The sequence below is a fragment of the Impatiens glandulifera genome, chromosome 5 (assembly GCF_907164915.1).
Source record: "Impatiens glandulifera chromosome 5, dImpGla2.1, whole genome shotgun sequence".
Classification (NCBI taxonomy): domain Eukaryota; kingdom Viridiplantae; phylum Streptophyta; class Magnoliopsida; order Ericales; family Balsaminaceae; genus Impatiens; species Impatiens glandulifera.
The window spans coordinates 36,902,899-36,974,987 of NC_061866.1; the positions used below are offsets into that span (position 1 = coordinate 36,902,899).

General features: G+C 31.2%; 5 protein-coding genes and 6 non-coding genes across 11 annotated transcripts; 8 read left to right on the forward strand and 3 right to left on the reverse strand.

The window, feature by feature from the left end:
- Positions 1 to 4,802: 4,802 nt before the first annotated feature.
- On the reverse strand, positions 4,803 to 4,874 carry TRNAC-GCA. The gene has a single exon. It is a non-coding gene; the product is annotated as a tRNA-Cys (tRNA).
- Positions 4,875 to 29,737: 24,863 nt separating this feature from the next.
- Positions 29,738 to 29,810, forward strand: TRNAR-UCU. Its single transcript has one exon. It is a non-coding gene; the product is annotated as a tRNA-Arg (tRNA).
- A 1,511-nt stretch (positions 29,811 to 31,321) lies between these two features.
- LOC124940137 (30S ribosomal protein S9, mitochondrial) lies at positions 31,322 to 35,557 on the forward strand. The gene is made up of 5 exons (XM_047480620.1): positions 31,322 to 31,507; positions 32,556 to 33,261; positions 33,836 to 34,276; positions 34,891 to 34,971; positions 35,184 to 35,557. Exons 2-5 carry the CDS (start codon positions 32,622 to 32,624, stop codon positions 35,273 to 35,275), a joined length of 1,254 nt encoding a protein of 417 aa, XP_047336576.1. The 5' UTR covers positions 31,322 to 31,507; positions 32,556 to 32,621; the 3' UTR covers positions 35,276 to 35,557.
- A 970-nt stretch (positions 35,558 to 36,527) lies between these two features.
- On the forward strand, positions 36,528 to 38,284 carry LOC124940213 (universal stress protein PHOS32). Its single transcript, XM_047480700.1, has 4 exons — positions 36,528 to 36,750; positions 36,828 to 36,937; positions 37,022 to 37,140; positions 37,995 to 38,284. Exons 1-4 carry the CDS (start codon positions 36,567 to 36,569, stop codon positions 38,068 to 38,070), a joined length of 489 nt encoding a protein of 162 aa, XP_047336656.1. The 5' UTR covers positions 36,528 to 36,566; the 3' UTR covers positions 38,071 to 38,284.
- Positions 38,285 to 40,258: 1,974 nt separating this feature from the next.
- LOC124938860 (aarF domain-containing protein kinase 1) lies at positions 40,259 to 46,230 on the forward strand. The gene is made up of 7 exons (XM_047479385.1): positions 40,259 to 40,570; positions 40,653 to 40,736; positions 41,561 to 41,701; positions 41,797 to 41,867; positions 42,822 to 43,801; positions 45,851 to 45,913; positions 46,008 to 46,230. Exons 1-7 carry the CDS (start codon positions 40,376 to 40,378, stop codon positions 46,130 to 46,132), a joined length of 1,659 nt encoding a protein of 552 aa, XP_047335341.1. The 5' UTR covers positions 40,259 to 40,375; the 3' UTR covers positions 46,133 to 46,230.
- Positions 46,231 to 46,766: 536 nt separating this feature from the next.
- Positions 46,767 to 52,143, reverse strand: LOC124938775 (UTP--glucose-1-phosphate uridylyltransferase). Its single transcript, XM_047479280.1, has 20 exons — positions 51,947 to 52,143; positions 51,817 to 51,864; positions 51,343 to 51,434; positions 51,170 to 51,260; positions 50,364 to 50,424; positions 50,205 to 50,282; positions 50,008 to 50,058; positions 49,812 to 49,885; positions 49,414 to 49,486; positions 49,274 to 49,331; positions 49,135 to 49,181; positions 48,985 to 49,050; positions 48,225 to 48,257; positions 47,971 to 48,023; positions 47,816 to 47,891; positions 47,673 to 47,729; positions 47,514 to 47,597; positions 47,210 to 47,413; positions 47,052 to 47,123; positions 46,767 to 46,985 (listed from the first exon to the last, which is right to left on the reverse strand). Exons 1-20 carry the CDS (start codon positions 52,027 to 52,029, stop codon positions 46,959 to 46,961), a joined length of 1,428 nt encoding a protein of 475 aa, XP_047335236.1. The 5' UTR covers positions 52,030 to 52,143; the 3' UTR covers positions 46,767 to 46,958.
- Positions 52,144 to 53,423: 1,280 nt separating this feature from the next.
- On the forward strand, positions 53,424 to 53,495 carry TRNAC-GCA. The gene has a single exon. It is a non-coding gene; the product is annotated as a tRNA-Cys (tRNA).
- Positions 53,496 to 55,187: 1,692 nt separating this feature from the next.
- On the forward strand, positions 55,188 to 55,259 carry TRNAC-GCA. Its single transcript has one exon. It is a non-coding gene; the product is annotated as a tRNA-Cys (tRNA).
- Positions 55,260 to 57,000: 1,741 nt separating this feature from the next.
- Positions 57,001 to 59,340, reverse strand: LOC124940368 (protein REVEILLE 2-like). The gene is made up of 4 exons (XM_047480880.1): positions 59,158 to 59,340; positions 58,092 to 58,172; positions 57,885 to 57,996; positions 57,001 to 57,807 (listed from the first exon to the last, which is right to left on the reverse strand). The coding sequence occupies exons 1-4, from the start codon at positions 59,179 to 59,181 to the stop codon at positions 57,074 to 57,076; spliced, it is 951 nt and encodes a 316-aa protein (XP_047336836.1). The 5' UTR covers positions 59,182 to 59,340; the 3' UTR covers positions 57,001 to 57,073.
- Positions 59,341 to 66,835: 7,495 nt separating this feature from the next.
- On the forward strand, positions 66,836 to 66,907 carry TRNAC-GCA. Its single transcript has one exon. It is a non-coding gene; the product is annotated as a tRNA-Cys (tRNA).
- A 1,600-nt stretch (positions 66,908 to 68,507) lies between these two features.
- Positions 68,508 to 68,579, forward strand: TRNAC-GCA. The gene has a single exon. It is a non-coding gene; the product is annotated as a tRNA-Cys (tRNA).
- The last annotated feature ends 3,510 nt before the right edge of the window (positions 68,580 to 72,089 follow it).

The following is a 72,089-nucleotide window of genomic DNA, read 5'->3' on the forward strand; positions in this document are numbered from 1 at the left end:
TCAATATTACAACAAATTCTTTTTCAAAATTATTTTAAATTAGAACAAATTCTTTTTCAAAATTATTTTAAATTAGTTGAAATTCTCATATATATTGAAAAATAAGTGGCTAATATTCGATACCCACCCTTGTCATTGACTCAATTTAATGGTATTCAATGAGTTAGTGACCCAAGTAAATAAAGAGAAGATTGTCCTCCCTCATTTCCTATTTTTGCTTTCTTTCTTGAACACGTGTCACTACCTCATTTGATACCATTGGATTGAGGCAGTGTCTATAAAGATATGATCGAACTAACCAATCAAATAACACAACGATACAGTCCATTCGCACTACAATTGCCCCGAACACAAGTTGTACCATTAAATCATAATGCACATGTTAGGGCAACTTTTCAATACTCAGCGAATTCAAAATTAAAATTTAAACTCAATATTACAACAATTTCTTTTGTCAAAATTAGTTGAAATTCTCATATATATCGAAAAATAAGTGGCTGATATTCGATTAAATCGCGGCATGATCCAAATCCAATATAGAAAAGAATTAGAAATTGGGTGTTATCGAAATTTCCTTAAATCTTGGAATTTCAAATTAGTGGCTTTTATTCTATTGAAACAACAAAATAATCCAAATAGATGAGAAAAAGAATAAGAGATTATATGTTCTTAAAGTTTCACATCTATGGTCACGCTTAAACTCAAAGCGCTTCCAGATGGAATCGAACCGTGATATTTATGTGTCTTAAACCGATTTTTATCACTAGACTACCTTGGTAGTGTTTGCAGTATGGTATTTTTAAAATTGAAATCAAGAAATCTCCTCAAAATTAAGTTGAAGAAGCCGAATTAAAATAATCACTTCCGGTTGAAAATTCGTGAGAAGGTAAAAACAACTTTTTCATTCAAATCACAAATCCAACCTAAGCCTCTAGATTTATTTTTTTCCAATCTGGTCTATATATTTTCGTTTCCTCTGCATAGAGGAAATGAAGAAATCATAGATCACCTATTCGGGAGCTGTTATATTGCTTCGGAGCTTTGGGACAGATTCTATAAAAGCCCGGAGTCGATTAATTTCCCAAACGAATGAAATGAAATCAAAGAAGCAACACTACTCAAAACCAAGGGAAATAGATTTGCAACAAGCGTGTTCAAGTGCGGCTTTGGAGCAGTGATGTATAACATTTGGCAAGAACGGCATGCAAGGGTATATGACAGAACCCGCAGGAGCGTTGAAGAGTTATGGAAAGATATTGTATTGTATTATAGCGCCCTCGCGGAAACGTGGAGAATAATTCCAAGCACGAAGCAGAACTGAAATATTTACAAGAATTGGAATTTACCGTTTTTTGAACTCACTAGAATTGAAAGCATTGTAATTAGATAATTCATTTACGTTTTTATCTTTTTTACTTTTATTCAGAATGTTACGAATTCAAAATTATTTTAGACCTGTCTAGAATGATCTCTTAAACTCGTGATTTTTTTCCCGTTTTTGAGCATTTTTAATGAAATGACTTTAAGTCGTTTCCCCCCCACCAAAAAAAAAGTTGGCCCTTAGATATATTATTCAATTCTAGCTCCTAAACTATTAATTGATACAATTTTATCCTAGAACTTGTTTAATTGTACAATGTTATTTTTAATGGCTTGATGACTCAATTTTAATAATATTATTCAAAGTTTACAAACTTTAATAATCTGAAAAACCTAGTAACAATTGTTGGGCCTTTAGTCCTGCCCAATCAGAAATTTAATTAAACAAGCAAATTCTAAGAATGTTGCTCATTTCACCACTGCTAGAGAGAACATTCTGCAAAGAAGGGAAGAAATCGAGAAGAAAAACAGAGGAAGAAGAAGGGAAGGAGGCAATAGTGATCCCCTTACATTTTCACATTCATGTTCCAATTTTTTGTTGTCTTATATCTAAATTGATTTTTAAGAACTTTTAGTGAATTATTTAAAGGCTCTAAATTTTTATTATTTTTGGGGTTTTTATAAAAAAAAATATATTTGTAGTTCAAAAAAGTCCTAAGTCTAAGAAAAAATATAGTCTAAGTTAGGGCTAGGTTCAATTTTAGTTAGAGTTTAATTTTAAAATTTTATCCTAACCTAGGATCAAGCAAGGCACGAACCCTTAACTAAGCAAATAAAAAATGTCAAACAAACAAACTTAAGTCTAAAGAAAATAGAAGATAAAAAAATGGGCAGTGGCTAAGCTTCTAAGGTCGAGAACTTATCCCTCGGTCCAGAATTGGATCCGGCTCGGTCGGATGCAACCAATGTCGGTCTCCATGTGCAGCAAGTGTCAGTCTTCAATCAATGGCAGCATACAACAACAGTCCTCGGTCGTCGGGTACATCAAACGTCGGTCTTCGTCCAGTTCATCAATCCTCAGTCGCCAAGTGTAGTAAGCCCTGGTCTTCGGTCTCCAAGTGCAACAAACATTGGTCTTCAGTCGCCAAGTGCAGTAAGTGTCAGTCTTTGGTCAACAGCAGCAAACAACAGTCCCCGGTCATCGGGGGCAGCAAGCGTTGGTCCTCGGTTGCCATGTGCAGTCAACATCGGTCATTGGCCAACAACAGCTCCCCTATTCGGTCCTAAACGGACAGTAGGTCCTCCTTGGATGCAAATTATAGCTCAAAGAGGCTAATAAAAGAAAGAAAATAAAATAATAAAGAAAATAATCCTAAGGAGATCTAAAGGAACCGAGTGTGAGAAAAGTTTAACCTAGGGCTAGGTTTTCTCAGTTAGAAGAGAGGCTTGGGTCTAGTTTGAGGGTCCTGAGCGTCAGAAAAATCAGCACAGGCATAGAACTAGGCTAGTTTTCTCGGTCTTGTGTGCACAGAAGCATTCAGAAGCGCTGAAAGCGTCGAGAAGGAGTCGGCTTTTGCGTGTAGAGAAGCTCCTTGGTCGGTTGGCACCCGTGTACGCTTCAGGGTGCATATTTATCAGTCAGAGACTCTTTCAATGCATCTCAAGGCTAGTTTTTTCGGTCATAAGCGTTGCTAAAGAAACAGACTTGTTGTTCTTCTGATTATTCGACCTGATCCTAATCTAACTAACTTTTGGTGATCCAAATGAATCCCAAATTGCATTAAAATTTCCAAAAAAAACATGTAATTGAACACTTATATACACAAGAATTATAATTCTAACAATCATAAAATAAAAAACAAATGGATCAAATGAAAGCAAATTGTTTTTTTTTAATGTTAGATTTTAGTTTTAAAGAAAATGTTTTGATCAAAGATCCTTGCTTAATTTTTTGTTTTCTGTGTTTTTTTGTTGTTATGTTTTAGTTATTTACAAAGTCATTGTTATTTTACATATTTACATGGAAGAATAAATGAATAAAAGACCTAAGCTGGCAATTTATGAACACAATCACATTATATAAAGAAAAAGCAAAGACAAATCATAATATTAATGTAAAGATAAAGACAAAATGGAATGAAAAAACAATAACTTACAAAGGGACTGTTCTTGATTTCGAATGATTGACAAACCTAAAGCCCTAAGAAATCTTATGACCAATTTCTAATTGGTGATTACTTAGGGAGGTTATCCAAATGGGGCAGCCCAATGGCACCAAAAAGAAGGTTTTTTTTTTTGCAAGTGCACAAGGGTGGTATTTATAGGGAATTCACAAAGGAAACCCTAGGGCCCAAGGCACATTTAACACACTTAACCTTGGAATGAAGTTCCATTTAAAAATATGTTAACATATTTTAAATGGAGCAGTCTATACTTGACATGTCACTAAATGTCAAGTTTTATCCAATATGATTGGATTTAAGATATTATTAAAAATGATGTAACACTTTGTCATTTAATTTTTAAATTAAAAAAATGACAAAGTCTTCAAACTCCCTCTTCAATTCTCACTCTCCAACGTTTTTTCTCCTCCTCTTTTTTTTTTCAATCATTTCTTCAAAATCTTACAAAAAAAAAAAAAAAAAAAAAGGATTAATTGAAAATACAAAATTATTAATTAACAACTAACTAATTAATAATAAAAGAGAAAACAAAATGATTGTTCCTTTTTTAAATAAAATAATTCTATTTAATCATACTTTGAAGGAATAAAAAATAACAAACTTAATTAAACTAATCTAACTTAATATAATTAAATAAAAAAAAGAACTAAACTAATTAATGAAAACAAAATACAAAAATATACGATTTTCTTTAAAAAAACTTTAATATATATTTTATAATTTTTGATTTTATAAATACTCAAGTAATTAATTAAATTAAACCTTAAATATTCTAAGTATATTAACTTTCCCTAAGTGTTGTAACTTAGACAAATTACTACCTTAACTTACTAAGATTCCAAAATAAATTATTTCCAAAAACTCAATTGTTCTAAAATAATTGTCTTTAAAATTAATCGTCCAATGAGCCCGTGAATAAATTTGAGAAATTTGGATTGACTCAAATTTATTAAAAGTATAAACTATAAAATTGAAAATAAAAAATGAGTGTCTATAAATCCGATAAAAATGGTCCAATCGGTGCCTTTTGATTTGTATTAAATTACACTGATACCATTGAGCTATGAACTCTATATTTATACACATATTTTTATGTTATAATATTAATTTTCTTATAAAAATATTCTAAGATCTTATTTCGTTAGAGATAATTAAACAAACTCGATAAAAAGTGTCTAACCAATTTGAATTCGTGATCTTTTGAACAAAGTTAAAAAGGTTTCGTTAGAGATAATTAAACAAACTCGATAAAAAGTGTCTAACCAATTTGAATTCGTGATCTTTTGAACAAAGTTAAAAAGGGCCCAACCGGGTTCGAACCGGTGACCTCTTGATCTGCAGTCAAATGCTCTACCACTGAGCTATGGACCCTATATTTATATATTTTATTTTTATATTAAGAAATTAAGTATCTTACATAAATAATCTAATTCAAGTTTTAATAGGGTTAGGACTCGGAAAAACTCTTAATATGCTCATCCATAGTTGTGGTCATCTTTTTCAAAATTCTACCATATTTTTTTAAAAATAATTAAACAAATCGATAAAAAGGGCCCAACTGATTTGAATTGTTTCAACCTATTTGGTTAAAAAATTAAACAAATTCGATAAAAAAGAGGTGAACCAGTTATAATTGATTATCTTTTGAATTGTAGTCAAATTCTCTACCACTAAACTATACCCCTTATATTTATATATCAAAAGTTAAGTATGTTACATATATAATATAATTCATGTTTGGATTGAATTTGAACTCTAATAAATCTTTGATATTTGCACCCTAGTTGTGATCATCTTTTGCAAATGGTTTACACTATATATGTTAAAATAAATTAAACAAACTCGATAAAAAGGGCCCAATTGGGACATTTTGATTTGTAGTAAAACACTCTATTACCATTGAGCATGGACCCTATATTTATACACCTATTTTTATGTTATAATATTAATTTTCTTATAAAATTATTCTAATTTTAGTTTGAACTGAGTTAGGACACGATATAAACACTTGATATGTTCACCACTAATTGTGATTATCTATTTCAAAGTTTATACCTTATATAGTTAAAATCAATTAAACAAACTCGATAAAAAAAGGGCCCATTCGATTTGAATTGGTAACCTTTTGATCCTATTTCGTTAAAGATAATTAAACAAACTCAATAAAAAGGGTCCAACCAAATTGAATTGGTGACATTTTGATTTTTTTTTTCAAATGTTCTGCCACTAAACTATACACCTTATTTTTATATTTAAAAAATTAAGTATTTCATCCCTAATAATCATCTTTTTCAAATATTCTACCCTATTTTGTTAAAAAAACAATAAACAAAATCCATAATAAGAGCCCAACCAATTTGAATTTGAGATCTTTTGATCCTATTTCGTTCAAAGAAATTAAACAAAGTCAATAAGAAGGGTCCAATCGATTTGATTTAGTGACTTTTTGATTTTGTAGTCAAATATTCTACTACTAAACTATACACCTTATTTATATATATATTTATCTTACCTAAATAGTATAATTCGGGTTTGGATTGTGTTAGGACTATCGTCTTTTTAAAATGTTTTACCCTATTTCAATTTTATAAAAATTAAACAATTTTGATAAATAGGGCTTAACTGGTGACCTCTTGATCAACAGTCAAATGTTCTACATTGAGCTATGCACCCTTAATAAACTAAGTATCTTACATAAATAGTCTAATTTAAGTTTGAATTAGGTTAGGACTAGATATGTCCACCCATAGTCTAATTTAAGTTTGATTATGTTTTTAAATGTTCTACCCTATTTTGTTAAAAAAATAATTAAACAAACTTGATATAAATGGCCCAATCGATTTGAACTGGTGACATTTTGATCTTGTTAAAAATAATTAAATAAAATTAAAATAATCAAGATATAAGTAACCCACTATAGTTCTTATACTAAAATAGTCATTTTCCTATATTCGGCTTTAGACGTAGATCTTGACACAATATTTTGTTTCTTGATTTTATAAGAGATTAAGGAATCGCCCAAAAAGATACCAAAATCAGTAAAAGATTTTTGTGAGTAAACATTTAATTTCATAGAATTAGTAGTTCGATACAAAAAAAGGTCAAAGGATAAAGTACCTTTAAGATATTTTACCAATCTAAGAGTTGTTTCTCAATTAGACATTAAAAGAGCATGCATGAATTGACTTAGTTGTTGTACAATATTAGTCATATTTGATCCAGTAAAGCTAAGGTATAATAGTCGGCCAACTGGCCCTTCGTATCAATCTGGAGCATAAAAAACTGCCCCATTGTCATTGTACAATTTAAAGCCATTAGTTGAGTTCTGGCAGGTTTTTCTCTTATTAAATAAACTGTCTTTCATAATATCTAATGCATATTTTCTTTGAAATGAGCAAATTCTAAGGCAATAAGTATTTTGCTTCTTTCATATCTTTGATAGTAAAAAGATTGTGCAGAAAGTTTTTAGAGACTCCACACTTTGTATGTTCGATCCAACAATCAAAACATCATTAACATATATCAAAAAGGCCAAAAAAGAGTATTTTGATTTTTTAATAAACAGACAATTATCAATCTGAAATTGATCAAAACAAAATTTTAGGAGTTTATTACTAAATTCTTAATTCCATTGTCTAGATGCATGTTTAAGCCCATATAAACTTATACAGGTTTACATACCTTACTTTAAGTATTTCCTTTATAATCGAGAGTAAGAATTATGTATACTTCATCCTCTAATTGAAAATGTGAAAATGCATTTTTAATTTTAACCTAATGTAACAACCAATTTTTTGCAATAATTAAGGCTAATACACTGGTTGGTTTAGCTACATGAGGAAAAACATTCATTAAAATCATTATCTTTCTTTTGTAAGAAATTCTTAGCCAGTGGCCTTACTTTATGCTTATTTATTATTCCATCAACATTTAACTTTAACTTGTATACTCATTTTGAAACAATTGTCTTATTGTCTTTAGGCAAATTAGTCAAAACTCAAGTATTGTCTTTGTCCAATATATCTAGTTCTTCTTGCATTGCATCAATTAATTTTTTAGATTTTCATATCAAATGTGACTGGTTCCTATAAAATAGATACATTTACCAAAAAAGGATATTTACGAATGATCTAAGCATGAGGAGAGGAAACAATATATAGATAAGTGGATGGTGCATGACTAAAGGTAAACCTTGTAGGTTTAGAATGAACTATTTTATTTCTGTCTTACAGGCAATTCCATTTGACAAACCATTATTATGAATGTAAATTTGATAATCATTAATCCAAGTTGGTATTTTATTAATTCTAGTAATTTGTTTTGGCATGTTATTTGACTTAGTAAACTGTTAGGAAAAAACGTATATTCTATTCCCTACTTCATTGAAAAATTTAGGAGCAAATAAAGTATAAGTAAAAGCGGAAATAAATAACACAATGCACACACAAAATTTTTACGTAGAAAACCTCCTCAAATCAAGGAGTAAAAACCACGAGACTTTACGTCCAGTTCAAACTTCACTAAAATCAGAGTCGGGAATACAAACAAGGTATAACAACCTTTTAATATCGCAGAAAGATAAAAGGGCATACCCAAAAAGATATAACTTTTTGGTCCCAAACAAGTCAAATAAAAACTTAAATTAGGAAGAACCTTTAAGCCCCAGAAAAACTCTGTTTGAATCTCCGATCGTGAGTTTAATGAACCTGCGCGGCTGTAGGCGAAAATCTGCTACAAAATTTTCTCTTTCTTCCTCTTTTTTAATTTTTGACTTCTGTTTCTTAATGACGGTTGCTGCTCTTTAAATACTAGAGAAATTAGATTATAACATAACCCTTTAAATACTATAATACCTTTAATGAATTAAAAAGTGAACTTGAACCCTATTGGAACTTTTTCATAGTTGGGAGCCCAAACAAAACCCAACAAACTCCCCCTCACAACTATGGGAAAGATGTTGTCAATCCGGCGGTTGAACAACAAAACATGAACTTATTTAGTGGTAGTGCCTTAGTCATCATATCGGCGCCATTATCGTCTGTATGCACCTTTTCTAAAATCAATAAATTTTCATTTAACGCATCCCGTATCCAATGATACCTCACATCAATATATTTAGATCTATAATGAAATGTTGAATTTTTCGCTAGATAAATAACGCTTTGACTATCACAGAGAAGCACATACCTTTCTTGCACAATATCAAGTTTAAATAATAACTTCTTAACCCAAATCAGCTCCTTACAAGCTTCCGTTGCTGCAATAAGTTCAGCCTCCGCGGTTGACAATGCAACACACTTCTGTAGTCTCGATTGCCAAGAAATAGCCCCCCTCCAAAATTAATCAAATAGCCTGAAGTGAATTTTCTTGAATTAGCATCACATGCCATATCTGAGTCGGTATAACCAACTAAATTCAGATTCTCATTTCCAAGGCAAAGTTTCATACTTGATGTGCCTCTAAGATATCTCAATATCCACTTCACCGCTTCCCAATGTTCTTTTCCCGGATTTGAAAGAAACCTGCTGACAGTATCAACAGCATAAGCTAAATCTGGTCTCGTGCTAACCATAACATACATAAGACTACCAACAGTTGAACTATAGGGAACATTCTTCATATATTCCTTCTTATCATCATTTGAAGGACTATATTTTGTTGAGTTATGGAGCCTACACTTATAATAAACTCTACATTGTTAATTAGAGTTTATTGGGTTTTCTTTTTTTGGGTTTGGGCTTGGGCTTGACCAAAGTTATTTAGGTTTATTACCTGAATGTTTACCCTATAAATAGGTAATTATTAAGGGTTTACATTGTGAAGATAGAATTCTAAAGAGATAAAGTGTGAGGCAAAAACTCTGTATTCCTTCTTCTTCTTCATAGTAAATCTGGTGGTGGCTGAAGTGGATGTAGCTCAATTTGAGTGAACCACTATAAATCTGTGTGTTCTTGAGTTCTTCTTTCTTGTGTTTTTACAGATTGTTTTCAAGCAGGTCGGATTTGGGAGATACAAATCCTAACAACTGGTATCAGAGCCAGGTTAGGCTAGATCTGAGCATTGGAAACAATGGCAAGTAAGAATAGTATAGGACATGGGATTGGAAGATTTGATGGGACATATTATGCCTTCTGGAGAATGCAGATTGAATATTATCTCTATGGAAAGAGGCTTCATGTTCCTTTGAGTGAGAAACTATAAAAGATGGATGAAGTTCAATGGAAACTCCTTGATAGACAGGTTTTGGGAGTTGTCCGATTGACGCTAACCAAGACAGTTGCTCATAATGTAGCAAAGAAGAAGACCACCATGGGTCTGATGAAAGCTCTTTCTGATATGTATGAGAAACCATCTACTAACAACAAGGTACACTTAATGAAAAGACTTTTTTACTTAAGAATGGTTGATGGTACTTCTGTCACTACTCATTTGAATGAATTCAATACAATTGTGAATCAATTGCTATCTGTTGAGATTGATTTTGGGGATGAAGTTAGTGCCCTGATTTTGTTAGCATCTCTACCAAATAGTTGGGAACCTATGAGGACAACAATTAGTAATTCAGTTGGAAATGCTAAATTGAAATTTGTTGAAGTTAGAGATCGTATTCTTGCTGAAGAGGTTCGTAAAATTGATTATGGTGAAACATTCAAAGGTTCTGCTCTGAATGTGGAAAACAGGGGAAGAGGTAATGATAGAAATTTCAACCGAGGTAAGAGTTGATCTATGTCAAGGAGCAGGAGGAGTCAGTCCAAGTCTGGGCGGACATTTGAGTGCTGGAATTGTGTTAAACAGGGTCATTTGAAGAGGAACTACAAAGCACCGAAGAAAAACGGTGATGATAAAAATGATGCAGCCAACATTGTTACAAAATCTGTCACTGATGCGTTACTTATGTCTGTTGATAACCCGATAGATTCATGGGTTTTGGACTCAGGAGCGTCTTTCCACACCACTGCTCACAAAGAATTAATGGATAATTATGTGGCTGGAAACTGTGGGAAAGTTTATCTCGCAGATGATGAGCCACTGGATATTGTTGGCATTGGTGACATCAAATTGAAGATGGCAAATGGTTCTGTTTGGAAGATTAATAAGGTGAGACACATTCTAGGTTTAATGCGCAATTTGATTTCTGTTACACAACTTGATGAAGAAGGTCACAATTTCAGTTGTGGAAATGGTGCGTGGAAGGTGACTAAAGGAGCAATTGTTGTTGCTCGAGGTCATAAAACTGGAACGTTATACATGACTTCAACTTGTAGAGAAACAGTTGTTGCTGTAGTTGATGTCTCGAAGAACAGTGAGTTGTGGCATTGCAGGTTGGGCCATATGAGTGAAAAAGGGATAAAAATTCTTTTGAAGAATGGACAGATTCCAGAACTGAAGTTTGTTGAACATCAGTTATGTGAAAACTGCATTCTTGGAAAACAGAAACGGATGAGTTTCTTAAAGATTGGGAAGGAGCTCAAGAAAGAAAGACTAGAGTTGGTACACACTAATGTGTGGGGACCTGCACCTGTTTCTTCTATTGGCGGATCATACTACTATGTGACTTTTATAGATGATTCAACAAGAAAAGTATGAGTTTACTTTATGAAGCACAGGTCTGAAGTATTTTCTATTTTCAAGAAGTGGAAGGTTTTGGTTGAAAATGAAACAAATCAGAAAGTTAAGTGCTTGAGATCCGACAACGAAGGTGAATATATCAATCTAGATTTCAAAGAGTATTGTGCTGTGAATGGGATCAGTATGGTGAAGACTGTTCCCCGAACGCCTTAAGAGAATGGAGTAGCTGAAAGAATGAATCGAACATTGAACGAGCGTGCTAGAAGCATGAGATTGCATGCAGGGGTGCCTAAAACCTTATGGGCAGAAGCTATAAATACTGTTGCCTATTTGATAAACAGGGGACCCTCTGTTCCTCTTGAATTCAGAATTCCTGAAGAAACCTAGAGTAATAAAAAGGTAAACCTTTCTTATTTGAAAGTGTTTGGTTGTTTATCATATGTTCATATTAATGAATGTGATAGGAGCAAGCTTGATTCAAAGTCTAATAACTGTTTTTCATTGGTTATGGTGATATCGAGTTTGGTTATCGTTTTTGGGATAATCAAAATCGGAAGATCATTCGTAGTAGAAATGTTATCTTCAATTAACAGGTTCTCTAAAAAGATTGTGTTGGGGAAGACATCAGATGGTGATTCCAAGTTGAAAGAGACTGGTACAGTCGATTTGAGAGAATTTTCAGCTGAATATATACCGGTTGTCGAAGAAGAACAATGTGTTGTTGAAGATGAAATCGTTGAGAACGTGGCCCCAGAGGTAAATTAGCAAACACCGGTTATACAGTTTAGAAGATCATCAAGGAATCGAAAACCAGTTGAGAGGTGGTCTCCATCTCTGAACTATATCTTGTTGACAGATAGAGGTGAACCTGAATGTTATGAGGAAGCAATACAATCCGATGAATCGATTAAGTGGGAGTCTGCTATGAAAGATGAGATGGATTCTTTGACGTTAAATCAGACTTGGGAGCTCAATGAGCTACCAAAGGGAAATAAAACACTTCACAACAAATGGATCTTCAGGATTAAAAAAGAACATGATAAAACCATGAGGTACAAGGCAAGGTTGGTTGTGAAAGGATTTCAACAGAAAGAAGGTATTGACTACAATGAAATCTTCTCTCTAGTAGTTAAATTGATGACAATCAGAACTATTTTGAGTTTGGTTGTGAAAGAAGACCTTCATCTTCAATAAATGGATGTCAAAACTGCTTTTCTTCATGGTGATTTAGATGAAGAGATTTATATGCGACAACTAGAAGGATTTGAAATCAAAGGAAAATATGAGCTTGTGTGTAAGCTTCAGAAGAGTCTGTATGGTTTGAAACAGGCTCCAATGCAATGGTACAAGAAGTTCGATAGCTTCATGAAAAGTAACAATTTTTTGAAGTGTGAAGCTGATCATTGCTGCTATATCAAGAGGTTTGGTAAATCGTACATTATTCTTCTTCTCTATGTTGATGACATGTTGATTGCTGGAGCAAGCTTGTATGAGATTAACAAGCTCAAGAAAGAGTTGTCTGAAAAGTTTGTAATGAAGGATTTGGGTGCTGCTAAACAAATCCTTGGGATGAGAATTTTTAGGGATGAAGAAGTTCTCAAGCTTTCACAAGAAGAATATGTGAAGAAAGTTTTAGCAGGTTCAATTTGTATGATGCAAAACCAGTTACTATCCCCTTAGCTAGTCACTTTAGACTATCTAAAGATCAGTCGCCTTCAACAGAGGAGGAGAAAAATTACATGGCAACTGTTCTGTATGCCTCTGTCATTGGTTGTATTATGTATGCGATGGCTTGCACAAGACCAGACATAGTACATGCAGTAGGAGTTATTAGCAGATTCATGAGCAATCCGGGTAGACAACATTGGAAAACAGTAAAGTGGATACTACGATACTTAAGAGGAAGTACATGTCTCGCTTTGTGTTTTCGAAAGTCTAATATGGGTTTGGAAGGATATGTTGAAGCTGACAATGATGGTGATGTTGATAGTAGGAAGAGTACAACAGGGTATATTTATACTCTGAGAGGTACTGCAATCAGTTGGGTTTCAAAATTGCAGAAGATTGTTGCTCTTTCTAGTTGTGAGGCAGAGTATGTTGCTGTAACAGAAGCTTCTAAGGAAATGATGTGGTTACAACCCTTTATGCGAGAATTGGGTCAAGACTACGAGGGGAGTGTGTTGCGATGCGACAGTTAGAGTGCCATTTATTTGGCAAAGAATCTTGTTTATCATGGCAGGACGAAGCATATACAGGTTCATTATCATTTCATCCGATCAACTTTAGAAGATGGAGTATTAGCTCTTGAGAAGATTCCCAGGAGTGAGAATCCAGCTGATATATTGACGAAAGCTGTGACAAATGAGAAACTGAAGTTGTGTGCAACTTCAGTTGGTCTTCTTCGTTAAGACACTGAATGGAAAGCCACTACCGATCGAGAGATGATGAAGTTAGTCTCCAAGTGGGAGATTGTTGAGTTATGGAGCCTACACTTATAATAAACTCTACATTGTTAATTAGAGTTTATTGGGTTTTCTTTTTTTGGGTTTGGGCTTGGGCCTGACCAAAGTTATTTAGGTTTATTACCTGAATGTTTGCCCTATAAATATGTAATTATTAAGGGTTTACATTGTGAAGATAGAATTTTAGAGAGATAAAGTGTGAGGCAAAAACCCTATATTCCTTCTTCTTCTTCATAGTAAATCTGGTGGTGGCTGAAGTGGATGTAGCTCAATTTGAGTGAACCACACTATAAATCTGTGTGTTCTTGAGTTCTTCTTTCTTGTGTTTTTACAGATTGTTTTCAAGTAGGTCGGATTTGGGAGATACAAATCCTAACATATTTGGAGCTCAATTTAAAATTAGCCGCTAAAGGTGTGCGTGCCGACACTTTTAGCATTCTCCATATTGAATCTTTGTAACACTTTCTCAATATATTTTTCTTGAGACAACCATAACTTTTTCATCTTTCTGTCACGATTGATTCTAATTCCAAGAATCTGCTTTGCTTGTCCAAGATCCTTCATTGCAAAGGATCTCCCTAGGTCTTGTTTCAACCTATCAATTCTCGTAGCACTTTGACCAACAATAAACATATCATCAACATAAAGTAACAGAATAACAAAATCATTAGGAGAGAATTTTTGCACAAACACACAAGGGTCAGAAGTAGTCTTTTTATATCCGTGTTGCTTCATAAATAACTCAAACTTCTTGTACCATTGTCGTGGAGCCTGTTCAATCCATACAAACTCTTATTCAACTTGCAAACACAATTATCTTTACCCTTTACCTCAAAACCATTAGGTTGATCCATATAAATCTCTTCCTCTAAATCACCGTGAAGAAAGGTCGTCTTCACGTCCACCTGTTCAACTTCCAAATCAAGACTAGCTGCCAAACTCAATATAGTTCTGATTGAAGTCATCTTAACAACAGGAGAGAAAATTTCATCAAAGTCAATTCCCTTTCTTTGACTAAACCCTTTGACAACCAAACGAGCTTTGTATCGTGGATCTGAAGTATGATCATCTTGCTTCAGTCTGTATACCCACCTGTTCTTCAAAGCTTTCTTTCCTTTTGATAATTCTACCAACTCAAAAGTATGATTATCATGTAGAGATTGCATCTCATCTTTCATAGCATCAGCCCATTTATGCTTAGATTCACTATCCATAGCTTCTTCATATGACTCGGGCTCTCCCCCATCGGTCACTAAAACATATTCATTAATAGAATATTTCGTAGAAGGTTGTCTATCTCTTGTTAATCTTCTTGATGGAATTGTAGATAATTCCTCTTGCTCGTTACTAATATTCTCCACTTGAACGTCATGTTCATCTTGAGAATCATCCTGTTGCAACTGATTTTCTGTTGAATTAGGTGATTTAGATAATTGAACTAGATCTGAATATATCCAATCACCTTTTCCCTTCAACTCACTATTTTTAGTTTTATCAATGTTTTCAATAGTCTCATCTTCATAAAAGATGACATCACGACTTCTGACAAGCTTCTTTGCAACTGGATCGTATAATCTGCAACTAAATTCATCTTGTCCATAACCCAAGAAAACGCATTCTCGACTCTTCACATTCAACTTTGATTTTTCATCCTTTGGAATACGAACAGAGCACCTGCATCCAAATACTCGTAAATGATCATACAAAATATTTTTACGAGTCCATACCTTATTTGGAACTTCACCGTTCAAAGCGACTGTAGGACACAAATTAATAACATGTACTACTGTGAGTAATGTTTCACCCCCAAAATGTTTGAGATAACTTTGCTTCTGAAAGCAAACATCTAATCCTCTCAGCAATTGTTTTGTTCATCCTTTCTGTAAGACCATTCAACTGAGGAGTCTTTGGAGGTATTTTCTGATGTCTGATCCCTTGTTGTCTGCAGTATGCATCAAATTGACCATAACATTCACCACCATTATCACTACGAATGCACTTGATCTTTTTCCCGGTCTCTCTTTCAACAAGAGCATGGAACTCTTTGAACTTGTCTAAAACCTCATCTTTAGACTTCAAAACATATACCCAAAGCTTCCTAGAATGATCATCAATAAACGTTACAAAATAAAGAGCACCACTAATAGTTCGTACCTTTAAAGGACCACAAACGTCTGAATGCACCAGCTCTAAGAGTTTTGACTTTCTTAAAGGAAGATTATGCTTGAACGATACTCTAGTTTGTTTTCCAGTAATACAATGAGAACATTTCTCCAAATCGGTCTCACTCAAACCAGAAATAGCATTTTTCTTAACCAACAGATTCAATCCCTTTTCACTGATGTGACCAAGTCTTCTGTGCCATAATTTAGAAGCATCTTTACTCCGTACAACATTCACACTATCCTTGCATATCGAAGTTTGCATCAAATATAAATTAGAATATTTCTCTCCTCGAGCTATAATCAAGTTACCTTTAGAAAGTTTCCATTTTCTAGAACCAAAACTACTCATGAAACCATCATCATCAAGTTTTCCAGTTGATATCAAACTCAGCCTAATATCTGGAACATGTCGAACATCCTTAAGTAATAATTTTGACCCATTACCAGAATCCAAGCAAACGTCACCAATACCAATAACCTTACTTAAGTCGTCGTTACCCATCTTCAATACTCCAAAATCACCTGAAGTATAAGACGTAAAATAGTTTTTCCTTGGCGTAACATGTAAGGAAGCTCCGGTTTCAAACACTCAACTCGACTCATTACATACAAGGTCAATTGTATTCTCATCGTGTATAGTTACAAGATCATTTGAAGTCGCTATTGATACGCGATCTTCACCAGCATCTTTATTTTGATTAGATCCGCTCATTTCGCGTTTCAACTTAAAGCAGTCTTTCTTAATGTGCCCCCTTTTACCGCAATGATAACATTCAGTTAACTTGTACTTGGATTTGGACTTACTTCGACTCTTATGTCTCGCATTGTCTTTTCCACCCTTATTCATTGGTCTCCCCTATTTTCAGTAACCAACTCATTTGAATTTATCGAAAACCCTTGAGATTTTCTTCTTAATTCTTCATTCATGACGCCACCTTTGGCCATCTGTAGAGTTATTGCACCATTAACAACATAATTACAAAGAGAAACCTTAAATGTTTCCCACGAATCGGGTAGAGTAGTCAATAACCAAAGTCCTTGAACATCATATTCAAACTTAATTCTCATGCCTGACATCTGATCAAGAACACCCTGAAACTTATTTAAATGATCAGCCATAGAAGCAGTATCATTATATCTCAAATGAATTAATTTCTGAAGCAAGAATAATTTATTACTTATAGTCTTTGAAGCATATGAATTTTCAAGTTTATTCCATAAAGATTGTGCATTTGTCTCATGTTGGATGTGATTGTAAACATTCTCTTCAACAAACTGATGAATAAAAACACAAACCTATTCATGCTCAAAATTCCATTCCTCGTCAGATTTGGATGCAGGTTTCTCACTACCAAAAACGGGTAAGTGTAAATCCTTAACAAATAACAAATCCTTCATCTTTCCTTTCCAAATTTAATAATTTGAACCATTGAGCAAAATCATCCTACTTGTGTTTATCTCCATAATTCAATCAAGTCCTAAATAGCTAACCAAGCTCTGATACCACTTGTTAGGAAAAAATGTATATTATATTCCATACTTGATTGAAAAACTTAGGAGCAAATAAAGCACAAGTAAAAGCGGAAATAAATAACACAATGTACACACATAATTTTTACGTGGAAAACCTCCTCGAACCAAGGAGTAAAAACCACGGGACTTTACGTCCAGTTCAAACTTCACTAAAATCAGAGTCGGGAATACAAACAAGGTATAACAACCTTTTAATACCGCAAAAAGATAAAAGGCATACCCAAAAAGATACAACTTTTTGGTCCCAAACAAGTCAAATAAAAACTTAAATTAGGAAGAACCTTTAAGCCCTAGAAAAACTCTATTTGAATCTCCGTGAGTTTGATGAACTTGCGCGGCTGTATGCGAAAATCTGCTACAATATTTTCTCTTTCTTCCTCTCTTTTAATTTTTAACTTCTGTTTCTTAATGACGACTGTCGCTCTTTAAATACTAGAGCAATTAAGTTATAACATAACTCTTTAAATACTATAATACCCTTAATGAATTAAAAGTGAACTTGAACCCTATTGGGCCTTTTTCATAGTTGGGAGTCCAAACAAAACCCAACATAAACAAATTAGATGGGAAAGAATAATTTTCAGGAATGGGTGAAACTTCCGAAGACAAGGAAACAAAAGTGTCACCATTATTAGAAGAAACATATTTAGAGATGGATTCTCCTTACATATTTTGACATTCAGTACATATGAACTCACTTCCATTATATGTTAAGAATTTATTTAATAGATTTATCAAACTGATTTTTCATAAAAATAAAAAAAAAATAAGAAAATCTTTAAGTGTTTTGACAGATTATTATTTGTTTGCAATAAATAAGGTCCAATTACATCAACTATAATCATAAACAATGGTCAACATTAAAGAAGTATATATTTGTGAAACATGGTTCACGATAAGGACCCCATGAATCAATATGAATCAATTGAAAATTTGTTTCTCATTTGTTTTGACAAATTATTATTTGTTTGCAATAAATAAGGTCCAAGTACATCAACTATAATCATAAACAATGGTCAACATTAAAGAAGTATTTGTGAAACATGGTTCACAAATATGAATTAATTGAAAATTTGTTTCTCATTTGTTTTGGCTTAAAAAAAAATCATTTTATGTTGTTTAGCCTTAGGACAGATTTCACATAATTGAATTATTTTTAATTGTATTAATTTTCAGTGAAGAGTTTTGAAATTAAAGAAAAATGTTTCAAAATATTGATAGAATGATGACCAAGACATTTGTGCTAAATTTAAGAAGTATTACTTTCATTAAAACTAGAATCAATACATGAACAAATTCTATTTTGGACACATGAATCATCCTTATGATAATTAAAAATAGAATAGTCTAGGACATAAAGATCTCTCAAATTTCTTCCAATAACTATTATCTCTTTCTTCTCAAAGTCTGTAACAGATATTTGTTTGGGAAGAAAGTATAAAGAAGAATTTTGAGTCAACTTAGTCACTAATATCAAATTGTATTTAATGTTGAAATGTATAGGACACCGGTTGGTAGTATTTTCAAATGGATTCTCATTGAACCTATATGTTTGACTACTTTGAAAAAAACATCGGGTGATAATGCATCATGCTTAGATCAGAACGTAAATGTCCACTAGCTCTTGTATCTATAATTAATGAACCAATATTCACATATTAATTAATTGAATAAGTGCAAAAGAAAGAATGATTATTCATACCTGCATAACCCATTATAGTGAACAAATATCACTTTATTTCCTTTGAGTGCATTCATTACCTATTGCAGATTAAAATTGTGAGCTGAGATGTTGAATTATTCTTCCCTACTTCAAGAGAAGAATCAGTCATATTCACCTTATTCTTGTCCTTCACCATTGGGTCTCTTGAGCCCCCGATACCATTCAGGATATTTTGGAATTTTGAAGCAACTTTCAACACTATTTACATCCATCCCACAGTAAGACCACAACATCTTTCTTTTGTCCTTCTTGCTTCATTTTTTTCATAACCGACATTTTTATCCTTAAACTTAGCATAGCCAAGTTCTCGAATTCTTTGTCACCACTAGTCATGTTTATCAAAATCATTTTATTGTTTAAAAAAAATATGGACATAAGGGGTTAAGCACATAGCCCGTAAATACACTTAACCATTTAACTAGGCGCATAACTTGTCGTCTGACAAGTTCAAACTCAGGACTTCTCATGAAGGCTGAAGATATCCATCTCTTGTTATCGCTAAGCTAGTAGAAGGAAGGTATTTTGTTTTTTAATCACCAACAACGGTGGAAACATAAGGTAGTGAATCCAATATTATAATTTGTCTCCTCACATTAATATATATATATATATATGTCATTTAACCTCATAAGAAATTGAATCAGCTTATCTGTTGAAATTTTAAATCTCAGTCCACATTTTTCGGATTGTTGTAGTGTAGATGAAAGATTCATAAATTTATTTCGAAATTGTATTAAGAATCCATGACCTAACCATACAATCAACCATATTCCTCACGTTTCGCAGATGTGCTTAAAATGTAACACAACTTCATCTTAGCACTGAGTGTGATCTTCACCACTCGGTTCTAGCTGAGAAAGTTTTCTTTAAGGAGTTGAATCAAGATTAGACTCGCGGTAGGATGGTCTGAATTCTGAAGTGGCAGTAATTTCTCATTGCATTTCACTATGAGATCATTCACTTTTTTAATCATTGCATTTCTCTTTTTTTTTGCTCGAATTCTCTTGCTCTGATACCATCTTGACAAATAACAAAAAAGGGGGAAATCATCTGCGACGCTGCTCTACACTATATTCAACAAAGAGGCCGCAGCTGAAATGGATAGCATTTGAGTTAGGGTGATTCATTAGACTTGACAAATCTAGTTTCTCCACCAAACACCACACATTTTGTGGGTTGATGTTTGGAAAAGGATTTGTGCTAACTAGGATTTCTTAAGTAGAATTCTATGTTTTTTTATTAGGTGAGGGCATCTCTATTAAATTCTAGAAAGATATCTAGTTTGAAAGTCATGTTTTTTTATGTTATGTGTCGCCTCTATGTGTAAGGATTCCATTGTGGGTGAGATGTTTGTTTCAATTTAGAGGAAGTATTATTCATATCGTCTTATATAGAATTGAAGGGAAAAGAAATGACGGTTTTGATTCTTATAGGTTTGCTCAGTACTAGGATGTGCTTGCACTTTATATAATATTTTATTATTCTCTTGTGACCTTTTATAGAACTCTTAAACAGCTTTAAAAATGTCATTTTTTTTAGTTGGAGCATCTTATAATATTAATAATTAGCTTGTGATCTTATTTCATTTATTGATATTTAGTCTTTTAATGAATAATATTTTGACAAAATTAAATGAAAAAAAAGATACGCACTAAAGTTGTAGGCATATACAACTTATTGTTTTTAACTCCCTACATTCTTTTATGGAAGGATCCCTTGAAAAGAAAAAATTAGGTACTAAAAGTTGAACACAAAAAATATTTTGGAATATATTAAGAGAATACATTTTAAACTTTTGAAAATGAAATTAAAATCTTACAATGACAAGTTAAAAAAAAATATTATTAACAATGCAATTTAAAATATAAGATATAAAGTATATTTATAAATTAAAAAAAAAATACAACCATCTCTAATCTTATCAAACTCTTTTACCCTCACTTTGGCCCACAAATCCCCAATCGAAATCGTAACCTTATTTTTATCGGCTAACTAACAATCTCATTCAACATTTCTCCACCAATCTCAATTGACCTCTCTTTTCTCGAGACTTTACATTCACTTCGGTCAAACAATTAATCTCCTCACATATTTTGTAATATACAACCCAACTTTCTTATCATCACTTCAACCTAATCAACTCATCATTCCACACTTATCCATCTCATCAATATATATATATTCAATTCTTAACAAAGTTTCATCATTAATTATTTTATTTCGGTTACTTTTTTATATATATACTTTTATATATACATATATATATATATATATATTAATATTTTTTTATTAATTATTTTAAAAGTAAACTTAATAGTCTCATCTAAAATATTATATATATTAATTATAAAAACTGCAAGAATAATAAGAGTTTCAGTTATCATATATATTAATTATAAAAAAATTATTAGTTAGTGAAATTTTGATCATTTTATCATAAAACTCGTTTATAAAAAAAAAATTATTGCATTAATTCCTAATATTGTTTGGTTTGTTTCAAATACTTTAATTCCTAATTTTAAATGTTTGTTCACTTAAAATACTTTTTAATTTTAAGATAATTGTGTTTAGCTAGATTTGAATATTCATATGTATACACTAACTTGGAATAATTGAAATCAAGTATTTTTGTTTAATACTCCTATTTTTATTAAATAATAATGTGTTTTATAAATTTAATTAATTTTATTGTGTAACTTCTATTTTTATGGTAATACTTTTGTTTTTTATACTCCTATTTTTAAAGAAAAAATGTTAGTAGAAAGAAACTCAATAAATATAACTTACCATCCATATATATTGATAATTTTTATTAAATATTTCATCTAAATAATTTGATTATTTATAAATAAATTCAACTAAAATAAACCCTTCTCATCTAAAAAGTGATCTATAATTATTGAGATTTTTTATTAAATATTAATATTAATTATGAAAATTATTTTAAAAAATTAAATTATAAAAAAATATAATATATTCACTAACGGATAATAAATATTATTATAACCTCATATCCATAAAATAAATTATTCAGCTTCATTCTAATTTATAATTAATTAATGGAAATAAAATTAACTGATAATATTATTATAATCTTCAATTCATATATATTAATAATTTATCCAAATAATTAACATCAAACAAAACAAAACAAACCTTCAGTTTATTTCAGCCATAATTCATAACTAATTAATGTAAATATTGTGGAAATTGAATTATAAGAATTTCAACACCAACAAAAAAAAAATGAGTTTCATTTTACAAAATTTTAGAAAATTGTTTAGGTGGAACAAATAAATTCATAAACAATGAATACTTTATTTTTATTATTATTAACTTTATTATTATTATTTTTTTTTGTCATATTTTAACTTTAATGTTATATTGTTGTTTATTCAATATCTACTTTATTTTGATATTTATATATGTATTTGTCTTTCCATTTGGTAATAAACTTATTTATTTTTCTTGTCACTATTCTATATTTTGGTGATTTGAAATTGAAATAATAAGATGTTTATTGAGAATGTTATCAAACTCTTAGTCTTTTGATATTATACTTTTCATTCTCTACTACTTTTTCATCTATTTCATTTAAAATGAAATTATCTACAAGAACATAAAAAGAGAAATTTCGAACATCAATTTTATTGTTTGAATGTGTAAAACCACTAAATCCTTATCTTTCAATCATATTTATTAATCTATGTAATTTAATTTATAAGTTTTGATTGAATCGACGCTATGAATAAGAGTTTTGTTTGATATTTATAGTCTCAAATTGATAGGACTTTTAATTGATATTTATAGTCATAAATTTTGAAAAATTAGAACTTCTTATTTCTCGTGTGTTGAAAAATTATATATTTTTTTAATTAACATATGTACTAACTCACCTCCGTGGAGTGGACGGACTTTTTGCTAGTTTATTCAATAACAATTAAATAAAATATCAAATTAAAATAATTTAAAGAAAATAGAAAATCAAATAAGTAATCAAAATACTTTCTTTATTTGCAATAACGAGTTAAATTAACTTAACATAAAAATAAAATCATATGCGGATCCAATCACAGTCTTTTAATAAGAATTCGATAAATATTGTATTTATACTTAACAAATAAACTATTATATTTTATTATAAAACCCATGCGGATTTCCAATAACAAGTTAAATTAACTTACCATAAAAAAATTAAACGCGAATACAATCATGCTCTTTTAATAAAAGTTCGATAAATATTGTATTTATACTTAACAAATAAACTATTAGATTTTATTATAAAACCAATATATTTTAAAAAGTATTGAATATATTTAAAATATGGCCTAGAATATTTATATTGTATGCCCTAAAAATAAGTTAGGAGACATTAGTTTAGTGAAATTGTTTGGAAAAGTCTAATGATTATTTGAGTTACTTGTAAGCGTATATTATGGGGAAATTGGATGAAATGACCCTACAAATAAGGCTATTTGCATCCGTGGTCACCAGATAATTGAAATTGATCTGGTGACCACTTAATTTTTTTTGGACGAAATTACCCTTTTCGCGTAACGCGAAGGGACTTCGCGTTTCGCGAAGTGAGACTCTGTGAAAAGTCCAGAATACCCTTACTATATAATAAAATCCGGCCATCTTTTTTCATTTCTTTTCTTCTTCTTCTCTCTCTTCCCTTCCTCTTTTCTCCTCCTTCTCTCTAATCTCGCCGGCGACGGAGTTCAACGGCGGCACTCAATGAGCTCCACGACGAGCACAAGCACTGTAACAATTGGTAAGTTTATGTATTTCAAGTTTATTGTTGTTCATTTATGCATTTTCGAATCACTGCGTTGTTTAGGGTTTCATCTAATGATACTTCCCGTTTCGCGAAGTACTTCCCGTTTCGCTAAGTACTTCCCGTTTCGCTAAGTACTTCCCGTTTCGCGAAGGGTTTCCATTTCACAGTATTAATTATCCCGTTTCCAATTTATCTTGCAGCCGAAGTTTTCGTTTTCTATAATGGAGAGTGGAAAGTTGATGCTAATGGAATATGGTTTTTTGATGCCTCTTCAATCAAAACATTGGATTTACCCCAAAGTACTCGTTATGCTGAATTAATTGATAAACTCCATGAAAGACTTCAAGTGCAGAAATCTACCTATGATTTAGTGCTGCAAGTGAAGTATGATATTCCGAATATCACAAATCCTAAACCCGTTTTTATTGAAGATGATGAGGATCTGAACATATATTTATCACGCTTGATTTTGGGTAGAACTGTGTCACCATTGTTTGTGTCTGTAGTAGAGAAGTCACAATTTACTAAAGAAAAGATACCACTACTTACCTACCCAACTCAAGAAAGTATTCTCCCACAATTTACTCAGAAAATTGTACCAGAAGCTTTACCCTCGGAGGTCTTTGTTGAAAGTAATGAAGCCGGAGATAACTCTTTGCCTCACATCCCACTTACTCAGGACTTGCATGCATCGTTACCTACACCGCATAGTGCGAGAAGAGCATCAACGGGTACACCTACTAGTGCAAGAAGATCATCATTTGGTACACCAAGTAGTGCAAGAAGGTCATCATTTGGTACACCATCGACAGACATATCACCCACAGACATATCACCGACAGACATATCACCGACAGACATATCACCGACAGACCCCTCATTTGCGTTGGCGTTAACTACTGAAACTGTATTGGAAGTCGGTGCCTTCTTTGAAAATAAAAAAGAACTACAACTGATGCTATATAAATATGCGATGGCTAATCATTTTGAATTCAAGGTGGAGAAGTCAAGAAAACATCTTTGGTATGTGAAATGTTTGGATGAGAAATGCAAATGGAGATTGCGTGCCGTGAAAGGTAAATTATCTGAGATGTTTGAGATCCGGAAATTCGACCAACAACACTCATGCTCAGTTCTATCTAGGCCAGAGAAAAAAATGCAAACACCAGCATGGGTTATTGGGCAGTGCGTGAAGAGTAAGTATATGGACCATCACCATAATCACTTGCCTAAGAAAATAATTGAAGACATGCAGGCAACTTATGGGGTAAATTTGACTTATAATAAGGCTTGGAGGCTAGGGAAATGGCATTAGTGGCGGTGCGAGGAACGGTTGAGGATTCATATGAAAAATTACCCTCATACTTATACATGTTGGAGAAGCATAATCCTGGTACCATAACAGACATCCAAACAGACGAGTTCGGGCACTTCAAGTATATGTTCATGTCCCTAGGCCTCTCTATTAGGGGTTTCAAAGCATTTTGTCGTCCCGTATTGTGTGTTGATGCCAGTTTTCTTAAGCACAAGGTGGGAGGTCAACTATTGGTGGCTATTGCATTAGATGCTAATGAACAATTATATCCTGTCGCATTCGGAGTTGTTGATTCAGAGAATAATAACTCTTGGACTTATTTTATGCAAAAATTGAGAGAAGCAATTGGATTAGTTGATGATCTCGTCTTCGTATCCGATAGACACCCAAGCATCGCCAATGCCTTATGTGCTGTTTTTCCAGAAGCATACCACGGTGCGTGCACATATCACATAAAGATGAATATCAACGCGAAATTCAAAACTGATAATTGTCATATGGAGTTTGATATGGCTTCTCGTGCGTACACCGTCCACGAATTCAATCGTTTTTTTGACAAGATAAGGGTTAAAGATAATAGGATTGCTGCCTATTTGGAAGAAATTGGATTTCAAAGATGGAGTAGAGCATTTTTCCCCGGTAAGCGATACAATCAACTAACAAGCAATTATGCTGAGAGTTTTAATAGTCAGAGCAGGGAAGCCAGAAAGTACCCCATTTCCTCAATGGCGGAGTATTTAAGAGTGACAATACAAGGTTGGTTTAATGAGAGAAGAGAAAGAGCGTCCAACCACCGAGAAGTGTTATCTCCAACATATGAAAAGTGGTTACGTGAGGGATTCGAGAAGGCTAGATTCTATACAGTATCATCGCTTAACCGATTCGAGTTTTATGTGCATGACAATCAGTCTCATTTTAAAGTCAATTTGAAAGACATGAACTGCACTTGTAGGGTATTTGAAGTTTCTGGTCTTCCTTGTACTCATGCAATGGCTGCTGCCCGTCACCGCAATTTGGTTTGTTATGACTTTTGTTCAAGGTATTATTCAGCTCACATGTTCAATCTATTTAACCAATTGTTTAATCGTTTTATTTTCCATTCTTACAGATATTACACAACTGAATCTTGGATGAATGCATATGCGGAGACATGTTACCCTGCTGGTGATGAAGACGATTGGGATATTCCCGAAATGATCAAGGAACGAGTATGTCTAAAACCACCCGTGAAGGTTAAGAAAGGGCGTCCACAAACAAAGCGTAGGTCATCTCAAGGTGAGGTACGTAAGGCTCCGAGACGATGCACCTCATGTGGTGGACTAGGACATAATAGGGCCACATGCAAAGCAGTCATGCCTGCTCCATCTACTGCAAAAACATCATCATCTAAGCATCATGACTCATCTTCTCAACAGCACGAGCCATCATCTCAACAATATGAGCCTTTAGATTGATTGGGATTGGGATAAGTTGTATAAGTGTTTTGGATAAGTTGTATTATGTTTTGGATAATTTGTATTATGTTTTGGATATGTTGTATTATGTTTTGGATAAGTTGTACTCGGATAAGTTGAACTCGGATAAGTTGTAATCGGATAAGTTGTAATCTGTATGTTGTATCTAGTTTATCTGCTTACTGTAGGAGCACTTAACGCTTCGTTAAGTACTTATCGCTTCGTTAAGTACTTATCGCTTCGTTAAGTACTTAACGCTTCGTTAAGTACTTAACGCTTCGTTAAGTACTTAACGCTTCGTTAAGTACTTAACGCTTCGTTAAGTACTTAACGCTTCGTTAAGTACTTAACGCTTCGTTAAGCGCTTCGTTAAGTAAAACTGGGTTTAAGTGAGTTTAAGTTAGTTACTTGGTACATTGATTTATATGTTCAATTCTTTGGTTTTTAAAATATCAGACTACCAACAAACCAGACTACATTAAAACTAAAAATATTTTAACATGAAATGTAACTTAAGTTGAAGTTCTACCCAAAAAGTAATACAAGTTCAGAATACATAAGCACAATTCAAGTTCTATCCAAAAATCAATAAACCATTACAATACAAACTAAGGTTCTGTAATTTGATGAAATAACCGGACCGCCATCTTTTGTCGAAAAAACTCCATTTCATTGGAAGTCACCTTCTCTACACCTAAACCAGCAGTCAAGTATTCCATGTGCATAAGCATAAATACACCACAATCCCCACTTTCATCTGCTCTAGGGACTTCCCCATATTTGGCGACTGCATTTTTGGCTGGGTGTGGCAACCTTTTATATGTCAGTTTCTGGAAATTGAAATTAGGATACCGTTTTAGCTCAGCATCACTGGCTCCCATTGCATATATTCGTGGAAACATCTCACACAAAGGTCTCATGTATGGATCGAGATTCCTATAAATACTCGAGTCGCAGTCATAAACGTCAATGTGATTATCTTGTACACGAACGACGCACAGTACCCAATGCTTGTTGCCAATGTTCAAAGGCACGTAAATATCGTCTACGTGTGGCCATTCTGGCATATGTCTATGAGGCGCTCCCCAGAAGTACTGAGAAAAGACGTCTGATATTGGAAAATTTTCAGGATCTTGTTTATAGTTCGGGTACTCTCGCCTCATCATATCTGCTAATAAGCAATCCCCTATTGATACTTTACAATGTTTATATGTCTTGGGATATTGCTCAATCCTTTTGCGCAACAAGTGGCACACTGCGTCGATTTCCTACAAAAGGCAGCATATATCAAAAACCTTATTCATAAGTTAAAGAATTAATATGAAATGCAAGACTTACAGGATCTTTAAGCCATGTGGACTTTGTTAGAACTCTAACAAACAACTTCTTTCGTGCTTCGCAAGTAAACACAGTCTTTGTCTCATCATTGGTAGCTTCATCTTTCAACCAATTCTGTAATTGAACCAACAACTCATCATCAAATTTTTGAAGGGGATTGATAGTTAATGGATCATTCGTCTTTGGCTGTTTTGACAAAGAAGGGTTGGTGTAGTCTTCATCTTTCTTCTGCTTCCTCACTCTTTTTTTGGGAACTACTCCTTTAGGTGGAGTGTTGTATAATTGGAAGTCATCATCATCGTTCTCATCATTCCCAGCCCTCGAATCCTTCCCATCCTTCCCATCGTTCTCATCCTTCCCATCCGTGGCATCCTTCTCAACCTTGACTTTCTTCTCCACCTTCCCAACCTTGAGTTTAACCTTCCCAACCTTGGCTTTCTTCTCAACCTTCTCAACCTTCACCTTATCCTTCTTTTTCTCAATTATTTCTTGCATCATATCGGAGAGCAACATCTCCCCACCATCCACCTTTACATCATTCTCAGTCTCACCACCATCCACCTTCACATCAGTCTCAATCTCCCCACCATCCTCCTTTACATCATTCTCAGTCTCACCACCATCCACCTTCACATCAGTCTCAATCTCCCCACCATCCTCCTTCACATTAACACTCTCAGTTTTATCCTCCACCTTCACACCATCCACCTTCACATCGTCCACCTTCACATCGTTCTCAATCTCCCCACCATCCACCTTCACATTAACACTCTCAGTTTTATCCTCCACCTTCCGATCCGTCATCTCCATCTCATTCGTTATCATCTCCTCCACCTTCCCATCCTGCAAAAATAGAATAACAGTGTGGTCAGCGTTTACTTCCCGAAACATATGATAGAGAGGGAGGACACGAGGGGGACGGGAAGATCGGCCTTGTCAATGTGTTCTTCAGTGAGACGGTTGTAGAGAGAGAGGAATCGAGAGGATAGAAGAGGGAAACAAATGAATGTCCAAATGTTTTATTTTTTAAAATATATGGTATGGCGCGTGCATATACGCGCGCCTCTTCGTCTTCCTACGCGCGCGTGCCGAAGCGTTAAGTACTTAACGCTTCGTTAAGTACTTAACGAAGCGTTAAGTACTTAACGAAGCGTTAAGTACTTAACGAAGCGTTAAGTACTTAACGCTTCGTTAAGTACTTAACGCTTCGCTAAGTACTTAACGCTTCGTTAAGTAACTAGCAGAAACGATATCATCTGCAAATATCATCACAGCCAAAAGAACAATCAATAAGATGAACCAATATGAACTAATAAACCAATATATGAACAAATATGAACATATATGAACAAATATAACCCAATATGAACAAATATGATTCAATATGAACAAATATCACCAAAAAGAACATATTTAGGGTTAGGGTTTCATTAAGAAATACAAATAAGAACATAAATCTGTTATACAAACATAGATTCGGGGATTAGGTTTCTTATCTTGTAGATTTCATTCATAATAGTCGAAGTCGCCGGAGTTTACGCCGCCGGCGACAAAATCCGGAGGAAAGAAAGGAGGAGAGAGAAAGAAAATGAGAGAAATGAAAAAATTTGAGTATATATATCAAGACTGTTTCACTTCGCGAAACGCGAACTCCCTTCGCGTTACGCGAAAAGGGTAAAATCGTCAAAAAAAAAATAAGTGGTCATCAGATCAAAAATTATTAAACATTACCACGGATGCAAATAGCCTTATTTGGGGGGTCATTTCATCCAATTTCCCTATATTATGTCGATTTTAATTTAGTTTTTATAAAGTTAAGATTTATAAAATTATAATTTAATAATACAGTTAATTTTATTCTTACATATAATAAAACAAATAGAAACTAAGCATAAGCACCTATGGCCTAATGGATAAGGTGCTTGACTTCTAATCAAGCGATTGTGGGTTCGAGTCCCACTAGGTGTGTTTATTTTTTTAACTCTTCTTGTTTTCCTTTAATAGTAAATTCTAACAACTACAAACTTGAATTCACTCCCTATGAGATGGAGACCCTAAAGTTTACTAATTTTAAGGATTATCCAATGATAAATGTGTTTTTTGGTAAGATAAAATCTCAATTTACAAATATGATAATTAATTATAAGCAAGTGTGTATATAGTGAAAGTTAGTGTGGTTGGACATCCTTTCACAATTTAGTTTTGGTTGAAAAGATTATTACCAAAAATTGTGTTAGTATATTAAAATTTGTTGAAAATAAGTCACCTCATCCCTAAAATTGTAAATGAAAAAGTAAATTACGATGCCAACAAATTTAAAAGATAAGATTTGTGAGGAGTTAAAGAGTTTGTAAAGTAACCCTTCAAAAATCATCCCAATTCAACATCAAGAAACTAAGTTTGGAGAAAATAAGATTTCATGAAATTTTGAAATAATATGTTATGGCTTGACCAGGACACGCCGCTTAGCATCTTCTGTCGTCCACACTGCATCCTATCTAACACACCAAATAACATAGTTGTGACTACCTCAATCCAATGGTATTCAATGAGGCAGTGACACATGTAAATAAACACACGAAATAACATAGTTGTCACTACCTCAATCCAATGGTATTCAATGAGGCAGTGACACATGTAAATAAAGATGTAAATAAAGTGAAGATTGTCCTCCCTCATTTCTTACTTTTGCTTTACTCTTTTAACATGTGTCACGGCCTCATTTGATACCAGTATCTATAAGGGTATGATTAAACTAACTAATCAAATAACACAACGATGCAAATGAGGCAGTGACACATGTAAATAAAGAGAAGATTGTCCTCCCTCATTTCCTACTTTTGCTTTGCTCTTTTAACATGTCACTGCCTCATTTGATACCGGTATCTATAAGGGTATGATTAAACTAACTAATCAAATAACACAACGATGCAGTCCGTTTGCGAAACAAATGAAGTGGAGCCCTAACATGTACACTACAATTGCCCTAAACACAAGTTGTATACACCTACCATTACATTACCATTACATAACCCAACTTTTTAATCAGCGTCAGCGAATTAAAATTTAAACTCAATATTACAACGAACTTTTTGACAAATTTATTTTAAATTTGTTGAAATTCTCGTATATAAAAAAATAAGTGGCTGATATTCGATTAAATCACAACATAATCCAAATGCAATATAGGAAGATTTTTTTTTTTTTGAAATTGGGTGTTATCAAAATTTCCCTAAATCTTGGAATTTCATATTAGAAAATAATCCAAATAAAAGAGAAAAAGAATAAGAGAATGAAGGGCCTGGAAATTTGCCATGCCTAGGCCTGGCCTTTTCAAATAACACCCACAAACCTTTCAAAGTCCGTTTGTTTTGGGCTGCAAATAAAGGGAGCAGACTAAAAATTGAAAAAATAAAATAAAATAAATGGGGGTGCGAACGACGCCGTTTTGAAAGAGGGCCATTTTTCATTTCTCCAGTGAGGTTTCGACCAATAGAGAAGGTGGAGGGCGAAGGAGAAATAGAAAGAGAAAAGAGGTCGGCGCCGGCGGCCGTTCGATTTTCTTCTCAAGCCGAGAGCTCAAGCTCTAGCCGAAGTCAGCTCATCATCTCCAACAAGAGACGCAGCAGCAGCAGAAGCGGGAGAGGTGACCGAAGATCTTGAAGGTATGAGCATTCTTTGATCTCTTAATCCTCATTGTAAGATTTCTAACTTCAATTCTTGTAATTAGGATCAATGATAAGGAACCTAGAAATCATATGTATAGGATTGGAATGAGGTTATGACCTTTTGATTTTTACTTTTTTTTTTTATTTTTTTAAATAATGATGAAAGCTCTAACCCAGGACATTGTGCCTTTACCACTGAGATAGAAGAGTCGTCTATGTATTGATTTGTACTTGAAATTAAAATCTGTGAAATGTGAATAAAATGGTGAAATTACTGTTTGAAATGTTGGTGTATGCCTTGGTGTTTGATTTATACTTATTTGAGTGAAAGTAAGAAATTAATGTATATGTATTGAAGTGTTGGTTTAGAAAGAAAAAAAAATACAACACAGTTGGTTGATTCTTAACAGACAATGGGTTAAAATTTTGAAGAACTGATTAACATGTGTCCTTGAATTTGTTTCCTATCTGCAATATAATGTTTTGGCCAAGTTTGAGAATGATGGAATGGATTGGATTGGATTGATTTGAAGATTTGATGATGATTTGAGTTGAGTTGAAATCATGGTTCAAAAATGAAAACTTGGTGGAGATTTGAACATATCTTGCAATTTTTACTGATGGAATGGACTAAGAATTTGTCAAATTGAAGTTTAACATGTTGCTAAGAGTTGTGTGAAGTTTGATAAGTGTCTGAAAATTAAATGTTGAATAAACCAAATGAAAATATGTAAAGTTGATTTGATAAATGTGGAACTAATGTAGAAAAGTACTTAAAAGACAATGTTACCCTTATAGAAACGTCATTTGCTAATCTTACTGTATTACAAAGTTAAGTCATCCATAACTTACTTTATTAAGTTAAATTTTAAGCTTAATTTGGGTTGAATCTAAAAAATATAAGTGATTTAAGTTGTGTTAACAATAACCATCTTAAATCTTCTCTTTGTTACTGTGGAATTTTACAATGCTTTATGGTCCATTGCGAATATATTTGGTGTCATTATATTGAAATGTTATGATAAGAAAATTATGTTGTTTGCAGACTCGTTTTTGCAACTGTGGAACTCCTACATCTACTCTTTGTCCACCGATCAACGATAATTACACAATGTTGTCCCGCTTCATCACTAAATCTTCTAGCTTCCGGATCCTAACTCTATTATCTTCAAACAATCACATCTTACAGCTTCAACCCCATCTTCGTCTCCATACACCCTATCAACCGAGTCAGAATACCTTTTGCAAGTTCAGTCTCGTCCAATCGCACTTCTTCTCGAGCAAACGAAATAATGGCGATGAACCAAGGGATCAGAATCGAAACAATGTTGATCAAACAACTACAACTTCAGACCTGTGGAATCTTTCGACTGATGACAAGGATGCAGGATCTGTCTTTGACGAAGATACAGGGGATCTTGATAATGCCGGATTTTCGACCCAAAAAGAGGAATCTTGGCTTGAAGCTTCGGAAGATGAGGCTGATAAAGAGGCCGACATTTTCAAGAGTCCTGAGGTGGTTGTAGGGGATAGAAATGTTAACCGGCATGTAGGTGAGGACTGGTTAACTGCCGATGGATCTGATCCTTGGATGTTGGGGGAGGAAGAGAAGGCTGAAGATTTGTTTGATATTGGAGATGAACCAGCTGAACCGAGCAGTATTGGTGGTGATGATAGAGATGAGCTAGCGAAAATTGAAGTTAATAAACAGCTTCAAGAGGAAGAGAAGATCCTCACTGAAGTGCTTAAAGGCAAGATTCAATGCCTCTGTTTTTTTTATTTTCCTACATTGATCACATCCTTTACATGCTATGATATAGTGAAGTTAACTGATATCTTTTTTAGTTACACTTTTGTTACTGATTCTGAATCCTTTTTCAAATAAAAAAACAAAAGTAAATATATAAACCTGTCTTTGACTAAATTTAGTTTTCAAACGTTTTTGTATCTGAAAACAGATACTAAACTTGTTTGATGAAGGGTCATTTGGATTTAATCCCATCATTGGTCATCTCATCCATTAGAATATTAAAATACCCTTACTTTTTTATATACCATTTTTAAATATTAAATAAAATTATATATTAGCCATTTGACCCAAACAACCCTAAATAATCAATGTTTTCATCAAATAAGGTATTTTTTGCCAAGAAACTCGAATATTAAAAAAAAAAAACTCCACACGATACAAGCTCTTAGTGTTTCTAAATGGTGTGCAATACTGTTTATTGTTGCATTGTAGTTTGAAATAGTAAATTAACTTGTTCCTGTATACAATATGGTGCTTTGAAATTATAAGTTGAATATTGATTCATGTGATTGCAGGACCGGATCGTGCATTTGGGGACCTAATTGAAGCATCCGGTATCACAGATGCTATGATAGACAGCTTGATAGCTTTGAAGGATATGGGGGACATTGAAGGTTTGCCACCTCTTCATGTAATAGAAGATATGCGTTATGAAAAGAACACAAGAAAATCTGCAAGAGCAGACATAGAGCGCCAAAAACAGGAAGATATTGCAAAGGCAAGAGTTAGAGTTGTAGATGAAAAAGGAAGAGCATATGGGACAGGGAAACGAAAATGCAGTATAGCTCGTGTTTGGATTGAACCGGGTGATGGGAAATTTTGTGTTAATGACAAGGAGTTTGATGTCTATTTCCCTATGATTGATCATCGTGCTGCTCTGCTTCGACCTTTCTCCGAAACAAAGACACTTGGGAACTGGAATGTTAAGTGTACTGTAAAGGGAGGTGGAGTATCAGGTAAGATTCAACTTCATTCAAATGTTTTAAAGATAATTTATTTTGTTTAAAAGCAACTATTTCAAAGCCGTCCCCTTCTCCTATTTTATATCGTACTTTATTTCTGCTATAGCTTATATACTCATAAGAAGTCATATATAATCTTCGTATTTTGTCAAAATCTCTTGCATCACATTAAAAATTTACCAAAACAAAAGTTGAAAGTGATTTTTTTTTCCGCTTGGTGTGAGAATTGTGATCCAGAATTTTTCACAGATCTGTTTCCAGTTAGAAGTTTATGTCAAGTGTGGATTTTATTGTATTTTGATTAAGTCGACAAAACAAGAAGTCTCATTTCTAGCTATCGGGGAGTTTAACGTGTGATAAATTTATAATGTGATCAATAACTTAAGGTGTTCTTTGATGGGTTTCAGATCTAGGTTGTTATTTATGAATTCTAAAAGACTATATTTCTGTATGAATTCTTCATTACTGCTTTTATGTTCATCTACTTTCCTAGTTTTCTTTCTTTTCTTCTCTACTTGATTGTATGTATATATAATGAAAGTTTAAACATTAAGAATCGTTGGAAAGAATTGTGTGGAACAATAAAAGCTAACCCAGAATTCAAACAGGTCAAGTTGGGGCAATCCAACTGGGAATCAGTCGAGCTTTGCAAAACTGGGAACCAGAACTGCGTCCCCCACTTAGAGCATGTAAGAGTTATTGGTTTCTTGATTTATATCTTTTCTATTTCATTCCTTAATATCTTCTTCTTCTTCTCTAGCAAATGTTGAAGCATATGCATATAGTCCCCATTTGGAAAACTAAATTTAGATTCGGTTGTTTCTTATATGAATTTGGATCTGGATACAGAAATTTCTAGTCTAACATTCGACACATTTTAATTTTTTGTTGTTGACAAAAGGTGGTTTCTTGACGAGGGACTCGAGAGTGGTAGAAAGGAAAAAGCCAGGCAAGGCAAAAGCCAGGAAGAGCTTCCAATGGGTTAAACGTTGATTTATTTATTATCATGAATCCATTCCAATCCAATCTAATGCAGCAGTAGCTACAGATTCCATTTTGTTATTCAGGAAAAGCCAAATTTATGTTTGAATAAATATCTGTATGAGATGATTACTGATCATTGTTCTTGCAAATTTTGGGAATCCTGACTCAACCTTTTGGTGTTATGTTGTTGAGCCTCATCATTTTATCTTTACAAATTCTTTTGAATGTAGACAGACCAAGGTCTCTAACTCTTGTCACTTATTTGAAAACACTTATTACTTGTTTTTTTTTTTTGTATGTCCATCTATTTTCAGATTTATAATCAACCAAGTCTTTTTAATGTTAACAAGTATTATTGTGTTTGTCATGTGTTGATACACTTCAAAAGTACTAGGATTGATGAGACATGATATTAAATGATTGGCGTCGATTGATGGTTGTAACTTTGTTCATTTGCGGAACTAGTTAGTGAGACTTTTGCGCATATTATCGTTAGTTTTTTGAATACTTATAAAATTTAGAATTTATATTAAATATGAGGAGTTAAGACATAAAATAACACAAATTATAATAAATAAATAATAATATAAGGAAGTTATATTTATAATATTATATTAATTTTTTTTAAAATAAATATTATTTTTATAAATATAAATTTACTTTTATTCAAGTCAAATTATAAATCAAAATTATTTACAAAGCCATAAAATTTCATTATAAAAAATTTAAATCGATTCCAAAATTTATCTAAATCAGACCCTTAAGTGCATTCTAAAATTATAAAATCGTAAAATTTTAAATATCACTCTAGAGGTAATTGCTCAGAGAGGCTCAATTTAATTGATAGTGTACATTCAATTTTGAAAAGAATTATGCTACAATTTGAAACAAATTGCATACACTATGTTGGAATTTTAGGTCATAAAGAGATATAAATATAATATAACATATTATTTTAACATAATACATAGTTTAAGTGTTTAAATTAACTTCAAATTTGAAGAGACCCAGTTTTTATATAATGAATGGGTCCCAAAGGCCATTATTCTGATCAATTCCAGTATTGAAATGAAAAGTAAATGAAAGAATAAAGAATGCCATCTCTCTCAACATTCCACTAAATTCATGTCAAAATAGAATATTTCAAAAAAAGATGACAATAATTTAATAAAAAATAAGACATATTCACTAGTTATCTTTCTGTACATGGTTACTAGTCCCTTCAAGAAACCTCCTAAATCTAGTCTATATATTGAAAGAAACAATCTAAATAATCAAATCAAACTATCTAGAGACATCCATGGGGAAAGAAAGAAACATTGGCATAGCCATGGATTACTCATCAAACAGCAAAGTTGCTCTAAAATGGGCAATTGACAATCTTATTGAATCAAATTCTGGGGATATTCTAATCATCATTCATGTTCTTTCTCCAAAATCTGATCAAACCACAAATAAACAGCTTTTTGAAGACACTGGATCTCGTATGTATCTATAATTATTCTTGGTTTCAACTTACTTTGATGTGTTGATCTATCTTTTACCTTTTTTCTTCAACCAGCTTTGATCCCTTTAGAGGAATTTAAAGATATTAATGTGACAAAGCAATATGGGTTGATCCAAGATCCAGAAGTTGTTAATATTCTAGATATGGCCTCAAAGACTAATGGGGTATGTCTAATTTCTATATATATACTTTTGATTCTCTGTTTGTTGTCTAAATTAACATATGATATATAACCTTGGTTGGATCAGACAAAAGTGCTGATTAAGGTTTATTGGGGAGATCCAAGAGAGAAGATTTGTGGTGCTGTTGATGATCTCAAACTTAATTCTCTTGTTCTTGGAAGTAGAGGTTTGGGTGCTATTAAAAGGTATATCATATATGTTTCTTATAAACTAATTAATTCATTTCCTTTCCACACCACAAAAGTCATGGTTCGCTTAAAATGCCTCGTGTTCGTAGAGGGCCGTGCTAGCTTTCAAAGATTTTTCGTTTAATTTTTCATTTTTAGTACTCTCATAATTTTTTTTTTCTTTCATTAATGCACGAGAAGCATGAAGAAGACCTAAGTTTTTCGGTAGAGAAAATTATGATAAGAGTAGTTATAATTTAATCAAGATAGCAAATAAGCATAGAGATAGCATAAAAAACATTATAATGCATCAAATTATAGGTTATCGTGAATCTAAATTGATATGGATCTGAAAACTCTTATTCTAATATGTTTTTTAGGATTTCAATATGTCGTGAATCTTCCATTTTATTTTTTTCGAGTTTCAATTTGGCTTTTCTCGACGCTTTAATTTCAAGTGTGTAAATGGGCTTATTTGATTCTAAAAAAAACCTTACTATTACAAGTTTGTGTTGTGGATCTTTCATTTTTTTTTTCTTTTCTCGACGTCTTATTTCGTGTGTGATTGGACTTGTTTGAAAGAAACATACAATTTTGAGAATTTAGATGATCTTTGTAAAAGTGTAAGTGCTTATTTGATATTGAATTACAAAGTTAGGAATGCAATTGATTTATGTGTGTGTTAGTGGCAAACTTTAATTGTCATATTAAGATTGTTGATTATAAGTACAATTATTAACAACAGGTTAAAAAAGTTAGGAAATTGTCCCTTTCAATTAATGGTCTTTAAGTTGATTTTTTTTTTTTTACAAATTGTCTTAATATTAGTGGTTTCACCTTTATTTAATTTAATTAGTAATATTAATTTGCAGGGTATTGCTTGGGAGTGTAAGCAATTATGTGGTGCAAAATGCAACATGTCCTGTTACTGTGGTGAAAGGGAAGTGATAATCATTTGAAAGTTTATTTTGTCATTGTATGTATGGGATTAATTAATTAAAGCTTAATTACCAGATTAAGTCTTTAATCACAAGTGTGTTATTATTATTTTTGATTTGTGTGGTGGATTAATCACCTAGAGTGTATGCAATTTGTAATTGAATCTATTGTGTGTTTGAGACATTTTGGATATATGACAGTAGTAGACGCATGGCTTAATTGTGGGTTTATCATGTTAATTAATATGATTTCAGTATTTTTTTTTTTACTATATTAATCTTATTAATTGATTTCATTAGTATTACACACATGGACGAATCTATGTAGGACTCGGGTGGGCTGAAGCCCACCCCGAAAAGAAAAAAAAAATTATTTTATTTTATTTTTTTTTACGGTAGAAATATGACATTGCCCTTAATTTTTTTTTAAAAATTAATATAATTTATTGTTTTTTTATCTAATTATTAAAAAATGATAAAACTTTACTTTTATATACTTTTTTTTTCAAAATTTTATCGTTATTATTTTAAGTTCATCCTAAATTTGTTTCAAGCCCACCCCAATTCGAAATTCTGAGTCCGTCCCTAATTACACATGTTCTTATCAATTAATTGGTGTCTTTGGTATGACTCAATATGATGTATTTTGGGTTTGAATAATTTCAGTTACAAAAATTCAAACCCTATTTAAAGAGGAATGCTTTGAGGGCAACTAATTGAAAATGTTAAGACTTTTTTTTTTATGGTTTTAATAAGGAATACTCATATCATGACTTGAAATAACTTGGTTTTATAGTGATTGAAAATTACTGTATTGAGATATATTACAAAAAAAAAATTACTTATATATTGATTTGAAATAATTTTTCAAAAAAATAAATATTTTATCACAATAATAATAATAATTATTATTATAATTTAAGACTTTTATAGTGAATTTGTAATATTTGTTCCATATATAAGATCTTTGACACTCTAACTAATTTAGTAAATTAATTAAATAAATATTTTTAAGTGAAAATTATAAAAATAAACAATTTCAATATACGTTCTTAAGAAGACTATGTTATGTTTTTTTTTTTATATAAAAATGAGATGGAGAGAGTATTATTTAATATCCATTTTTGGTTTCATGTAGAATTAATTCTCTTTAAATGATTGTTTTTTGGAATAAAGACTTATAAATAAAATATTAATTTGGAAATAATAAAAAATAGCCATGTTAAATAATAGAAATTTATAAATATTAAAATTATAAAGAAAATCATCCAAATAATCACACAATTTTTTAATGACTCAAAAAAACTTATACGAGTTTCATAGCAATGAATAATGAACGAGAATAAGTCGAACAAACTAATAAAGCGGTATTTGAAGAATCTCTATTCAAAATTCTGAACAAGTAAAATTTGAAACTCATCAAAAAAAAAAAAAATTATAAGAAAATATTTGTTAAAATCTTTAAATTAAATATGAATCCCAATAACTCTCTATTGAGATAATAAAAAACAACTTTAAAATTCATAACATTATCTCATTTGTTATAAAGAAAAAGTCAACACAGACTCGAGAAACGATCATCAACACGATTGAAAGATATAATTAATAAATAACTCATCAAAGATTGAGAGTATTATTCAGATTACAAAAGTCTAAGACGACAAATTCAATATTACCCATAAGAATGTCGTAACACGAACCCAACCCAAACTTAAATCAATGTTGCTGAAAGAAAATTATGACTCCGCCAAATATAAAAATATGGGAAATTTGACGAAATGACCTTAAAATGGCCTTATTTAAGTTTTTGTCCAGCACATAAAATTAAATGCACTGGTAACACCTTTTTTTTGGACGATTTTATCCCTGTCACGAGACGTCCACAATCGCGAGACGCAACCGGCATTCGCGAGATACAACCGGGGTTGCGTCTCGCGATTTGGACTTTTCACACGGCATCCGATTACGTCTCGCAACGAGAGCATTTTTGTCCAAAAAAATGGTGTCACCAACGTATTTAATTTTATGCGCCGGTTAAAAACTCAAATAAAGCCATAATTAAAGTCATTTAGTCAAATTCCCCCTAAAATATAGTATGATTTTTTAAGCTTTTCTATGATTTTTTTCAAATACATAATATCTAAATTTATTTTAATATTATATATATTATATGTTCTTCCAGTTTGAGTTTTGTGACGACACTTTGAGGTTGAGGTCCTTCCAGTTTCTTCCTTCCTTCCTGAGAAATCGCAAACGAACACAAATTGCGATTTGGGTGTTTTTAGTAGTTCAATTTCATCTCCAACTTGTGAGCAATGTGTCTGAGAAGCTCGTTGAAAATTCTCAACTTTCGCCGCAAAGTGGTCACGGTGCCTATTTGCCTTCTCACTCTCACCGTCGCCGGCGCTTCACTCTCCTCCAAACCCTTAAACCCATTTTCTGATCATTCTTCCGACAATTTAACCACCGGCCTCGACGGCATCCTCCGGTCTTCGCGCGCTCTCTGGACCGTCTGATTCCTTTCTCTCTTCAATTATGTTTTGCCTTAATTCTCCCATAAATTTATTTATTTTCTAATCTTTCTCGGTGCAGATCACATCAAATGTAGTTGATTACAAGTATTCGTTGTATGGATTGCCTAATGATTCGGACCAATATCGACATCTACTATCTGAGGTTTGTCTTTCTTTCTATTGTAACCTGAATTGGACTATACTTTGAATTTATTGTCTTTTTCATGGGTAAACTGCCGCTTTTATCAAACATATGTGATTACATTTCATTTCATTAATTCACTAAACATAGCTCAATGAAGACTTAATTGATCACTTCACCTATTCCTCAACCTTCTCTAGACAGTGCATCATTCAGTGAGGATCCATTTCTTAATTATATGGTTGCATCCCATAAACCCCACAAGCCCAATGATCTCTTTCATAGTATTAGATCATTCTTGACACTTGAGAGGAATTTCATGGTTTTCCTTCCACGATGACAGGCATGGTCATTCTCTCATATGCGGATATGTGGCATATACTCTTCTATAGCAAGTAAAACTAGAACAACCGTTGAAGAGGGTCTTTTGTTTTGTATACAAAGAGGAATCTTGACGAATGAGGGTGGTTAATATAAGGAATATTCGGTTGTTATTAGCAAGGGACCAATGGTCCCATCAAGGCTATACACAGATGAACCTATAGCTAGTATGAGTATGCTGAAATGATGAATGATATGGAATTATCTCCTCCTCTCTTATCATTATTTATATCTCGAAATGATATCTATATTTTCTTAGCATTTCATCCTCTTCTATTCTAGATTCTACCCTAATAATCCACATCTATCATTGGTATAAGTGACAATATTCTCACACCTAAATGATGTTGGCGCAATTTCAACCTCATGCCATGGAAATTGGAACTTACTTGCATGATCAGCAAGGAGATGTGCGCTTAGTTTTTGTGGTTAATATATCAAATAGTGGTTGTTTCTTTTCGTAGGTCCACTCACGTTCAGCTAAGAGAATATTGAAGTTATGTGAAGCCAATAAGGGTTTCTATGTTAAAGCTGGTCAATTTGCTGCAGCATTGCGGCAGCTTCCTACAGAATATTCGTCTACTCTAGCATCATTGCATGATCAGGTTTCCATGCTTTCTTTTTCTCTAGACAAAAGTATATATATTTGATTGTTTTATTTATTTATTTAAGATGTGTTTTAAGGTTTATATTGACTTAGGCAACTCCTTGTAATTTCAAAGCTATTAAAGAGGTTCTAAACAGCAACCTGGGAAAGGACTTATCACAGATGTAAGTGGGTTGTTGGGAGTATTATATGGTTATATATATATAATGTTACTTCAAATGTTGGTTATCGAAAAATAATAAATTTGTATATTTTCGTAGCTAACAAACTTCTTTTTATCTCCAAAAAAGCTGTTGAAAACAAATTCTCTGGAATGCTTAACTGAGAAGTAGGACGACGATGAAAAGTAGATTTTATCACTCACATCGCTTTCAAGCTATCTTCTTAGAAAAATACTTTTTTGTGAAATGATTTTCCCCTTATTTCTTGATTTTGATGTTTCGATTGCACTATTTCTTTCTATTAAAACTTCGTCTCTTTGTTCTTTCTTTAAAGTGTTCCACAGTTCATATTAAGCCGTTCTACTCAGATATTGTCACGGTAGTAGGAAGATATATTAGTGGTAGGTAGGAAGATATATTAGTGGTAGTGTAAGGTAGTATAAGGATAGTTTGGTAATTACTCTCTTAAGTTAGTGAGTTAATGAGTTAGTAGTAATGGAGTATGTATTATTTGGAGTAATGAATGAAATAGTATTGAATCTGGTTTATCTCCCCTAACTGTTTATATGCTACTAACTCATTACCCTACAATCCGTATACTACTATTAATTACCATACTACCCTTAACTTATTACTACTCATATATCCTACTACTAAAGTAGACGGAATTTAGTAACTATGTATGCTTCAGAAAATTGTTTGTGAAGAAAAAATGTATTATATGTGTATAATTTATAACGCTATTATTACGACGCTTTCTGAGATATGTTTTAACTCTCTCCGTTTTTTATGTCATTCTTAGTTTCATTGTGCTTAAACGACTCTAATTTTTTTCATAATACATAGAGCATTTAAAAATAAAAAAAGACCTGATATTTTCTTACTAAATCCAAGATTGCTGGTTTATCTTTTAGATTGATATTCAACTGCTTCTCTCATGTTTTTGAAAAAAAACAGATTTCTGTCATTTGATGAGCAACCAGTTGCTGCTGCCTCTATTGCTCAAGTCCACCATGCAGTACTTAAAGACCATCACGAGGAAGTAGCTGTTAAGGTCCAATACCCAGGTTTAGAGCAACAATTAAAAGTAGACATCAAAACGATGTCTTTCATATCAAAATCCGTTGCATTTCTTTTCCCCGAGTATAGGTTTCATTGGCTGGTATCAGAATTCGCCGAAGCTATCACACTGGAACTGGATTTTGTTTCTGAGGCAAAAAACTCAGAAAGAACAGCGAACAATTTCCGTAACAGCAGCATTGTCAAGATTCCCCGAGTTTTCTGGGAATTAACGACCAGCCGAGTAATGACAATGGAATTCTGTAAGGGATGCAAAGTCAATGATGTCGAATCCTTAAAGGAATTTGGAGTTGATCCCGTTGCTGTAGCAAATGAATTGGCGAATGTTTTTTCCGAGATGATTTTTGTTCACGGTTTCGTCCATGGGGATCCACATCCCGGTAACATATTGGTCTCTCCCAGGGGTAAAAATGGATTTTATCTTGTTATTCTTGATCACGGGATCTACAAGCAGTTGAATGAAGAATTCAGACTTGGGTATTGCCAACTTTGGAAGGCGTTGATTCTTCAGGATCCTAAAGGCATAAGACAGATGGCAGAGAGATTTGGTGTCGGGAAATATTATCAATACTTTCCAGTAATGTTTACAGGAAGAACAATTAATAGTAATTCAGGACTTGGGCAGGGAATGACGAATGAAGAGAAAGTGAAAATGCGAGAGGAGTTGAAGTCATTAACGATGGAGGATGTATCTTCGTTTATGGAATCCTTGCCTCCTGATTTCTTAACAATTATCAAAACTGATGGATTGTTAAGGTCTTTAATGCGGAGGTTGGGAGCTTCACAACGTGTTAGTTTGCAAGCTTATGCCAAAAATGCATTGTATGGTCTCATGCTAAAACATGGTTCTTATTCGGGTATGAAATATCTATATTCTCTGACAACTAGAAAACTAAAATTACTTTTGTTATATTCGTCACGTCCTTTCTTCTTTCCTTATTCAGTTATGTAGAAAACTAAAGAGAAAATATATTGTCGAGAATATTATTCAGTTATAGAATATAGATCATCTTTTTATAGGACACAGTACAATACCTCTTACATAAGTTAATAGTATCCTAGTCAAATATAATTATACTCAAGCATATGATACTAAATCTATGTTAGTAAGTTTGACTTTAATTTTGCAACATAATTTAGGCTTTAACAGTAACAACACCATTGGTTCTTCCTCTTATGAATCGTTTCCCACTCTTAAGGCTTTGTTTCTGGCTATTAAGGCTTTGTCTTCAGTTATATTCCGTTCGTCTCAACAACTTCGTCTCCAACCTGCTCGTTTTGTGTGGCTTCTAATCAATAGCTCACTTCGTCTCTAGAAGTTCGCTTTACCTTTTCTTTTTCAATGGGTACAAATATGAGGTTTTGGGATCTATTATGTAAATCTAAAATTGGTAATAACAAATGAGAAGAATAGTGAAAAAGTATGAAAAACAAAACTATTTTGACTATTGAAGCCCTTCATCCCTACTCCTTAACCAGAGATAAAACTAAAGAGAAGTTATGTTATTGACTTTTTTTTTTTTGAGAACGCTGGGTTCCGCTACTCCTATGGAGTGCGACTAATCCCCGCGGGTTAAGTACATAGCCCGCAAACATACTTAACCAATTAACCAGGCGCAGAACTTGCCGCCTGACGGGCTCGAACCCAGGACCTCATGGAGACCTGGGGGATATCCACCTCTTGTTGCCACTAGGCTAAAAGAGGGGATAAAAAATGGGGCAAAGGATTAAGTATGTAGCCCGCAAACACACTTAATCATTTAACCAGGCGCAGAATTTGCCGCCTGACGGGCTCGAACCCAGGAACTTAGGGTTGGTATCCACCTCTTTTTGCCGCTAGGCTAGAAGAGGGGATTAAGTGACTTACATAATAGAGATGATCCATTTATAGGATACAATACTTTATTCATATCATATTAATACTTGCAGAAATCAATATAGAGAAAAGTGTGCTCTGTATTATTCCACAAGATAGAGTTGTTTAAATACAAGTTACATCTTTGGGGATTTATCTAGCCTTCTACAAACTAGGAACCTTTTATGAGGATAAATGCAATTAGTTAGGGATAAATACTAATCTTAATATTTATCGCTCTAATTTTAGCTAATTGCTTATATGATAATTATCATGCTAAAGAACTAATTATGGGGCATTATCTAAACTCCTCTACAACCCAACTAGCTATTCAACTAGTCAAATTCAGCTATTAGCAAGGATTTGTTAAGAACATATGCATATTGGTTGTTGGTCCACACATAGGTTACTTGAATTTTTCCATCTTTAATCTTCTCTAGGATGAACTTTGTCTTATCACGGTAAACTGAATTCTTCATCATGCTTATTGCATTACTAGTTATCATAAAGAACTCCGACATGTAAATCTACTAAAGCAAGCTTGTGGAGATTGTTTGAACCATATACAGACCTGTCTAATTTGCAAACTTGATTTTCTGAGTTTGTGTGACTTATCCTAGCTGGTGTACCCATGTATACCTTCTCTTCTAGCCCCCATTTAGAAATACATTATTCACACCGTGTTGATAGAGTGGTCCGTTCACAATTTACTGCAATAGAAAGTATTACTCGAACAATATTCTACATAGAAAAAAATGCAAATGTCTCTTGCTAGTCAATTCCATGCGGTTGTGTGAAAACCCTTTGAATACCAATATGGGATTTAGTCTTCATAGTAGTTACTGATTGGGACCATCATAATCAGTCACATTCAGTTTGTAACAGATGACTGAAATGGAGAATGTATGACTAGAAATTAAACTTTAGATGATGTTCAAGTTTAAAAAGCTGCCCCATTGGTGAAATTTTTGATTGTTTAACATAGAATGATTTTGATCATTTCTTATTGATTTTAATATGCTTTTACGATTGTGTTTCTGATCTCCTGCAGGGAAATGGTCTGTTTCTAAATTCAAGGCTAACTTGAGTTACCTCCATCTAAGAATCATACTCGGTAAGACAGCAGAGTAGCTACATTCTTGAATACTACTTTTTTTTCTTTTCTTTTTCTAAATGGGGAAAAACTGAATGGTTGTGTGCATATACAGAGACAGTAGAGTGGCTATCTTGGGTGGCCAAGGTTTGGAACTTTCTCACTAGAAAGTTTAAACAGGTTCTCCTCACTTATTCGCCTCGATATTTGGTTCCTTCATTATTCTTGTCTACTTCATGAACCAATTCAAACCAAATGAGCTCGATTTTAGTTCCATTATTTCGTATACAGACAGATATGTTAAAATTTATCAAAGAAGCTCATTTTGTTTTGATGCACCTTGTTGTAGTACTACTTTTGTTGCTTGGTCAACTTAAATAATAAAAGTGAAGAGAGTTATATAAGAAAAAACATATTGTTCCAACAATTAGAATCATTTGTTTGTTTGGGTAATTGGGTCGGGTTGGTTCGTTTTTTTTTTTAACTAAATATGTATAAAAAAAAATAACTTAGTTATGCTAAATTCAATATCTATAATGGGTTTGCATTTGAATGGATAGATTATATATGGTTGGTCCATTATTTTAAACATCTATATAATTATAAAAAAAATATTCAAAAAAATTTAAAAACTAGATTAATTTAGATGAGTATATTTTTTTGAAACAAAATAATTATTCAACAAAATTTAAAAACTAATTAAAGTATTTAACTTAGCCAAGTATAAGAAAGGTACTATAAAGTAGATTTAAACCAACATTATGTAATTGGGAAATTGTGTCAAGAAAAAGTAAATGAAGGGAAACTAAATAATATGCAAAACCACCTTTGAAAAAAGAAGTCCAACAATTCTAATGAACAAAAACGGAAGCAATGCAGAAAATAAAATTTTACATTATATTTTCCTTACGAATCAAAAGGTTTTTATTTTTATATTTGAAGTATGGAAAGGAAAGGGATGGCAAAAACAAGAAAGATCCCATCCTTTAATCATTCATTTAGTATTGATAAAGTTGCCCAAGCAAACAAAATCGGAAGTAGCCAGCCATGCCCATGAATAAACACCTCAGATATCCTCTGGTCCATTGATTTCCTGGAGAACACAACCCCGTTAGAACACACTTGTACCAAACAAATAATATGATATATATTCAGTTACCTTGTCCACAATTACAGCTCCATCTGGGATTTCAAGCTTAACTCCAGATTTTGCAGCAATAACAACTTTCCCCTGTTATTATTATTATTATAAGACGGTCATGTAATGAAGATGACGAAAAAGAAGAAGAGAATTTGAGTGTTCCAAGTAAAAAGTACCTTGACAGTAACGCCGGATCCAAATGAAACATCACCAGACACCTTTAGACTATCCAGCTCTATGATACTTGGGATAGACTTGAACCGTTTCAAAAAATCCGATACCTTTTTGAATTCAGGACCCAATTCAATGGAAGGATTTTCAAGGTTTGTCCTTGCTTTGTTTCTAATCACAAACCCATCTTCCACTGTATACAAATCAGACTGTTGTATGACACAGCCAACACCAAGAAAGATGACAGGAATCAGAGTCAAGTCAGCCAACTAATTAGCACTACTACAAACAAACAAACAAACCTGTTACCTGAACAAGAAACAAATCTGATGTAGCTTTCACTGGAAGGAATCGAGACCGGGGAACATTGCTCCCAATTGCATCATCAAAGAACTGTCATTCATTCATTCAATCATTCAATTACTAACTAGAATGATCACTTTCAGGAATTAAAATAAAGATAATTACCCTAATTGCAGCACCAGCAGCTGTTTCCAGCTGAAGAACTTTTAATCCCTCCACTTCCTGAACATCATCATCGTTAATTATCATCCATCAAAACAACATCACCATTCTTCATTAATTGAGTTAACTGAAACATATAAAGTTACTTTAGGGTTTGGGATAATCTCCATTTTCAATGCATCTCCTTCTACAAGTCGATTGATTGCCTTCAAGTTCACCCACCTGCCCAAGTAGTAAGTAAACATGAGCAATCACCATTCAGGCTATTTGTTACTCAACCGAACTACTAATCCTCACTTACAAGTTATTCGTGTTGAAAATCTTGAACTTCTCAATTGACTTGAATTCATTGACCTGAAATTGTCACCAATTATCAGTTATTAGGTTCAACATTCAGACGGAACAAATGACAAGCCCATCTTAAGGGTATCTATATGTACTACTACCGTGCAGTTATTTAGAACTTAGGAGGACGACGACACATCATATATATAAATATATATATATATACAAATATAACTCAAAGAACACAACTTTAGGAACTATAGCACTTACATATTGATCAGGAACTTGTGCGATTTCCAGGAGCTACATAAAATAAACCACACAAACATCATTACTAACAGATCCCATATATAAAATAGAGACATAGTATGCACTAACAATTAATTGAGATTATACAAAAACAAATAGAGACAACAGGGAAATTAAGGAAGAGCCTGATAACAATAACTTTCTAGTTATGCTCAATCACTTCATAGTTTCGAAGAGAAGTGGTTCAAGGGCTTGTTTGATAAAAGGTTATCTGAAATTAATCCAAATAACCTCTTAGACCATTATTCACCGAAATACTAAAATATTCTTACTTTATATTCTGTAACATTATAAAATATTGATATTTTAGACATTTAATCAAAATAAACCCCACATAATCCCAACTTTTCATCAAACAAGTTTTGTTTTTCTTTCCAAAAAGTCAAACTATTTCAAATAATCCTACATCAAGCAAGCTCTTAGAAAGAATTGATAAACGATAGCTATAGACGAGTTAAGACACAGCAATGTAATAGAGAAGAACCGGATAGCTAAACAAAATGAACTAATAGATGCAATCATTGCTTAGCATCATTTATAGAGAGAACTGAACTTGATTTAGAAGAATTTTAGCCCAAAAAAAATAGCATAGAGTGTTGTAATGTGCCCTTCAATGAACTTTATCTATAATATAAGCAAATTGCAGACTAATATTTTTTTACGTCCATCCAGCTAAATTCAGATGAAAGACTGTTAAACATGAAGAGAAGCAAACACATACCTGAACCTTCCCATCATAGGAAATCAAGGTTCCTCCTTTCACATCAGCCAAAGTTTTTGGTGTGACCTGCATGAGTATTTAGATATGTGAAACCGGAAACAAAACAATAAAACTGGAAATGACTCCAACAAATGTATATATTGATATTACCTCCATACAGTATTCATTCTTGTTTTTGATCAAGTGATTTAATATCCCTGCAAACTTAGATTAAGGAACCCAATAATTTCTGGTATCCACTTCAATAGGATCTTACAAATACAACGGAATAAAAGCCACAAAAGGATACTCAAGTCCACTATAGCGCCTAAATTATCTGAATTGGCAGCAAACACATACTCCTTGCCCTATAAAAGATTAGAATAACAAAGTTAAGATAGAGAAAACTGAACTGATTATCAGATTGCTTATTAAAAACGAGAGCAAAACCTCAGATAAGAAGGCATCAAGCTTGCCACTGTTTTTCAATGAAGGAAATACGTCACCATGACCAGGAGGGTACCTTCAATGCAATAGTACCATGAAGATGTATATATGCGATCAGATACCACCAATTAAAAATATATTAAGGCTATGTTTGGCCGTGCATAATTGGATTTAGAATTACATTTTCAATTTTATAAGAATTGAAATTGATTTACAATTCATTCTTTATGTTTGGAGAAATAATTGCAATTCCAAAAAAGGATTGACAGAATTGAAACTTCAAAATAACATATACATTCAATTCCTTATTTAAATTCACCAAACAAGCAAAGAATTTAGAATTGGACCCCAATTCCAATTCTAATTTGGCTCGAACCAAACATAGTTTACAAATGTCATACCATCCATCCTTTCCAAATTTTCCTTTGGAAGGCATTGGCAGAAAGTCTTCAGCAACTAAACGAGGATATTGACTCTGGAAAAATAAAAGCAACCAAGGTCAATAAATAGTAGTATTAGGATTCACGTGATAAGCTAGTTGTACGAGTGAAAATCAAAACCAAACAATTACTACTGTAACACATTTAAATGACATACCTGGTTGAATGTATGAATCTTTATATTTGATTTTGAATATTGTTCTACAATCTACAAAACGAGAACAACGAATCAAATATTTTGTCAAATGGTTACAGATAGAGTTCCAATACATAAGACAAATATATATATATATATATATATATATATATATATATATATATATATATATATATTTTACATGAGCTATTACTGACCTTCAATGTGTCATCATGCGTGTTGAAAGAATTCATCAACACGAGAGGCACATTGCATCCATATTTAGTATTGAGAGACTAAGCACAAAAGACAGTAGTAAGATATACAAAGCCATCCAAAAGATAATGAAGTTGAACAATATGCAATGACAATTGAACCTCAATCTGCTTGACGATCAAATCCAGGAAAGTCAAGCCATTCCGAACCTCAATGACAGACCTGCATTCCGTGGAAACATAGCTTCATCAGTAATCGAGCAACTAAAATGCTGATTTTTAACAGTTTCAAATTTGAACAGTAGGGTTTAGGAAATTAGGACAAACACTCTGTACATAAGCAAATCCAAGAAATATAAGTACAAGAAGGAATTAGGACAAACACTCGGTACATAAGCAAATCCAAGTAATATAAGTACAAGAAGCATATGTAAAGATGAAGAGACTGCTTCATTAGCTTAGAGATGCCATCTGTGTTCAGGAAATCCCACTAAATACAGTCTATTAAACTAGTCATTTCAAGCAAATCATGGTAAAATTTAGATTCTTGAAGTTCAGAAAAATAGAATCCAGGAATTAATGACTGCTTGTTGGCAAACCAACCATGGAATCTACTACAATTTACATATGCAGCTTACCGTATTCTAGACATTTTCAAAATTGTAGAAGAATCATATTACAAATCAAGTGCTCCAGCAGCAGCTCATAAAATAGAATTATTCTATTTTGAATGTCACTATCAGAACAAATTTGAATGAAGATTAACAGGGTCATAGTTATTATGTTTTGAAAAGCAGAAGACAATTTCCCATATAGATCAAATAGACACTATCCAAAATCAATCTTTCACAAACAGCAAGGATTCAGATACAAATATCACCAATGACATGAGAAGAGCATAGTATATGTCTAGCTTTAAAGGATGATATATCCCCAAAATGAAATGAAAAAAGTAGTTAAATTCATACTTAGGACCAGTGCATCCCATAGTTGTTCCAAGTCCTCCATTAAGTTTCAAAACAACTAATTTGTCCAAAAGCTTCTTAGTTTCCTCAGGATCTGCAGAGAGTAAATAAGCCAAATCAATCAACACAACATAGGGAACTGAAATCTCGCCAACAAAAAGAAACTGAGAAATTACCTTCAGGAAGAGGAGCTAAGCTGTCGTACGGAACGACAACCTCATCAGTGGGAGTCTGGATCTTGCTCCATTCAATATGCTGTGCTTCACCACTTCAATAAAGCAATTCAAGAACAGAGTTAAATCACATTCCTCTATCACACAAAATCTAATCGAAATGATAATCCAACTACAGTTAGTTAGATCTAAAATGAGAGCAAATAACAAGATCTCGTCTATAATCCAATAACAGTTATCGATCCATTAAGCAAAAACGAAAATGTAGAAACAATTGATAGATTCATATTATATTAGACAAAAACGACATAGATTCGGTAAATTACGAGTCATGCAAGTACGAAAACGTGGAAACGAATCAAAATGACGATAGATTTGGTTAAGCAACATTAAGTTACGAATCATTTACAAAACCGCAATACAAATACAGAGGAACGATGAATCAGATCGATAAGCGCAAATGTAACATAAACATACCTGAGATAACGACTGACCAGATTTATGAATCCAGATTTTTCATTCTCGCTGTAAAAACAACAGAAACAGATCACATATCAAAATTCAGATCTAAGAGTGATAGAGAGTTCGTTCAGTGGATCGGACATACCTGATTTCGTTAAGAGCAGATACAGCTGATTTTAGGTTGGAGAGCTTATCGGCGTCGGTGGAGCTAAGAGTTGCTGTTGCCATTGCAGCGATTTCAATGTAGCTGATTCAGCTCTGAGTTTAGAGAGAGAGAGAGATCTGATCTGATTTGTGGTACATATATCAAAGTGGTTTGATAAGCATCGTTCTTTTGTATCCCCACGATAAACGGGTAATAGAGTGTGATGAGAGAATATGCGGATATTACGGTTATCCCATAATATTTGAGTGTTTAATTAAATCAATTAATTAACTAATTTAGTAACTAATTACTCATTACCATCTTTCATAAAAACAAATTTCAACTATTAAGATATTAACCACCATTTCCATTCAAAAATAAAATAAATTAGTCTTTTTTGTGTGAATAATTTAATAACCTATATATAATAATTTATATAATTATTATTTATTCAAATAAATAAATTAATGTAATTTAATTTTATAAATATGAATTTTTTAGTATTATTTTTTATTTAATTATATATAAAATAATAATAATATACCACTAATAATATTTTAAAATGAACTTATATAATTTGATTTGAAATATATTTTTCATGTTAGAGTTTATAATTTTAAATAAATTTTTGAATATTTGAATGACGCACATACAAATTTAAAATAGTTTTTCACAAAATATATATTTTAATTATTTTTATGAAAAATAATAGTGAGATAGAATTTAGAAGAGGAAATGAGCCTTAAAAATTTAAAAAGATTTATATATTCTCTCTTTCCATCCTTTTTTTCAGTTAATAAGGAAATGACATGTCATAAATTTTTTTCATTTTCTCCCCCAAATTTATTTTTATTCACTCAAAGATCAATTCTATGTAAGCACGTCTCATTGATAAAACATTGTATCAATGATTGAATATTTACCATTATGTAGATATGCAATAATTGAAGATATTGTAGTTGAAAATTGGTTAAATCCAAATGTCCAAAATAAAATGTTTGACTAACAAATGGTAAGGAACATATCTTAATCAAGGCTATTATAGCCTAATTTTGTTTCCTATGCATATATTATTATTTCCTTTTATAGTTTTACCACTAAATAAAATGAACTCCTTTTTTTAATTTTGTTTATTTAACAAATTCTAATTAAATATAATCGATATTTAAAAATATAAATAAACTATGTTTATCACCACCACTTCACCACTTATGACAACTAATACACTACTATTATTATTTTAAAGTTTTAAATTAATAAAGATTTAATAAATAATAATAATAAATTGAGTTGACTTAATTTTAGTTCAAATTAGACTATTGGTGTAACATATTTATTATTTTATATAAAAATAAGGTATATAATTTTGTGATAAGCAATTGACTGCAGATCGAGAGGTCATCAATTCAAACTTGGTTGAGTAATCATATTAAGAGTGATTCGAGTCCTTCAATAATAAATAAATTGTATAAATATAGGGTCCATAGCTCAGTGGTAGAGCATTTAACTGCAGATCAAGAGGTCACCGGTTCGAACCCGGTTGGGCCCTTTTTATCGAGTGTTCGGGTGCAATACTTAATTTTTCATATAAAAATAAGATATACAATTTAGTGATAGAGCAATTGGCTATAAATAAAGAGGTCACCAATTCGTCACCGGTTCGAACCCGGTTGGGCCCTTTTTATCGAGTGTTCGGTGCAATACTTAATTTTTCATATAAAAATAAGATATACAATTTAGTGATAGAGCAATTGGCTATAAATAAAGAGGTCACCAATTCAAACTTCATTGGGTTCGGGTGCACATATGAAAAGTTTATTTGAGTCTTAATCCAATTTAAACCAGAATTAGACTATTTAGGTAAGATACTTAATTTTTTTAATAGAAAACAAAGTGTTTAAATATAAGGTTCATAGCTCATTGATAGAACATTTTACTGCATATCAAAAGATCATCAACTTAACACAGTTGAGCAATATTTATCAAGTTTGTCAGAACATTTAAAAAACACTATCACAAATAGGTCCAAGAATATCAAGGATTTATTGGAGCCCAAACTCAATCCAACCCCAAATTAGATTATTTGTATAAGATACTTAATTATTTTATATAAAAATAAGGTGTACATATCGTGTTACAACAATTGAATGCAGATTAAGAGGTCGCAAATTCAAACTTGGTTGGGCATGAGTGATCATATCTAGGGTTTAATCGAGTCCTAACCCAATCTTAATCCGAATTAGATTATTTATGTAAATATTTAATTCCTTAAATATAAAAATAAGGTGTGTAAATATAGGGTCCATAGCTTAGTATTAGAGCATTTGACTGCATATGAAGAGATTACTAGTTTGTTTTATTTTACTTTTCAAATAGGATAGAACATTTGAAAAAATGATATTTTTCATTTTAGAGTTTGTAATTTTAAATAAATTTTAAATTTTGAATGTTTGTTTTTACAAATTTATAATAGTTTATCACGAAGATTGGGCCTTTTTTATTGAGTTTATTTAATTTAATTTTTAACTAATAGGGAAGAACATTTGAAAAAGCTTATCACAACTAGGGTGATAATATATTTATAGGAGCCCATACCCGAATTAGACTATTTGTGTAATATACTTAATTTTATATAAAAATAAGGAGTACAATTTTGTGGTAGAGTAATTGAATACAAATAAAGAGGTCACCAATTCAAACTAATTTGGGTTCGGGTGAGCATATGAAAGGTTTATTCGAGTCATAACTTAATCCAAACCCGAATTAAACTATTTATGTAAGATATTTAATTTTTTTAATAGAAAATAAGTTGTATAAATATAGGGTCCATAGTTTAGTGGTAAAGTACTTGACTATAGATCAAGATGTCATTAGTTCGAACTCAATTGAGCCCTATTTATCGAGTTTATGTTTATTTTATTTTTAAAATATGGTATAACATTTGAAAAAGATGATCACAACCACCAAGAATGAGAATATCAAAGATTTATTTGAGCTCTAGCCCAATTCAAACCCAAATTAGACTATTTGTGTAAAAAAACATTATTATTTTATATAAAAATAAGGCATACAATTTCATGATATAGCAATTCACTACATCAAGAGATCACCAATTCAAACTTGGTTGGGCACCGATGATCATATTTAGGGTTTATCCGAGTCCTAACCAATCCAAACCCGAATTAGACTATTTATGTAAGATACTTTATTTGATTAATAAAAATAAAATTGTATAAATATAGGGTCCATAGCTCAGTGGTAGAGCATTTGACTGCAGATCAAGAGGTCACCGGTTCGAACCCGGTTGGGCCCTTTTTATAACACACTTAATTTTTTATATAAAAATAATGTGTATAATTTAGTGTTAGAGCAATTGATTACAAATAAAGATGTCTCCATTTCAAAACTTGTTGAGTTTGGGTGAGCATATGAAGTTAACTCATTAGGAAAGAACATTTAAAAAATATTATCACAATTATTTGCAAACCCGAATTAGACTAGATACTAAATTTTTTTATATATAAAAATAAGGTGTATAATTTAGTGTTATAGTAATTGACTACAAATAAAGATGACTCCATTTCAAACTTTGCTGAGTTCGGGTGAGCATACGAAGAGTTTATTTGAGTCATAACTCAATCTAAACCCGAATTAGACTATTTAAGTAAGATACTTAATTTTTTTTAATAAAAAATAAGGTGTTTAAATATATGGTCCATATATTAGTGATAGAGTATTTCTGGTTCAAACACAATTGAGCTATATTAATCAAGTTTGTTTAATTTATTTTTAAAATATGGTAGAACATTTAAAAAAAACACGATCACGAATATCAAGGAATTATTGGAGCCCTAACTCAATCCAAACCTAAATTAGACTATTTGTGTAAGATATTTAATTATTTAAAAAAATAAAAATAAAGTGTACAATTTCATGTTAGATCGCAATTGACTGCAAATGAAGAGGTCACCAATTCAAACTTAGTTGGACACGGGTGATCATATCTTGGGTTTATCCGAGTTCTAACTCAATTCAAATCCGAATTAGATTATTTACGTAAAATACTTAATTTCTTAAATATAAAAATAAAGTGTGTAAATACAGTGTCCATAGTTTAGTGTTATAGAATTTGATTGTGGATTAAGATGTCACTAGTTTGTTTTATTTTACTTTTTGAATAGAGTAGAATATTTGAAAAAGATGATATTTTTCATTTTAGAATTTATAATTTTAAATAAAATTTTAAATTTTGAATGTTTGTTTTTACAAATTTAAAATAGTTTATCACGAAGATATATATATATATTTTTTATTTTTTTGTTACTAAATCTTAAAAATTAGAGAAATTGTATTTGTGGCAAAAATGACTTTGTTAATGTTCAATTATATGTATTAATTTAAAATTTTATCTTATACAAAAATCATTCAAAATATTGTGAATTTTGAGATGTACCAAGATTTATGATAGATGACAACTAAGCTCAATCAAGTCATGTGACAATTTTTTCAGGAGGATTCAAAATGATATAGAAAATGTCAAAATAGTATTTTTATTGAAAAAATATAGAAAATTATCATAATTCTTATTCACTCAAGATCAATTCTATGTAAGAACATCTAATTGATAAAACATTATATCAATGATTAAAGATTCACCTTTATCTAAATATGCAATAATTCAAGATATTGTAGTTGAAAATTGGGTAAGTCCAAGTGTCCAAAATAAAATGTTTGGCTAACAAATTGTAAGGAATATATCTTAATCAAGGCTACTCTAACCTAATTTTGTTTTCCTAGACATATACTATTATTTCCTTTTATAGTAGTACCACTAAATAAAATGAACTATTTTTAGAACTACCACTTAGACAACTAATACAATATTATTATTGTTTAAAAAGAATAGATTAATAAAGATTTAATAATTTTTTTTGAGTTAACTTAATTTTAGTTCAACCTCTACATAGATCCCTACATAGATCCGTTCATCATGTTGTTACGAATCACATTATTTTTTATCATATTAAACTGTTCGAATTTGTCAGCTAGATTTGTTTTCAATAAACTTACTAAAGTTGGTCCAAAAACAAATAAAACTTTCAATAAGATGCCAAAGATATATAACATTTATAAACAAAGTTGAATTCTCTTGTCACTACTTACACACCTCTTATATGGAACAAAACCTTTCTCCTCCCAATTACAACAATTTCTCCTTCTTTTCTCAGATGAGGAGCTTCTTATGTTGTTGCTGTTTTGAGATTCCACTTCCTTGCTTGAATCATTCTCCCCATTAATGCCTAAAGAACCACAACTACTAGAACTAGTAGGAGTCAAACATGTAATTGGACTATTTCTCGAAGCAATTGGGCGATGAATTTGAAATAGTGGATATGATGGTTCTATTTGATTCGAGTTCCCACTTGGATTCAAAATGTAATCCGTGCCAATCGAAGAAGAATGGTTTTCAGAGCTGGAAATTTCAACTAAAACCGTTGTACCAAACAATTTAAGGGTCCGAGTTGGTGATTTACTTGGTTTGGGTGATGAACCGGATTCAGAGACAGATAAAACTGAAGTTGGGGATTGATGTTCTTGTTCTGAAACTGAAACTGAGACTGAAACTGAAATTGATGAAGTTGAATGATGTTGTTCTTCATCATTCATAATACTAACTGTTTTTCTTCCTGTTTTGATAACTGTTGATGAAATCGGTTTACGTGGATATGGATGGGCAGGCTTTCTTTTCGGGCGAGGTGGAGGAATCTCGACAGTTAATTCGGTTGAATCGCGAATCACTTTGGAAAAGAATTTTTGGGCGTGACTTCTTATTTGAACAGCAGTCTTGGTACCAATATGGTCTGAACAAAGAAAGATTAACAAATTAAGGTTGAGTTTTGTTCTTTTTAATTAATCAAATTCTTTGGTTAAGACCTACCTTCGATATGTCGCCAAGCCCGACCGTGTAATTTGAGAGCTTCGACGAATTTATCGTGCTCTTGTTCGGTCCATTTTTGTCTCTGTTTCTTGATTGTGTAAGTTTTTCTTACCTAATATAAATAAATGTAACTTTGTTTTAGAATAATTATTACCATAATTGTTAACTAGACAGTTAAATTATGCAAGTTTTGTTAAATAAAATTACCTTGGGACAAAATTGAGAGCTGGTAATAGTAGTGGCCACTATGGTTTTATCAACGGACGATGGATTGGCATCACATTGATCCTGCATTCATTTTAATCATTGATTAAATCTCCCATAGACAAAAATACATTTTTATCACTCATAAAATGATTTAGAAAAATTATTTGTAAAAAAATTGTTTTCAACAAAATAAATAAATAAAAAAATTAAATTATGAAGTTAATAGCTCTTCTCTAGTATCTACGAGTTTGTTGGGCAATAAATTTGTATTTTACTATATGTTTACTTATCATTTTTCACTATATATTAACAATTAAAAAAAAAAACATTTTTTTCACTCATGTTTTTGTTTAAAAAATCATTTAATTTAATAACAATTTTTATATTAAATAAAAACCAGTTACCTTACACTTTTTATTTTATCAATTTTTTTTTTGGTCATACAAGTTGAATTTATACTCTTTAACTAAATTATTTTAATATATTAAATAATTTTTATTCATTTTGTATTGACCTAATTATCAAATTAGGTTATTCTTTTAGACTAATTTAAAATTTAAATATCTTATTTTCAAACCTCATTTTCTTTATCGTTAAAATCATACCAAATATTGTTATAATAATTTCAAACACCGCTAACGTGAAATTTATAAATAAAATATCACTAATTTAATAATCGAATTTTAATCAATTAAGAGTTTTGATTACCGAATCTCAAAAATTCGATAAAAATCACTCTTTGATAGTTAAATATTTATAACGGTGTTTGAACCGTTAATACAAAAACTTTATAATTTTAACTTAAATTATGAGATTTAGAAATAAAAATGGCCAATTAGCCCTCAATAAATAAAAGTTCTAATTTTGACAATTCACCAATTTTAATTATTAATCTAAAATAATCCATTTTAAGATGAGATCGATATGATCCATATATAGGCAAACAATGATTTAAGACATTCCAAATATAATTTTTCTCTTGACAAAAAGGATGAAATACGGCGTCGTTTCCTATTAGTAGTGGCGTAATTTGGAAATCAGTGAAATGATGAAATGAAAGTCGTACCTGTAAGGAAGAAGATGAAGCCATTAGAGACGATCTGATCAGTTTGGTGAAGAAATTCGTGCTAATTATGGACAAATCTGGACCAAAGATCCGATTTTTTTCGAATCAATCAATCAATCAATGAATCCTTAATTCATCATCAACTCTCTAGATCCTCAATTTGAAACGGAGAAAATAGAAAATATCGGAGATAAGATTGGAAATGAAAATTCAGTGAGGGAGAAAGAATATAGAATAAGGGTATAATATAAGAAGAGACAGATGAGAGAGAGAGAGAGAGGAGCCACGTCATATTCTTATTTTTATTTTTATTTTTTTTAGAAATTTCAAAATTTGGTAATTTAATTTCACATTCAATTGGATGATGATCAATCTGGTGGCTGTTGTTCAAAGATAAGAGTTTCAGCCACGTGGCAATAGCACTTTTAGCACTTTCTTCTTTACTCTTGATAGTATGTGTGTGTGTGACTGTGTGAGAGAGAGTAACGAAAAGCGTACGGAAACTTATTGACACGTGGCGGAATCGTAAGTATGGCAGTTGATCTGATGAAAGGTCGTTACATATTTCGCTGCCGTTAATTAAGTTCGTCAAAAAGAATTGTATTTTATTTATTTTTTTATTTTTTTTATTATGGATAGATAGTTTAGGGCTTGTTTGAGGAAGTGGTTTTTTTATTTTGTCTGGGTTTTATTTAAAAAAATCATTTTTTGATAAAAAGTAGGAAAAAATTGGTTTTTAAAATTTAAAGACTAATTTGTCTTTTGACTTTAGAAGATATGATGTAGGTGAGAGAATGATGGTTTAGAGAGAGAAAATAAAATTAAAGGGTAGTTTTGGTATTTAAATGATAAAATTATTTGATTTGATGGTTGATAAGATGTTTGGGCCCTTTCATCAAACGAGGCCTAGATATGATTGTAATATATATATATATATATATATATATATATATATATATAATGACACGCTTAATTTAAAATGTTGAAGGTGGACTTCACGCTCTCTCCAAAATCATCTCATCATCCTAAGGTATTTTCTCATATTTATCTCTCTTCATTTATCTTTATTAATTAATTGTTTTTCTTTTCTTAATCGTATATATATTTTCATAAATTCTATTAATTAAGTTTATCATTAATTATTCTAGGTTCATTATTCCTTTATATATATATTAATATTTTTTTATTAATTATTTTAAAAGTAATTTAATAATTCTAATCTAAAATATTATATATATTAATTGAATTTAACATTAAATATTAATTATAAAAAACTGCAAAAATAATAATAGTTTCAGTTATTATATTATATTAATTATAAAAAAAATATCTATATTAATTCAGTTTAACATTAAATATTAAATATGAAAATATACAAAAATAAAAAATAAAATTCAATTATCATGTTATAATTATCTATTAATTTAATTTAACATTAAATAATGATTATATCAACGTACAATTAAATCAATATATTAAAACAACTCGACTTTTCATCTTCTTCCTCACCCAAATATTTTCTCCTATAAATAATCTTAGATCAACAAGTTTCAATTGAAGAGAGAATAGCTATATCGACTCATAATATTCTCAATTTCTCTGTCAATATCATTCTTTCAATAATTAAATTTGCATTATGTTATGTTTCAATAATTAGTTGTTCACTGTTTTGTAATATTACATAAGAGTGCGTCCCATTGAGACATCGAATGAAATCTATTTTACTGTTATCGTTTAAGTCTTAGGCTTTGTTCGGATTGGATTTTTAAAAAAACCTAAAAAGGGAAAAAAAGTAATAACTAGTGATAATTTTGAGATGATTATGATTATTTTTGGTAAAAAATTTAAAAGATATTTATATATATATATATATATATATAAATAAAATAAAAAATAATAATTTAAAATAGAAGGTATTTTAGTATTTTAGTTAATGAAACGAGTGATTAATTGGAAAATTGATTTTGAATGAGTTTTTTAAAAAACTCAAAGAGAATAAGGTCTTAGGGCTTGTTTGAGGAAAGAGTTTTTTGGGTTTTACTTGGGTTTTTTAAAAACCCTCCTAGTAAAAACTAAGAAAAAATTGGTTTTTAAAATTTGAAGACTAATTTACCTTTTGACTTTAGGGGATATGGTGTAGGTGAGAGAATGATGATTTAGAAAAAGAGGATAAAATTATAGGGTGGTTTTTGGTATTTAAATGATAAAATTATTTGATTTAATGGTTAATAAGATGTTTAAATTTTAAGATAAAAACTGGATTTTATTTTTAAAATCTTTCATCAAATGAGTTCTTAGGTAATTATAAAATTTGGTTAATTTACTTCTAATTAAGATATTGCTAATGAATCCTATTTATAATTTGATGCATATATAAGGGTAAGATATTTTATTGAATAATTTTATGTTTTCTTAAAATATACTAAGTGTGAACGGATTAGATTAGTTTGAGGTTAGTTTAATCTCACTAAAAACGAATCAGTAGGAGAGTGACTGTGATCTACTCTCTATTTTTTTATTTTTTTATTTATTTATTTATTTTAATTTTTCATTTATTTTCTTAAAATCTCTAATTTCAGAATCCGTCTCTGCTAATTGCTAATGCGTGTCACGGTCCATTGATGTTAATGATTAGAATTAATAGATGACTTCTTATAAAAGGATGATTTGTTGCAATTAAAATATACAAAACATTATAAAACTTATTAATATATGATTAACTATTTTGTATTGAACAATAGAATAAACGAGAGTGAGATTTTGAAAAAAGTTGCTATTTGAATAGCACAGTACGATGAAAGTTGTAAACTGTGTTCAGGGGGAGTTATGGTTCATCATTGGCCTCTATGGTAGAATCAGTTGGGGGACCTGAGAGGCGGTGATTTATCATGCGGTTTGCAACAGAAAGAAGGTTGAGTGATAGATGAGGAGAACGTTTTCAGATAAATGAGTATTCGTCAACGCCCAAAGCCAACCCTTTAGCTAGTCCTCTTAATAAAGTAGTTATACCGCCGTTCAATCTCACTTATAAAGAATAATCTTGTAAAATGAGAAATTGATCGAGTAATGATCGTGTTGCGTCAACTATAGGGACTTTTTAGTCCATACCTAAAACATGTGAAGGTAAAAAAAAAGTGGAAATGAAACTTGCACAGATACTTTTCAAAATTGTGAACATGTTCAACAACCTTAGCTTAAAATTAGACTAGCTAATAAATTTTGCTATAAAATTATTGAAATTGATAGCCATAAATCAAGAACATGATCCACATTCAAAAGAAACTATATATTAAAAAAACATCAAAATAAGATTGTATAATCAAGATGCAAATTGATTGCAACAAGTAAAATGTACCAATAATTGAATTCATGATGAACTAGTTAATCCCAAGAAATGAGACCTAAGTTAGTTTAAATATAAAATGTTCAAAACTTTATATCTTTTCAAATGGAGCCTACAAATGCATTTTGTTTACAAACAAAATTCAAACAAATCCAAAAGGCATTAAATTTTGTTATTTTATAAGTTAATAGGTAATAAAGAACTGACACGTAGAAGGTTTTCGAAATATCCGGTCACCCGATAATAGAAATTCAGTGTAAATTTAAGAAAATAATTTATAAAATATCTACACCTCTAAAAATAGAAAGGAGATAGATAAGAGATATTAGAGACCATTACTTATGGATTGAAATTTGGATGAGGTCCTCTTCAAGCATACTGTCCCCCCAAACCTGATTTTGACATTTCATTATCATATTTCTAATAATACATCTCTTCAATTATTGTTTTTTTTTTTTTTTTTATAAAATAATATTTTTTCTATTAATTTTTCCTATATTTTTGATGCCTCTTTGTATATAGGTGTGCTTATGAGATAACTTATCATGAACTCGATCTAATAAGTTATTTATATACGATAAATTCTTATGTGAGGTAGTTTAAAACTCTCTTTTTTGTGTTGGATATGTTTTAATTTAGTTTGAATATATACTTGTATAGTCTCATGAACTACTTTTCTATATATATAAAATGACCTTTATTTTTAATAAATATTAGAAAAGACATTTTATCATGTTATCTCAATTGAAAAAAAAGAAGAAGAAATAAATGCAAATGCTAGAACATGGCCTTACCTGTAATGATTGAGACATAAGAAAATCTTTTGCGCGCATATCTAGAATTCACCATTAAAGTGGTATTTAAATATTAATATAATTTTATTGTATTTGATTTAAGCATATGAAAATATTTAACATCTAAATAATTTTATTTATTTTATGTTTATCATTCATTTTGTTGAGTGATTTTTAATTTATAGATGAATGTTAATAAGGTTTTAATATTAAAAAAAAGTAAAGCATAAGATTTACAAAAATATATATTTTACTTGACCTACCTTATCTTTCATTATATTAAGCATAAGTTAATCAAAATTTTATATTATAAAAATAAAAACAAAGTCATTTTTTTAAGAAAGATAATGTTGATTGTATATAAAGTTCTTAAAGAATAAGTTTTTAATTATACTTTATCTAGTGTAAAATATTATTTCTTTTTTTATAAGTCTTGTGTGTTTTGTCTTATTTTAATGTTGATTTGTTTTACCAGTTTATTTTATCAAGATACTAACACCCTAAAACAATGAATAAATTTATAACTCACAAAACCAAACTTTCATTAGGAGATTTTATAAAACCATCTTCAATATATGAATAAATTTACAATTAAAATACCCACTCACCGAAATCAATTTATATTCTTATTTCTAAATATATATTCATTTTCTTCAAATAAAAGGTCAATATTATAAATATAAGATTTAAAAATATATATTTAATAAATAAACTAAACATATTGACCAAACTAAAATACTTCAATATTAAGGTCAACCTGTTAAACAAATTAATATAAGATGCAATTAATTATTATATGTATATATAATATGGATTACTTTATTAACATTAATTTAAGTAGTTGTCAACTTATAGTATTTATTCGAATATAACTTAATTAAAAGTTTTTCTCAAAAAATATAATAAAAAAAATGAAAAATAAAAACCTTAATAAACGCTTTTTCGCCACATCAAAGGGCACTCGCCGCCCCACTTATCTAGGTCGCCACGTGTCCCTAGGATAGTGGGTCCCATGGGGCTGTCATATTGCTGGATGGATATTGACCATAAATTTAGTGGGATTAGAAAAACAATTAAATTAATTAAAAATAAATATAAAAAATAAATATAAAAGAAAAAGAACGGTGAAAAAACATTAGCCACAAATTTAATGAGACTTTAGAAGTTGAAAGTGGGCCCCACGAGAGGGTTTCTGGTCGGACATTAAATAGTTAGGCGGGAGAAGGTTCATGATTTCGTGTTAACCATATAATATTTTCAATGCTTACTTTTTTTTTTTTTTTTTTTAATAAATTTAAACAAAAGAGATTTAAGAAAATTTATTAAAAACTTGTTGAATATACGGTATTGGATGTATAGGGTTAGATATTTAAAAAATATTATCACACTTAATATTTATTTCTGATATATAAAATTTGTTACATTTAGAGTCGAAATAAAATCTGGACGAAAATATAACAAACAAAATGTTACTAAATTTAAATGAACTCCGCCTAACACTATTTTCATCTTGTATCTCCATATCACAAAATAGTATATAAATTAATGAAATGTTTAACAAAAAATTAATTTAGTATCATTTATTGTTTATATATTTTATTCTTTTGAATATAAGTAGTCAAAACTATTAATGTTTAGTAAATAAATTAAAAAATATGGCATCTTATATAAGACTAATGTACACCAATATTAATTATCAAATTTAGTTATGATGAATCTTCTTTATCATTCTATTTAATATAATGGTATTACTAGAGCGAGCGGGCGAACCTATCCATCAAAACTCATCGTTTAACGGGTCAACGGCAGGCCGACCCACCATCCCGACGGGCTGGAATTCCTCAACCCAACCCAAAGTGGGTTGCAAGTTAGGCAGGTTGCAGAATAGGCGGGTCAACCCGCGTGTTATCTCAATACAAATACAAATACAAATAAATAAAATCATTAATAATTTTAGAAAATAAGAGTTCAAGAATATGATCAAATAGTTATAATACATACTAAACAAGAGTCTTGTTTATCGTTACACATTAATTGACCAAATAGTTCAACTAAGTAACTAAAAATTAAAAAATTCATAAATTAGAAATTTCAGTAAAGTCAACATTCTTTAAATATCTTCAATTGAGATATAATACATGTCGAATCATTTTCCTTCCTCGCCTTTCTCTTCAATGTTTGCATCAACATCCTCTAGAACATTTGATCTTTGCTTGGACAATATTGATGTAACTATTACGTTGCCTTCTTGATTTTTATCTACATATGAAATACACAAAATGAAGGTAGTTAAAAATTCAAATCAAAATAAACTAATATATGAAGTCACAAGTCACAAATAAGTCAAGAGCATAATTAAAATTTTGTAAATAAAGCTATAGGCTATAAATCAGATTAGATTTTTTTCTGTCAAATGTAAAAGTCTAGGCCTGCGACCTGAACGGACTGATCCGTGTAGGCCCACTTCCAAATGGGTTGCTAATATTTTAATCAAACCCGTCTAAATTGTTTGGCGGGACGGGCCAACCCAACGAGCCTAACCAAATTGACGACTATATGTACTACACTATGATCACTTCTACATTAAGTTTCATTAATGTGTGAAAAGAATCAAATAAATTACCTTATCTTTTGTATCATTGTAAATTAGATCATAAGAATTAGAAATAGTATCCTTGAAAATCTTATATCATGCATAAGTTGCAAGGCAGTAGTTCATGAAGTTGTTGGAGTAGAATTAGGGTTTTGAATCTAAATGAAACATTTATTATGATCTTATTATATTTTTTTGGAATTTTATTTAATTGTTTTAATTATAATTCATGATTAAATCACAATTAAATATTTTTAATCTCTTTTGATCAAATTTGGATAAAATTAATACAATATTTCAATCTCAAATTATTTTTGAATTTTAAAATAATTTTTATAATTAAAATTTAATTATCACAATAGTTAACTCATAATTTGGTTTTAATTTCTCTTTGGGTTATTTTGAATATAAAAATTCAAATTATTATTTTAAAATTATTAAAAACAATAATTTTATTTAAAAATTAGAGTAAGTCAAATTTTCATACTTACATCACTTAATTTTTTATTATATAAAAACAAGGTGTATAATTTCGTGTTAAAGCAATTGACTACAAATTAAAAGGTCACTAATTCATATTTGGTTGTACTTAATTCTTTTAAATATATAAATAAGGTGTGTAAATATATGGTCCATAGTTCATTAGTATATCATTTGACTGTAGATCAATAGGTCATTGGTTTGAACCTGGTTGGGCCCTATTACTGAGTTTGTTATTACAACTTGGGTGAGAATATCACAGATTTATTGGAGCCTTATCCCAGTCCAAATCCGAATTAGACTATTTGTTTAAGATACTTAATTATTATATATAAAATAAGGGTTCAATAATTTAAACAAGTGATCATATCTAGGTTTATCCAAATCCTTACCCAATACAACTATGACTCAGACTATTTATCAAAAATACCTATATTTTTAAATATAAAAATAATGTCTACAAAGATAGGGTCCATAGCTCAGTGGTAGAGCATTTGACTGCAGATCAAGAGGTCATCGGTTCGAACCCGGTTGGGCCCTATTTATTTTTATATTAAACCGTATTACACTTAATTATATATATATAAAAATAAGGTGTATAATGTCGTGGTAGAGCATTTGACTACATATCAAAGAGGTCATTGGTTTAAACCTGGTTGGGACCTATTACTGAGTTTGTCATATTTTATTTTTCAATAGGGTAGGACATTTGAAAAAGATGATCACAACTTGGGTGAGATTATTACGGATTTATTGGAGCCATGACCTAGTCCAAACCCAAATTAGACTATTTGTTTAAGATACTTAATTATTATATATAAAAATAAGATGTATAATTTTGTGTTAGGGCAATTGACTGGATATTAAGAGTTCACTAATTCAAACTTGGTTGGGCACGGGTGATCATATCTAGGTTTATTCGAGTCCTAACCTAATACAACTATGAATCAGACTATTTATCTAAAATACTTATTTTTTTAAATATAAAAATAATTTCTGCAAATATAGGGTCCATACCTCAGTGGTAGAGCATTTTACTGCAGATTAAGAGGTCACCGGTTGGGCCCTATTAATCATTTTGTTTTAATTTGAGATGAGTATATTAAAGATTTATTGAATACCTAACCCAGTTTAAACACGAATTAGACTATTTGCGTAATACACTTAATTTTTTTATTTTAAAATAAGGTGTATAATTTCGTGTTAAAAAAATTGACTACAAATTAAGAGTTCACTAATTCATGGTTGTACTAAAATTTTTAAATATAAAAATAATGTCTGCAAATATAGGGTCCATAGTTAAGTGGTATAGCATTTTACTATAAATCAATAAGTCATTGGTTTGAACCTGATTGGGCCCTATTATTGAGTTTGTTATCACAACTTAGGTGAGAATATTACGGATTTATTGTAGCCCTAACCCATTCCAAATCCGAATTAGACTATTTGTTTAAAATACTTAATTATTATATATAAAAATAAGGTGTACAATTTTGTGTTAGAGCAATTGACTGCATATTAAGAGTTCACTAATTCAAACGAGTGATCATATCTAGGTTTATCCAAGTCCTAACCTAATACAACTTTGAATCAGACTATTTATCTAAAATACTTATTGTTTTAAATATTAAAATAATGTTTACAAATATAGGGTCCTTAACTTAGTGGTAGAGTATTTGATTGCAGATCAAGAGGTTATTGGTTCAAATCTGATTGGGCCCTATTTATCAGTTTGTTTTTATATTAATGATTTATTGAAGACCTAAGTTTGTTTTTATATTAATGATTTATTGAAGACCTAAAACACTAACACCGTTTAAACACGAATTAAACTATTTGTGTAATACACTTAATTTTTTTAATAAAAATAAGGTGTATAATGTCGTGGTAGAGCATTTGACTACAGATCAAGACGTCTTTGGTTTAAACCTGGTTGGGCCCTATTACTGAGTTTGTTTTATTTTATTTTTCAAATAGGGTAGGACATTTGAAAAAGATGATCACAACTTGAATGAGAATATTACGGATTTATTTGAGCCAATTAAGAGTTCACTAATTCAAACTTGGTTGGGGACGGGGTTAGGCTATTTATCTAAAATACTTATTTGTTTTAAATATAAAAATAATGTCTGCAAATATAGGGTCCATAGCTCAGTGGTAGAGCATTTGACTGCAGATCAAGAGGTCACCGGTTCGAATCCGGTTGGGCCCTATTAATCATTTTGTTTTAATTTATTTTCAAATAAGGTAAAACATTTGAAAAAGATTGGGGTAAGTATATTAAAGATTTATTGAATACTTAACCCAGTTTAAACACGAATTAGACTACAAATATTAAAGATTGGGGTAAGTATATTTGGCGTAATACACTTAATTTTTTTATATAAAAATAAGGTGTATAATTTCGTGTTAAAACAATTGACTACAAATTAAGAGTTCACTAATTCATGGTTGTACTCAACTTTTTAAATATAAAAATAAAGTGTATAAATATAGGGTTCATAGTCTAGTAGAGCATTTGACTACAGATCAAGAGGTCATTGGTTTAAACTTGGTAGGGCCCTATTATTGAGTTTGTTATATTTTATTCTTCAAATAGAGTAGGACGTTTGAAAAAGATTATCACAACTTGGGTGAGAATATCACAGATTTATTAGAGTTATAACCCAGTCCAAACCCGAATTAGACTATTTGTGTACAATACTTAATTATTATATATAATAATAACGTGTACAATTTTGTGTTAGAGAAATTGACTATATATTAAGAATTCACTAATTCAAACTTGGTTGGACACGGGTAATCATATCTAGGTTTATCTGAATCTAACTCAATACAAATCTGAATTAGACTATTTATGTAAATATAAAAATAATGTGTATAAATATAGGGTCCACTAAGCATTTAACTACAGATCAAGATGTCATCGGTTGTGCCCTATTAATCAGTTTATTTTAATTTATTTTCAAATAGGATAGAATATTTGAAAAAGATAATCACAACTAGGGAGTGAGTATATTAAAATTTTATTGAAGTCCTAACCTAGTTTAAACACGAATTAGACTATTTGTGTAATACACTTAATTTTTTTATATTTAGAAATAAGGTGTATAATTTCGAGTTAGAGCAATTGACTACAAATTAAGTGGTCACTAAATATTATGTCTTGCTTAATTTTTTAAATATAAAAATAAGGTGTGTAAATATAAGGAACATGGTTCAGTGGTAGAACATTTGACTACAGATCAAGAGGTCATTAATTTAAACCTAGTTAGACCTTATTACTGAGTTTGTTATATTATATTTTTCAAATAGGGTAGGACATTTGAAAAAGATGATCACAACTTGGGTGAGAATATCACGGATTAATTGGAATCTAAACTCAGTCCAAACCCAAATTAGACTATTTGTGTAAGATACTTAATTATTATATATGAAAATAAGGTATACAATTTCGTGTTAAAGCAATTTACTGCATATTGCATATTAAGAGTCACCAATTCAAATTTGGTTGGGCACGGGTGATCATATCTATGTTTATTCAAACTTGGTTATAGTTAATCTTTTAAATATAAAAATAATATGTGTAAATATAAGGTTCATAGCTCAGTGGTAGAACATTTGACTACCGATAAAGAGGTCACTGGTTTAACCTAATTGGGCTTTATAAATCAGTTTGTTTTAATTAATTTTTAAACAGATAAAACATTTGAAAAAGATGATCACAACTAGGGGTGAGTATATTAAAGATTTATTGAAGACCTAACCCAATTTAAACACGAATTAGACTATTTGTGTAATACACTTAAATTTTTTTTTATATAAAAATAAGGAGTATAATTTCGTGTTAATTGACTACAAATTAAGAGGTCACTAATTCATATTTGGTCTTACTTCATTTTTTAATATAAAAATAAAGTGTGTAAATATTAGTCAATTTGTTTTAATTTATTTTTCAAATAGGGTAGAACATTTGAAAAATAAAGTGTAAAAATGGGATTCATAGCTTAGTTGTAGAGCATTCTAATGCAGGTTAATAGATCATCGGTTCAAACTCGGTTACGTCCTATTAGTTAGTTTTTTTAATTTATTTTTCAAATATGGTAGAACATTTGAAAAAGATGATCGCAACTAGTGTTGAGTATATTAAAGATTTATTGAAGCCTTAACCTAGTTCAAACCCGAATTAGATTATTTGTGTAATATACTTAATTTTTTTTTATATAAAAATAAGCAGTACAATTTCGTGTTAATGCAATTGACTACAAATTAAAAGGTCACCAATTCATATTAGGTTGTACTTAATTTTTTAAATATTAAAATAAGGTGTTTAAATATTAGTCCGTTTATTTCATTTTATTTTTCAAATAAGGTAGAACATTTGAAAAAGAAGATTACAAATAGGGGTGAGTATATTAAAGATTTATTGAAGCATATCCCAGTTTAAACCCGAATTAGACTATTTGTGTAAGATACATAATTTTTTTTATATAAAAATAAGCTGCATAATTTCGTGTTAGAGTAATTGACTACAAATTATGAGGTCACCAATTCATACATGGTTGTACTTTATTTTTTAATTATAAAAATAAGGTGTGTAAATATAGGTTTCATATCTTAGTGGTATAAGATTTGATTGTAAATCAAGAGGTCACCGGTTTGAACTCAGTTGGGGCTTTTTACTGAGTTTGTTTCATTTTATTTTTCAAATAAGGTAAGAAATTTGAAAAAGACGATCACAACTAGGGGTTTATAGGAGCCCTAACTTAGTTCAAACTCGAATTAGAATATTTGTATAAGATACTTAATTATTTTATATAAAAATAAGGTGTGCAATTTTGTGTTAGTGCAATTGACTGAAGATTAAGAAGTCACCAATTCAAACATGGTTGGGCGTGTGATCACATCTAAGTTTATCCGACTCCTAACCGACTCCAAATCTGAATTAGGCTATTTATATAAAATATTTTAATTTTTAATATAAAAATAAGATGTGTAAATATAGGATCCATAGCTTAATGATAGATCATTTGATTGTAAATCAAGAGATTATTAGTTCAAACCCGGTTGGACCTTATTACTAAGTTTGTTTTATTACTAGGGGTGAGAATATCACGAATTTAATGGAGTCCAAACCCGAATTAGACTATTTGTGTAAGATACTTAATTATTTTATGTAAAAATAAGGTGTATAATTTCGTGTTAGAGTAATTGACCATATTAAGAGGTGACAAATTTAAACTTGGTTGGGCATGGGTGATCATATCTCAGATTTATCCAAGTCCTAATCAAATCTAAATTTAAATTAGACTATTTATGTAAAATACTTAATTTTTTAAATATAAAATAAGGTCTATAAATATATGGTTCATATTTAAGTGGTGGAGCATTTGACTGTAAATAAAGAGGTCATCAATTTGAAACTGGTTGGGCCCTATTTACTGAGTTTGTTTTATTTTATTTTTTAAATCGAGTAGAACATTTGGAAAAGATGGCCACAATTAGGGGTGAGAAATTCAAGGATTTAATGGAGTCCTAACTTAATTTTTTATATAAAAATAAGGTGTATAATTTAGTGGTAAAAAAATTGACTACAAATCAAGAGGTCACCAATTCAAACTTAGTTGAGTCCGGGTGAGCATGTGAAAGGTTTATTCGAATCCTAACCCAATCTAAATCAGAATTAGACTATTTATGAAAATACATAACTTTTAAAGTTGTA

Coding starts and splice junctions, on each gene's coding strand:
- LOC124940137 (XM_047480620.1), top strand. CDS start 32,622: ATGTTGTCCCGCTTCATCACTAAATCTTCTAGCTTCCGGATCCTAACT. Junction 34,277..34,890: donor AAAGGGAGGTGGAGTATCAG/GTAAGATTCAAC, acceptor GAATTCAAACAG/GTCAAGTTGGGGCAATCCAA. Junction 34,972..35,183: donor GCGTCCCCCACTTAGAGCAT/GTAAGAGTTATT, acceptor TGTTGACAAAAG/GTGGTTTCTTGACGAGGGAC.
- LOC124940213 (XM_047480700.1), top strand. CDS start 36,567: ATGGGGAAAGAAAGAAACATTGGCATAGCCATGGATTACTCATCAAAC. Junction 36,938..37,021: donor TGGCCTCAAAGACTAATGGG/GTATGTCTAATT, acceptor TGGTTGGATCAG/ACAAAAGTGCTGATTAAGGT. Junction 37,141..37,994: donor GGTTTGGGTGCTATTAAAAG/GTATATCATATA, acceptor ATTAATTTGCAG/GGTATTGCTTGGGAGTGTAA.
- LOC124938860 (XM_047479385.1), top strand. CDS start 40,376: ATGTGTCTGAGAAGCTCGTTGAAAATTCTCAACTTTCGCCGCAAAGTG. Junction 40,571..40,652: donor CTTCGCGCGCTCTCTGGACC/GTCTGATTCCTT, acceptor TTCTCGGTGCAG/ATCACATCAAATGTAGTTGA. Junction 41,868..42,821: donor GGAAAGGACTTATCACAGAT/GTAAGTGGGTTG, acceptor GAAAAAAAACAG/ATTTCTGTCATTTGATGAGC.
- LOC124938775 (XM_047479280.1), bottom strand. CDS start 52,029: ATGGCAACAGCAACTCTTAGCTCCACCGACGCCGATAAGCTCTCCAAC. Junction 50,059..50,204: donor CGCATGATGACACATTGAAG/GTCAGTAATAGC, acceptor CTCGTTTTGTAG/ATTGTAGAACAATATTCAAA. Junction 49,182..49,273: donor AGGCGCTATAGTGGACTTGA/GTATCCTTTTGT, acceptor CTAAGTTTGCAG/GGATATTAAATCACTTGATC.
- LOC124940368 (XM_047480880.1), bottom strand. CDS start 59,181: ATGGCTTCATCTTCTTCCTTACAG. Junction 58,173..59,157: donor CTTCATCTTCTTCCTTACAG/GTACGACTTTCA, acceptor AAATGAATGCAG/GATCAATGTGATGCCAATCC. Junction 57,997..58,091: donor GCTCTCAATTTTGTCCCAAG/GTAATTTTATTT, acceptor TATTTATATTAG/GTAAGAAAAACTTACACAAT.